We start from the raw sequence: 69,757 nt of genomic DNA, 5'->3' as shown, positions 1-69,757 counted from the left end.
CCGATTATACCCATATATATGCATGGCATCTAGGTGAATCGCAATCGAAATAGGAAATAAATCCCGCACTTATGCAATTTTGTGACTTTGTATGATCGTTCAATGAAACATTCGATAACACTTCGATGGCATCGAACATCTTCGATGATATCGAATTAACCAAAATGTTCTAGTGACTAAACATGTATTTTTCGAATTTTCTCGATGGCACTTCGATGGGACTTTGATGTCATCAACGGTTTGTCGATGGCATCGAACCTCTTTTGAAAGCTTTGAGCAGGACACCAAAAGTATTCAGTAACAAATCGTGAGATTTCCGTATTTTTCCGCTGGCATTGAACAACTGTTAATGGCATTGAATAGCTCTTAATGGCATCAAATGGTCTGTCGATGGCATCGACTGACCCTATTGTTGAAAGATTTGAGACATCAACAACATATGTCGCCTTGTATCAGGCTTTTCAGGATGATATGGGATGAAATGAGTCGTATGGTTGATGGATGACATTAGAAGACAATACTTTAAAGCTTAAACTCATTTTTTAGTTTAGATGAATGGGCTTAGTTTAGAAAAACAACGGGGCAAACTTAAGTATGAGCGGGGCAAACTAGAAAAATAGCGAGGCAAACTGCAGGTATGCCGTATACGGTGGAAGAATTTCCTTCATTTTTTAGTCAGCTTTGCACTAAAAAAGAAGAGGAAATGGGCTTTATTTTTACACACTGTCAACATGGCGATTCATATGCAGGTGTAGCAATTATATATGACACAGGCAAATAGCAAAATTGTGTTTACAAAAATGACGATTCATATGCTTGACCCACTCATTTTCTAGTTTGCCCCGCTCATATTTCAGTTTACCCCGCTAATTTTCTAGTTTTCTCCGCTCATTTTTATGCTTGCCCCGCTGATTTTCATGTTTCCCCCGCTCATTTTCTAGTTTGCCCCGCTCATTTTAATGTTTCCCTCACTCATTTTCTAGTTTGCCCCGCTCATATTTCAATTTACCCCGCTGTTTTTCTAGTTTGCCCCGCTCATACTTCAGTTTCCCTCGCTGTTTTTCTAGTTTGCCCTGCTGTTTTTCTAGTTTGCCTCGCTCATATTTCAGTTTGCCCCGCTCATACTTCAGTTGGCCCCGCTGTTTTTCTAGTTTGCCCCGATCATACTTCAGTTTGCCCCGCTGTTGTTTTTCTAGTTTGCCCCGCTCATATTTTAATTTGCCCCGCTGTTTTTCTAGTTTGCCCGGATCATATTTCAGTTTGCCCTGCTATTTCTCTAGTTTACCTCACTTATATTTCAATTTGCCCCACTCATTTTCTAGTTTCCCTCACTTATTTTCATGCTTGCCCCGCTAATTTTCATGGGTGATTTCGTCATATATAAACCACATAGTTTCCTTGTTTGGATGAAACTTTTGTTTTGGAGTTTTTTGGGTTTGAATCTTTCTTTCTGCTCCCAATTGGTGATCCAAGCCAGTCATCTAATGGGTCGCACCATGAACCAAATTTTTCCCTGTATGTAAATCATTCTAGTTTAGGATTCTTACTCTTGCTCGGGTGGTATACTCTTAGGAGTTTCAATACCCGGTCAAGCATTCGAGTATCCATATGTGGTGAAATTCCACTAGTGTGAGTGCATGGGGGTGTGTGTGCGTGTGTAAAAAAAAAGAAAAAAAAACATTCTAATTTAAGAGATATGCTTGTTAAATAAATAGACAAAGAAATGAATTAAAAGATAGAAAAATATTTTTATATACTTATATATACGTATTTACGTAATTATGTATTAGAGAAAAATGTAAGAGAGAAAAAGTTCTTTCTATAAAAGAAAAAAATCTGCCAGACAGCTGCAGCACTGCCATCGAACCGGTGGTAGTGCCGCGGCTGTCTATGCTTCTTTTTTTTTTTTTTTGCTAAGTTGCTTTCGTGGGTCCCATCATAAGGTCTGTGTTATATCCAAACCGTCCATCTATTTGGTGAGCTCATATTAAGGCTTGAGACAAAAAATAAGATAGATCTAACTATCAAGTGGACCACAATGTAAAAGGCAGTGGGGAATTGAATGTCTACCATTGAAACCCTTTTAGGTGTTACAGAAGTTTTGGATCATTATGAAATTTGCTTTTCCTTTTCATCCAAGTCTTTGTGACCCTATGAATGAACTTAGACGAGGAGGATTTCTCATAAACATCACAGTGGGCCCCACTTGAGTTCCCATTGCCGGACTGTCCGTCAGCACTTATCTCTGCACGCCAGCATGAGGAAGGTAGGGGTATTTTCGTCCTCAAATTCGATGTCCGTACAAGGAGGTCTAAGTGTGTATGTTAAGTTTGTATTGCTTTGTAAAAACCACTGGATAAAAGGTGGGGTCCACAGTCGTAAATTTCTCGGGAGGGGGAGGGCATGCTCACCAGCGCACCTTTGCAAAATTCAAACGATCCATGTGATGCAGCACTTAGTGAAACCTTCATTGACCCCAAAACTATGGTGAGCCATAACAAAGAGAGATCCAAATCAAAGGAGGAAACTGTTTTATTTTTTCATGGCCCACTAAAGTTTTGGACGAGAGTACAAGTTGAGCCCTAGGGGTTTCATGGGGTGCTACATTACGTGGACCGTTCAAATTTTGGGCTCACATCACATTTGTTGAGTTTTAAAAAAGTTCTCACGGGAACTCACGGGAACTGGTGCACATCGGTTATTGAGCTAGACTGCTCACCTTCTTCTTACGTGAGCGCCTGTGCACACCTTTGCACACGTGTCATGGACACATAATCTGAATGGTCCACATGATGCGGCACCCCTTGAAACTATCCAACTTTCAGCTTGATACAAAACTCCAGTGGGCCATAACAAAGAGAAATGCGAATCAATCAAGGAAACTGTTTCTTTTTATGTGGCTCACCGGAGTTTTGTATCAGGCTGAAAGTTGGACCCTTGAAATTTTAAGGAGTGCTACATCACACCCACCATTTAGATTATGTGCCCATGACACATGTGCAAAGGTACACATGGGTGATCATGTAAAATGGCGCCTAGTTGAGCATTCATCTATATACATATACTTACATATACGTGTATGCATGTATATGTCATGGTAGCCCCACAAAGCGCCCGTCTCTAGTTAGGTTCTAGTGGGGATTGTTGTCAATTTATGTCCGCCTCAACGAGGGTATCACCAGAATCCGCACCCCTTCAAGCTACTACTTTTCTCTGCACGCGCATTATATATATGTCATGGCGGCCCCACAAAGCGCCGAACAAGACCATCTGCATGTGCATTTCACCTGCCATACTCCATTAGTACGTTAAAACTTTTTTTAACTCTACCGTTTTCAGATGGGGCGACCCGTCCAATCAAACCAATTAAAAATATAAAATGAAAAGTTAGCCAGGTAGGTGCTGAGTCATGTTCCACTTAGGCTTATGAAAAATGCAACGTGCACCCACATGACTACAATTTCTATATACACTCGCTAGGGTAGCTCGCTGCCTACATACCATCAAACATGATCCAAGTAACTCATCAGACGGGCCACTGTAGTTTACTTACCCGGACAAAAAATCAGGCCATTTTATCTGTCCACACAAGTAAATTGAATATGAACCGCAGGTTGATGATTTGTTTCTTTTAGAAGTGTAGCCCACCAGATAAGCAGCTGTCCTGATATTTGGCCCAGGAAATCTTCTACATACGTGGGGCCCACCTGTTGAGAGGCTTGGATCTAGGAACTCAACTACAGTAGTGTAATGGCACGTAGCAAGTGGACTTGGCATGACAAAAACAGGTCGGATTGATGTGACCATGCACTGAAGACATAACATTAACATTATTTTTTGGGTTCGAAAGAATGCTCTGGAAACAGAAAATATTTATAATCCAACATGGTGTGGTCCATGACATGCATGTGATTGAAAATTACTTTGAAATTGCATTCTTGGCATACAATTAAATGAAATTTAACTGTCCAATTTATAAGACATAGACCAAAAGTTTACACTTATTTGATCATCTGATTATCAGATTGGGTGGCATTTATTGAACCGTTAAAAATGAAAAATCCAATAATCTTATTTCCACAAACAAATGTCTATGAATGCAAAGTTAGAAGTTTTCAACCATTCTAAACTTGGGATTGTTGCTTCATGACAATAAGCCCCACAATTTAGTCAGTTTAACTTGCATTAATATGCCGAAGCTAAGTTTTATGAGTGCCTGAGTATCAAGCTAGCGTCATCCAATTTAATATATTCAACGCCATGGTTTAGGTAAGTGGGGTCCACAGCTTGATTGCAAAATATGTTAATGCAATAGGATGCACAAAGGTCTTTGTATAAACATCTCCAAGACTTGAAGATCCTGTCAATAGAATATTTGACCTTTTATTAGTTCAAAACAATGGTTATTAAATTTTCTTTTGCAACTATTTTCTTACTAGCCGTCTGTTAATTCTGATTTTCTCTTCTAGGAGATTTTTGTTGCACGGATCATATATAGTAGATGGTTTGGATCACCTAAAAATAAGATCTACTCACTGAAAAACTTGTATATTTCTATGCCTAAGATTAAAGCTTATTTCATTTGATTGAAACATGGGTCATGTCCAATTCGATGTTATTCGTGAGTTATCATATGCAGCGACTTTAGTGAGCATGCTAGAGTTGAAGAGAGTAAGAGGGTGCGGGCTATGCTCATGGAAGGTTGAGAAAAAGTGCAGGCTAAGTTCGTGTGAGAGCGGAAGAGAGGTTGGGTGTAAGTTATGAACAAGAAATGTGAGATAAGTTATGAATGAGAAATGTGAGGAAAGTGTGTTGACTTTTATACGAAAAAAAGGGAGGAATGCCCCAGCATGCTTAAAATCAACGCACTCATTGATGCATAGCAAGTCAAACATGAGCATCCATGAATAAGCATGCACAAATTGAAATTTTTCTAAGTACCCTTGACCGATGTTCCTTTCTAGATATATATCAAATATCATATTCCAATGTGATGTGTATTGACTCCATGATACATGCATTACATCAAATTTGCTCATAATGTGTAGCCCCACATGTTCTATTTATAGCCCGAAAATAAGCCAATTTAAAAACTTGGATGAGCCACACCATTTAAAATCATGCCTCAAACCTTTAAAATCAACTAATGTGGTTCTAAGTTATACAAGATTTATTGATTTAGCCCATCAAGAGAAGATACCATGTTTTGTTTTCTTTTATTTTTGTTAGCTTGTTAGTACACTTCATTGTCAGTTCACACTTCACTGTTACCCACCTCCACTAGTACTGGAGATTGATACCAAGACTTCAGTTTTGAAACGGGGTATCTTTCACTCAATCTACCACTTGAGCTATGGATCAAGGTGTAAGAGAAGATACTTCGCTTCAACACCTGAGGTCATGGTACCGAATCCCTAGTGAGGGTGGCTAACAGTGGAGGGTGGACTCACAGTAGGGTGTGTACTAACAAGCTAACGTACCAAAATAAAAATAAAAAAAAACAAAAAGCCCATCAATCACATATTTCTTATCCCTACACCATCTAGTTAGACGGTAGAAAAGATCCGCGGGCATTATCTTGATGTCTGTGTTTCACGAATGATGTCCATTCATTTTGTAAGCCCAATTTAAGGCATGATTCAAAAAATGAAGCAGATCCAAAGCTCATAGTTCAGATTGAATGTGTACTAATGAAAACTTTTTAAACGCCACGCAATGTTTTATTTCATTCAATCTCAATGCTGAGTTGGCAAAATGGATAGATGGCGTAGATAAATCACAAACATCATTATGGGGCCACAGCTTTTCCACCAGCTCCCCGGCTGGTGGTGCAAGGTTACACGCTTTTACACATGCATAAGATAAGGAGTCCGGATCCTCTTTTGCCAAAATCACGACTTTTCTGCTCTTTTTCCTCCTTCGGTCCAATTAGATTGCAACAAGCAAACAGAGGATCCGTATTCTAAGATAAGACCCCATTGAGCCTTCTGTTACATTGGTGCCACACTTTTCGTGGTACCCAAAAGGATACGATGTGAAGCGGGCTGCGTACTGAGTAACTCAGTACGCTTACTGAGTAAACTCTGTAAGCCCTATTGTCATTCATGCACTGTATATACTCCATGCATCTCTTTTACCGCATAATTTTAGGGCTTTATCCCAAAAATAGAGCATATCCAAACCTCAAGTGGACCACACCACCGGAAACAGTGTGAATTGGACATCCACCGTTGAAAATTTCTTTGGGGCAACCAAAGTTTTAGATCAAGCTGATATTTGTGTTTTAACTTCATCCATGTCTATCTGATCGTATGAACAAGTTGGATGAGAAATAAACATCATTGGGGCCTTAGAAAGTTTTCAATGGTGGAAATCAATAGTTACACTTTTTCATGTGGTTTGGTCCACTTGAGCTTTGCATAGGCATGAAATTTGGGTTGAACTACTAAAATGATCTGGAAAAACGAATGGACGGCGTGGATAAACCACATGCATTCACGGTGGGCCCAACAGAGTTTATTCAGTCCGATTTCCAAATGATGCGCTGGATACTCCATCAAGCCAATTTCCACCATACACGTGGCAAGTACTGAGAAAACCATTTTGTCCGATTGGACAGTTCTAGCCATCCATCAGTCTCTTAACCGAAAGGTGTACAATTAGCGTATAAAAGTGGGTAATGGCTAGGATTGTCTGATCGGTAGATAAGAGCTACTAATGGACATCGCATGCACCATGCCACATTGCCACGTGTATGTTAGTTCAGATTCGGTCAGCCCTGAAAACACCGACTTAGACTGACCGTCGGGCCTATTTTGATGCATATGTCGCAATCGTCCAAATCTCAGGTGGACCACACCACAAGAAACAGTGGTGATTGAACGGCCATTATTAAAACTTTTTTGGTGAGCCATAAAAGTCTTGAATTAAACTGTTTTTTTTTTTTTGCTTTTTAACATTTAGTTCTGTGTGACCTAATCAACTGGTTGGATTGCAAATATACAGTTCGGGCGGCTGAAGGAATTTTTTAACAGTGGGTGTTCAATCACCACTATTTTCAGTGGCGTGGTACACATGAGATTTGGATCTTTTTCATTTTTTGATTCATGCCCTGTAATGATCTAGAGAAACGGATGGACGGCATGGATATGCAACAAATACAGGAAGGTGAGCCCCACGGTCGAAGTATGCGCTTCCTATGGCAGAGGAAGCCGCTCTCCCGAAAGGAAAGCTCAGTGGAGAATCGAGATGAATCCCACGAATCACTTTCCTGTCTGCCTCTCTATTCAGAGGGACTGAATCCTCGACAACCTGTTTTACGGAACATCCAATCTGTGGGGCCCACCAGTTGTTAAAAATCAATTCTATCCATGTGGTTGTATCCTCGATTGTAGGCCATGTGAGTAAAAATCATCAGGATTCACATGCCAACCGTAGGCTTATGTTGGATGACCGTAGTGTTTATCTTTCATCACAACCGTTAATCAGGTGTAACTCACTATGATGAAGTGAAGATACAAAAATCAGTCCGATCCAGAACTCATCCGGGCCACCACGCGTCAACAGATTCCCATTACTGCGACACATATGATTTTTAAAAAAATGTAAGGTTCAAATACGGGTCCGACCTGATGGACGGAGTGGATTTACATATACAACTCCGTGGGCCCCACAGAGCATGCTGCGTTTGGAGACGATTCCCGTCCTATTCAAGAGAGTCGAGACCTTGCTGGTGCCGTAAGACAGCACGTCCACTATCTAAACGGACGGCTCTGGTAAAATCTAGAATCACCATTTGCAGATAGCTTTCAATTAGGGTAAGGTGGCATCTACGTGTCATCGTAGCTGTCTCTGACACGTGTCGCATACGGAGTCTCTTGAGTACTTCTATAAAAGCTCCCCTCCTGCGACCCAATTGAAGAGTACCGTCTCTCTTTCTCTCTCTTCTTTGTGGCCGTTGAATCTGCAAAGATGTTTGAGAACGCAAGAGGTTCATTGCCTCTCACTTCCTTGAATCACATCTCCCTTGTTTGCAAATCTGTGGAGAAATCTCTTGATTTTTATCAAAACGTTCTTGGGTTTTTCCCTGTGAGGAGACCTGGTTCTTTTGATTTTGATGGAGCATGGTACTAAACACACACGCACACACCCTAAAAAAAATTGAAAAAAATAAATAAAGAAAACCCATATTGGAAAATTAAAAAATAGATTTTCCTTTTTTTATTATTTTTTATTTATATGTTCTTGTGATTGATTTTTCTTGTTTTCTATGGTGCTTGGTAGGCTATTTAGTTATGGAATTGGCATACATCTATTGCAATCTGAGAATCCAGAAGCCATGCCTGAGAAGACTGAGATTAATCCCAAAGATAATCATATCTCCTTCCAGGTAATTCTCTCTCTCTCTCTCTCTCTCTCTCTCTCTCTAAATTTCCAATTGCATTTGGTGGGTCGGCTCTATTGATGGCCTACATGGAAATCCTAGCCGTCTAGTGAGTGGGCCCTAGCTTTTTAGGCCAGATAGGGCTTGCATGATTACCATCCAACCAGTTGGTTTTGTGGATGGTTATCTGTCCAAGTTCCACAATTTCTCATAGTCTGGCGGACCACCGATTTGAGCCCGATGGGTAAGATAACAGAAGAGCCTCGTAGTGTGACACTCACGTGAGCCATGCATGAGTTGAAATACCCAAAATACCCTTGAATGCGAAAATGACGGAATTACCCATGCAGTGTGAGAGCATGAAAGCCGTGGAAAGGAAGTTGAAGGAGATGAGGATTGAACACATCCAGAGGACAGTCGAAGAAGGCGGCATATCCGTCGATCAGTTATTCTTCCACGACCCAGATGGATTCATGATCGAGATCTGCAACTGCGACAATCTGCCCGTTATCCCACTCGTCGGAGAGTCGGTCCGGATGTGTGGACGGGTCGGATTCAAGAATCACCAGCCCCAGCAGCAACCCCAGACGATGCAGTGCATCCCCACCATCCATGTGAAGGAAGAGTATCCCTTGTGCATGAAATGAGGCAGGGGTATTCTTGGAAAGATGGTGATGTATCATCTTTCGGTGTGTCGTGACTGTACAAAAGCTTCTCGTACGAGGAACTTTGTAGCTATTCTCATTTTAAATAATGCAAGGTCATGAATGGATATTAAAAATATTCTAATTGTCTACTACAATTTTATTTTTCTTCTAAATATGAGCAATTCATCCAGACCGTTCAAGCAATAGATGAGATCAACGGTCTGATCTAACCCGTTGGTTAGTTTTGGATGGGCAGATTGGTTTTTGTTTTGCAAACCTTCGACTCCTCCTCGTCTATATCGTAACCATCCAATAAGTGGTGGCCCACAATTCAGGCACGCCAGCCTGTAGCGCATGATCGGACAGGTTCAATTTACAGGCGAGCCACACGTGTGAAATACAAGGGATGAATGTCGTGTGCACGTGCACACCACCATAAAAATGGTTGTTCTTCCGTACGTGAGTTTTACGCTGTGTCTTTTTCTCCTTTGGTTTTATGCAACGGCACCATACGTGGGGCACACAGATGAACGTGGCAAGTATTCTACTTACACGTGTATGCCAAGCCAAAACACACGTGGCCATCTGCAGGAGACACGTGGAGGCGTCGGCACGTGGGTAGAACGTGCATGCGCGAGCCGTGAGTGCAACTGGCACTTGTCTACGGACGCGGATTTTCTACTGACAGGTTAGCGAGAATCGCTACTGAAGTGACGTCACCAAGTTCTGTGGACCCTACCATGATGTATGTTTTGTATCCACACCGTTCATCCATTCGCAAATACGATATCAGAGCATGAGCCAAAGAATGAATGAGATCCAAATCTAGAATGGACCCCGCCACAGAAAACAGTGGGAGACTGACGCCCACCGTTAAAAACATCTGAAGGCCACAAAAGTTTTCGATCCAAGCTGATATTTGTGTTTTCCCTTCTTTCATGTCTGAGTTAACACATGAACAGGTTGGATCTCAAATAAACAACATGATGGACCTTTGGAAGGTTTCAACAGTAAGCGTCACTCTCCCTACTGTTTTATATGGTGTGGTGCCCTCCAGCTTTGGATCTGCCTCATCCTTTGGATCATGCCCTAAAATGATCTTTCCAAATGGATGGACGGTGTGGATACAACATATACATCATGGGTCCCAGACGTCACTTCAATAGCGAGTCTCTTTGCTCAATCTGTCAGTAGCTAATCCGCGTCCCATGTCTAACAGGACAGTACGGAAATCATACCGTAGATTTTAAGTGTAGCCAGAAGATCCTTTTGGATCACCGACAGCTGGGTCTCAATAGTGTGTTAGAATCACTCAAACATTATTGGTCTGGGATTGACAGATGAACGGCTTGGATCACTTAAAAGGTGCTTCCGTCCATTATCAAGGGCCAAGGATAAAATAACTTGGAACTTTCTGAGAACTTCGATTGTTGTTCAAATTGAGCCATCCAAAATGTTGGACCACACCAAAAGCAGCAGTCTCCTGTTTTAACCCAATCGCTTCAGATTCCTTCAAATGACTGACTTCAATTTTTCAATGCCCAAACATTTTCAAATCGCAACTTTTATCTTATTCGGACTTTTACATATTGCAGGCGGTCCTTGTAGTTATGCGTGTGATCAGAAAATAATTCCTTCAAAATCTTTACAGTTTGCAGCTTTTATTGTAGACTATATGTTTGTTTACAACTTCTATTATAAATCCGACGTGGATTCGTTGAAGTTATGTGCATGGTACGTGTACAATTTCTGTGGGGGAGCGGATGTGGTGTTAGACCGTGGGGCCCACCTTGATGTATGTGTTGTATATCTAAGCTATTCTTTTTTCCAGCTCCTTTCAGGTCAGGAGCCCAAAAATAAGCAGATACAAGTCTTAGGTGGACCACCTCACAGAAAAGAGTGGTGATTTATCACTAGAAACTTTTTTGTGGGCCACAAAAGGTTTGGATCAAGCTGATATTTGTGGTTTCCTTCATGTAGGTCTACGTGATCTTATCAACGGGTTGGATGGAAAATAAACATTACGGTGGGCCCTGGGAAGTTTTTAATGGTGGGTGTTCAATAACCAATGTTTCTTGTGGAATGGTCCACTTGAGAATTGGATCTTCTTCATCTCTGGGAACATGCTCAAAAATGATTGGAAAAACTGATGGACGGGTGGATGCACAACACGTACATCAAGGTGGGCCCACTGTCAGGGAAACACTCACTTTCTAATCCGCTCTCATTTGTGTGTGTGGACTTCTACCACATGCATCTCTTCCGAGCCGGCGTCCCGTACGTGTAGAGTATCCATTGCGTGAAAAAGGTGGGACACACCATTGCCATCGTTGGGGTATGAAAATCCCCACTGAACCATGCCAGCGCACTGAGACCTATCATCTGTTGTTCATTGGTTTTAATGTTGTGTCCCCTACAATGATTGGACAGTCATGATTTTCATATCAAGTGATCATCAAGAAGTGGCCCACCTATTGTACGGATCAGATTGTTCGTATTGAAAGTTCACGTAAGTCAAACCAAAGAAGTTAACAATCATCCAAACTTCACACATTTAAAAAAAAAAGATGATATCAGCTAAGTAACTGTTTCCAATAAATAGTGATCTCATGAAGCAAAGGTTCTTCACTATTTTAAGTATAAAAAAAATGTTACAACCGAAGAAAAAAAAATAAAAGATGAAGAAGAAAATGTCTGAAACAACTACCACACCGTTACATTGAGCCATTTCATTAAGGGTATGTTTGATTTCATGTGATTACATGTATTAATTTTCATATAATTTCACTCAGATCAGCATTTAATGTATACATCAAACAACATCACGTGTTTGAAAGTTAAGAGAAATTTCCTCCCATGATATTTCATGATAATTTGAAGTCAAAGATTAGTGGCCCTACCATGAAATATGTGTTATACTCCATCTATTCATTAGTACATATCATTTTAGGGCATGGGCCTAAAAATGAAGCAGATTCAAAGATTAAGTTGACCATACTACATAAAATATTGGAGCTTGAACGATAACTATTTAAATGTTCTTCCCATAATATGGTCCACTTGAGCTTTGGATTTGTCTCATTTTTAGAGGCATATCCTAAAACATATACATCATCGCGGGATCATAGATGCTATGTCATTTTTGGTAACTAAAAGTTGCTGCTGCTAGTGTCATACAACATTCCTGCCACCACCCATTCCCTGGTATGTAATTAATGCTTAAAAAGTGTAAAATATCCCGCAATTCTCAAAAATACATCCCCCCAAAAATAGGCCCTAACTGTCATTGGATTTGTGTTTTGCAGGAGGATGAGCCTAATTTTTGTAGGGAAATGGTACTAAGAGTTCCACCTTGTGGAAGACTCCCACCACGTCGAGTTCTATGAGCCCACCATTATCTATGCTGGACATCTACTCAATTAATCATATGCACCCTTCCAATGTGAGCCACAGGCTTAAAAATCAAGCCAATCATTGACTTAGGTGGGACACCACAAATAACAGTTGATAGTAGATACCTGCCCATTGAAACCTTCATGATCGTTTGTAGGGCCCCCATTGAAATATGGTTCAGAAATCCATTTCATCCACTGTGTGTTCCAATTGGATGAGGGATCACACTAAATTTCAGCCATATCAGAAACTATAGTGGGTCCCACAAACTAGTTTTAGATGTTTTAGGCACAATTTCACATGATTTCAGATTGTATGGCCTACTTAAGTTCTGATACAACTGATTTTTGAGATATCCCACGACATAGAGAGGACCCACCAAATGCATGGTGTGGATGTCCAACATTGATCGCTCCCACAAGGTAAGCCTCATGGTACCATTTCCCATTTTTGTACTCATATATATCATATGTAATTAGGGAAAAACAAAAGGTGTTGGTGGGGAAGAAATGGCTGCATCTATCGCACACATGGAACGTTGGATGCAGATTTGATACTCTTCCAATGAATGCTTGATATGCATGCACCATATTGTAATTTAAAGAAAATTTATTACGTGTGACACTACATTGACATTAAGTGCATGTCCACGTGAAATACTAAGCACATCATGTATTGTGTCCATGTGTATCTGGTGGGACCCTAATTCAATTTGTTAATGCACATGTCCACATATTTATTACGGTGGTTTCATTTATTAAATAGCCTTTTCTCATACATCACGTGTTAAAAGCTCTATTCATGCAACTACATGCATCTCACTCATTTTATACAAGTGGACCCATGCTTTTATGTGCATTCACTCTAGTGGTTTTATATTGGACATTAGGCATCATTTATGTATTGGAAAAAGGTGAACATCCATTTATATTTGAGAAATATTTCTTTTCCTTGACCCACCTGTGAGGTTTGGCTCTTACAACTCCTTTCCAAGTTCCAACATCTCCATTAAACTAAATATGAGTGGTCTAACCTTGATATAAGCTGAGGATAGAGAAAGGTTTTACATTTTAATAATGCAATCATGATTTTTTTTAATATTATGATTTGTCTTATTTGGTTGTACTTTTAGGATACCTTGAATGATCTACCAACAAAACTGATTAATTTATGTACGTAATTCCATATCTTGAACTCAAAAGTCCCATGATCAGATTGGCTGTACTAACCACACACAGATGATGACATCATGGGAGCTTCTGTGGGCCTCACCACGATGTTTGCTAGACATCCACACCGTGCATTTGGTGGTCTCCGTTGGGTTATGGAATGTTTTACAAATCAGCCGTATCTGGAACTCAGGTGGGCCACACAATCTAAAACTATGTGAAATTATTCCTTAAACATCTAAAAGCACTTGGTGGAGCCCACCTAAGTGTTGGAATGGCTTGAAATATGGTGTGACCCCTCTTTCAAGTGGAACACACACAATGGATGGATTGGATTTCTGAATCACATATCAGTCAGCTCTACAAACAATCAGGAAGGCTTCGGAGGATCCACTCTTAATTTTGTCTATGATGTGGCCCACCCAAATTATGGATTCAACTAATTTTAGGCCCATGGTCTACCATGAAAGAGTGCATCTAATTGATGGTGCGGATATCTAACAAACTTTATAACGGAGCCTACAAAGCTCAACTTCAATAGAAGCTCCCATGAGATCGAACCTATGTGTTAATGTGTGTGTGCGTGTGAGAGAGAGAGAGAGAGAGAGAGAGAGATGATACTATGGGGTCGACCTCATGGGAACTTCCCATGAGGTCGGGCTGTGTGGGACCCACTGTGATGTTTGTCGAACATCAACACCGTAAATTTGATGGGTCCCTTTAGGTTATGGGATATACCAAAAATCAACAATACACGGAAGTCAGGTGGGCCATACCATCTAAAGCTATGTGAAACATGCCTAAAACATATAAAAGAACTTTGTGGGGCCCACCTGAGTTTTGGATGCGGTTGAAACTTGGTCTGACCCCTCATCCAAGTGGGACACACACAATGGATGGGCTGGATTTGTGAACCACATCTCAGTGTGTCCAATAAATTATTATGAATGTTAATTTTAATGGGAGGGTAACTCCTCTCAACTGTTACATGTGGTGTGGCCCATCCAAGTCATGGATTGACTTGATTTTCAAGCCTATGTCCCACCATGGAATGGTACATCTGACTAGTACCATATATATATATATATATGTGTGTGTGTGTGTGTTGGGGGTGGGGAAGATGACAGATGGGCTCTTGAAAACTATTTAGAAATAACAGACGCGTCCTAAGTCAAAGTAAAATGCCCTCCACATAGGATTCGCTGCACTTAAACACAAGTACATTCCTCAGCATAAAAGCAATTAGTGGTGTTTTTGGTTTTTCTAAAATTTCCTACGAAAGCAAGAGAGAAGTGCTGATCTAGAGTGAAGAATCCTATGTGGAGGGCATGTGACTTCCCTACCTAAACGAACCCTAAAATTTCGGCCCTTCATTATTAAAATACTAAGATAGATGTGTTTGGCTGCCAGTCTTTTTTGCTTATCTTTTCCCTTGGGACTTAGTAGATTTCACTCTAGCTGGACTGATGCTCGTGGTATCTCGAATTGCTGCTCGAGAAGTGCTGCAGAGCTGTGCTGGATTTTATCTCATTTTAGTTAACATTGACTATGTACTAGAGATAACAGTTTATATAAATTGTTGGTTATATTTTAATTCTTAAAAAAAATAATTTTATAATATATAAATATAATTACATAAAATGAGATGAACTTATTTTAATTGGCATCCAAATTACAAGCCCATGGGTAGTGAAGATGTGTCAGTACCGGCTCTCTGTGCACCTATCTGATTTTCCCATAGGAAACAGAGGTGCTGGATGACATGTATGCCATGTCGGTTGCTACATGAGCATGACTCGGCTGTGTGGGAACCAGCCATGTGGGTGAGACCCTGACCGTAGGGGGCTAGCTCAAAGTATGCATTGTATGTCTGTGATGTTCATCTGTTTTTCTAGCTTATTTTAGGCCATGGTCCCAAAACAAGGTAGATAAAAATCTTAGGACGACCACACCTCAAGAAATAGTGATTATTGACCATTAAAAACCTTTTGTGGGCCACAAAAGTTTTGGATCAAACTGATATTTGTTTTTCTTTTTTTCTTTTTTCCTTTTCATCCAGATCCATGTGACCTTTTCACTAGGTTGGATGGTTAAAAAACATTACGGTGGACGCTAGGAAGTTTTAAGGGTGAGTGTTTAATGACCACTGTTTCCTGTGGTGAGGTCAACTTGAAATTTGTATTTGCTCAAGTTTCAGAACAATATCCTAAAATAAACATTTGTGGGAGGTGCTTTATTAGGAAAGAAATTTCCAAAATTCTCTTAATTAATGAAGTTGAGACGTGTGAGAATTTATGACATGCAACCCATTCAACATGCGAACCCTGTGATGATGATGACTACATGAATAAATATTTTGCCCATCAAATCATCAAATGTACTGCACCTGAATTTGGATGTTTTGGGATGGAGGAAATATATATATTGGTCCATATCTACAATAAGGTTGGGTAATGATGCAGACCCAATAGCACAGCTCAGTCTCGCTGCGACGTACACATTCTAAGTACTAAGTGCGCCACAATGTGCCTCAGCTGCCCTATAATGCATGCATGCACATTTTATACTTCACACCTCAGCTAGACTATTATCATCATAGTAGATTCTTAAGTAATCACCCATTCCCAGGGTATTTACCGTTTCCCAGTGAAACAATAAAAATCAAACAGGCCCTTAAGCAATACCTATAAAGGAAGGATTCTATATAAACTACGCTTCAACTCAACTTCACTTCTAAATAAAAAAATCTTTTTAATAACTAATGTGAAAAGGCATTCTTTAGTTGCTTTTTAATAAGAAATGAACATGTCCTTCAAACCAAAAGTTTTAGGGATGTATTTGGTTTAATGAACTTTTATAATATTTTATATCAAATTAGATTTGATTAATAATGAAAAACAAAGATATTTGATGAATCCAAATGCATCCTTACTGAAATTAATGTTTTTAAACATTAAAATTTCATAGAAGCAGTTAAATAGGCAATGCCAAATAAGCCCTTATCATAAGAGGATAAAAGTAAGATTGAAAATGTAATATTGCATCCTATCATCCATATGCATGTATGAGAAAGTGGTTCACGTGTCACAATCTATTTTATGAGGAATGACATTTTGTGCTTGGAATTTTTTGATTTGTGGTCACGTATTCGTTAAATGTGGACCATTCACTTGATAAGACAACCGATCGATTGTCTCCAATCAGCGGATGACCTCTTCAATGATCCATATCAAAACCCTCACTTTTGGGTGGTCGATGCTTTTAAAGAAAGTGTACAAAAAAGTCTATAAAGTGAGTTATTAGAAACATCTAATCACCCATCTTATCAATTATGGGGTTGTTGGTCCATCTCCCTCAATTCTACAATTCGGGATTTGAGTTGATGTGGTGATTCGATCATTAATTCCATATCTTTTATCTTAATTGGAATTTTATTGTTCTCATATAAGATGATTGGCTTGGTTAAGGAACCCATCAGAGTCAGAGTGAAAGCTAGTCTTTATAAGGCAACCGTCATTGCTTAGAGAGTTAGATGAGTTGTGGTTAGGGGTGAAATGCCAGTCGAACCTAGGACAAGCACTGTTTTGGTGTGGGCCGCAAGGTTGGGATAAAGCATCTATTGCTTCATGGTCAAAGAGCGCAACACAATGACATATTGGCTGGTTCAATTCCAGCTTGCGTATGCCTCCCTAATAGGAACATTTAATATGTTTATTGGAATTGAGTCTGTATCAATTTAATCCACCTACCAGCATCGTTGCTATATGAACATAGTTGATTTGTTAATATTCCCTTTGATTTATTTTTATGAAGTTTTTCAATGGACAAAAAGCCGCATAAACCAATCATGATATCAGCATTGGGACCATTGATTGATGTTAGTTCACTCACATAGAATGCGCTATGTGGGTTCTTCTCCAAAAAAATGCTTTCAAAATTACCCTTCCTCGCGTTGCCATGGAGTTTTTCTCTCCTTCATAGATTGCGTAATCCACAACCCACGTGGAACTTCTTTGGCACCACCATGATTTATGCATTAGATCCACACTGTCCATCAACCTTTTCATATCATTCTAGGCTTGAGCCCAAAAATAAGGCACATAGAGCTCAAGTGGACCACACCATAAAAATCAGTAGGAATTAAATCACTACTATTGCAACCTTCCTAGAATCCAATGTGAGGTTTATTTACCATTTAACCTCTTCATAGGGTCACACAAACCTAGATGAAGGGAAAACACAAATATCAACTTCATCAGAGCCTTATGTAGCCCTAAGAAGTTTTCAATGGTAAACGCCCAATTCCCATTAATTTCTGCAATGTGCCCCACTTGAGCCTTACATCTACCTCATTTTTTTTTGTCTTATGCCCCCAAAAGGATATGGAAAAATGGATGGACAGTGTGGATGAAACATATACATCACGGTAGGCCCCACAGAGCCCCTGATAGGGCTGTCCATCTAGAGCCCTAGATGTCGCTTTAGAGGATCCCATGCATATTACCCAATGACGCTGCCAGCAGCGAGGAGGCTAGTAGACGGTGTTTTGTGTGCCCCATCATGATATATGTGTTTTATGTACACTGTTCATCTATTTTTCTTGGTCATTTTAATGCACATGCTTAAAAACGAGATAGATCTAAATCTCAAGTGGACCACACCACAGGAAAACAGTGGTGATTGAATGTCCACCATTAAAAACTTCCTAGGGCCCACCATAATGTTTATTTACCATCCAACCTGTTGATTAGGTCACATGGGCCTAGATGAAGGGACAAACACAAATATCAGTTTCATCCAAAACTATTTAACTGTCTACAACATCTAATTAAAGTGTTGACTTTTAATATTGATAGAATTATGGCATTAACAAAAGAACAACGGATATTATTGAAGGATATTATCTTAAAGCTCCTATATAATTATTTAGAAATGTCTACTGTCACACCCCAGACTCAGTAACCGGACTCACAAGGAACCCGATGGCCAGTTCTGGCCGCAACAGCCTCCGTAGTACCCCATTTTCGGCTCCTGAGGTAAGTTCCGATCCTGAAATCCTACAAGGAGGATTTTCATAACAATATAATCATTTCCAATGCGAGCATATCCAAGATCACAGCAAGTACATCTGAGAATAACAAAGGCACACATCACAAAATCCACTAAAAATTTGAACTTTTACAATCATCCAAAAGGTCCAAAAGGACATACATGAGAATAAAAGGAAAAGAGAGAGAAATCAGCAACACTGGAGTCCTCACTGCTCAACTCTACTCCATGCTCTGCTGCTATGGCGCCTACCTAGAGTCTCCTGCACGCATCAATCGTGCATAAGCTTATAGAAGCTTAGAGGGTGATGTAAGAGTGTGACAATGGTGCACAGAAGAATAGTAGGAGGTATAAGGAGAGAAGCATAATCAATGAACATATCACTAGTCTTACCAAGGCTTACCATGAATGCGAGGCAATAAGTAATGGGTGTCATACCAAGGCAATGTATGAAAGGGGGGGCTTGTACAGCCAATACTAATGCGATGCAAGGAATGTCAGTGCTCATATCCAAACCATAAGTCAAGTACATTTTCAATCATAAGGAAATCACCGGAGTCCATTACACTGCTGAATGACTGCCGCTCTGCAGACCCCGCACAGTCAAACGAGCGTAAGAGACCTTACTACCCACCTGTGGACAACCAATCACCAACAAGGCCTGAAGGTAGCGGACCCATTTACGAGCTGATCAGACTCAGCCTAGCAATGCCTCCTCACATCAGGCAGGTAAGGCCACACCCCTATCCAACCGACTACATGATAGTGGGAGTCGCGGCCTAACGGTATAATGCCCTCGTGCGCTCATGTATTCCACACGGTCACGGCGTTGGAGCAGATCCTTGGTACCATGGAAGTTTTGAAAATTTCACCCATGGGCATCCTATGCACCCGGTATGCTCAACTAATATTTTCGGTGTCCACACATACGGCCATCCACGAATACCCCTGTGGAGGCAAGGCCCTGATGAAGTAAGAGCGGATATCCACAAGCTATGCAATGCCAAATGCATGAATCACACAATCACCCATGCATCAATTCTAAGCATCCATCTCTCGAGGAGATAGCAACATGTCCTACACAATGACACAGCCATAGCCAATCATACCTCAACCAAGCATGCATATGATGCGTATGAGAGTGGGCCATGAAGATGAATAGGGGTGCCAATGAGGTGAAGATGAACTCTCTACCTAACCATGAAGGGTCTAGGTACTTAACCAATTCCTCATAAGGAATACAACCTCTAATGGGGGCCCATACACCTGGCGTAGCCCACGAGACTAAGGAGAACAATGGTATGGCCTAAATAGATGAAACGGGCCTAGCAAGGGTCTATGGTGGACCTTTAACCACCTATAGAAGCCCGTGGGCCTACCTTAGGGCCACCAATGTGGACATCCAACCACAATTGGTCCCCAAGAGATAGCCCATCTCTAATTGATCATGGATCAATGCCCAAGGCCCACACAACATCAGAAATAAGAAATAGGCAGCCATAATCATATCACAAATACTCATGTTGGGCTTCAGAAAGGCGGCCCAAGGCCTATCTACAACATGGGTCTAAGGGAAACACACATAGCCCAACCTATATATGTCGCTATGGACCCATAGGGGAAAGGTTAGGGCCCAACATAAAGGCCACTAATCCCATATATTGTGGTGGCCTAGTGGGCAACCCATTGCTCAAACCACATGGGCAAATGTCATGCTCTTAGTCAAGTAAGTTGGGCCTACAACCCGGCCCAAGTATTAAAGTTGATTTGGTGGGCAACCAAGGGCCCATCTACTTGTGTAATCCAGCCCACTAACCCAACACAATAGTATGGTAAAAATGGCCCAAGAGTTCAATGGACCTATCTGGAAAGTTCTAGCCCAATTGGGCCTAAAGAATTCAACAACCAGCTACATCCATGGACCCGATTAAATTCAACTGTGGTGGGCCTCAAAAGTGCATTTATCAAGCCTAACATTGAAGGAACCAAAGGTATAAATTATTCTCTCTAAGATCTTCACAATGTGGTGGGCCCCACTCCTCAAAATTTCAGCCCAAAGGCCAATCATAATTATAACAAGTTGCTGGATTTTTAACCCAATAGGTTTATGGGCTTATTGGAGTCCAGTAATTGTTATTTTTGATTATGACATCAGCCCAAGTGGTCCAGCTATCAAGTCAAAGGACCTCACCACATAGGGTTACATCATACTACACAAGGGAGTAGGTGGGCCACACTGCTAGACCAAAGTCCAGCAGGTAGCCCACATGGGGCGTCCCATATGGGCCTGGGTATTTGGCCCAAACTGACCCGAATTTGCAGGCTACACCACAGTCAGCTCGATTGTCCGTTGGGCCTAAAATTTTGTAGAGTGACACTTCTATAGGTGGGTCACATCCCCACAAAATTTCAGAATTTTTGAACACTTAAAAATATTTTAATTTATTTAAATGAAACAGACTGTCCAGAAAATCGGACTGATATGGACACCATATTGTAATGGGCCAGTCCAGCCACCACCATGGTGTGTACAGGTGTCCATTGGCCCCCAAATTTTGTACGTGGGTCCTAACATGAGTGAAACACCCCTCTGTAAAATTTTATAATTTTTGGACACTCATAAATATTTTAATTAAATTAGGAATTTCAATCTGTCCAGGAAGAGATGTTGCTGTCCATGCATTGTTTACCCAATAAGGTGGGCCCAACCTTCATCCAAGTGGGGGAAAATGGAGGTTTAGTATTTTTTTCATAAAATAAGGTAAGGTGGGATCCATAAAAGTGGCCCATCCCTTAGAGAAACCAAGTTGAAGTGTATGTTTTCCCTCCATACATGTGGGTTAGACAGCCCAACAAGGTGGACCGTCCACCCCTATGGGCCTCCGTTTTGGGTACCATATCATGGGCCATCTGAGGTATGACCCATCATACCTTATGGTGAGGTCCACACCTTCTTATTGCACCCCATACTTATAAAGAAAATAATGGTAATCATGATCCAAAATCCATGCCAAAGATTGAACATGACAATCCATGCAATAGTCCAGGTTTTTGGATAACAATACATAGCTGGACACATCAGCCTATGTTTCAATAATCTCAGCCATAAAAAGGGTATGTGGCCTTCCTCAGTGGGCCCCACATAAGTCCAGATCATATACTAGGACTAGGACACTTGCATGCATTGATTAAGGTGTCCAATGATCATGGAGTTAGATGGTAAGGGCATCTCACCTTGCTGAATTTTTATTTTTATTTATTTTGGGACATCCAAGGCCCACTAAATGGGTCACACACACATTATCATCCATACATCAGAGAAAAGAGAAGAAGAAAAGAGAGTAATCCAGCCATGGGAGTAGGGCCCCGCCACTAATGGGCCCTCCCAAGAGTGAATCATACCCATACAACTACATTGATTGTACATGCAACATAAAATCACTACATGCATGATCTATAATTGTTATGGATGGTTGGGATGCCATCCTAACATGATCCTTAGGGTCTAGATGACCTTAAGATGGAGTGGATCATTAAATACATCATGATGGGGTCCATGGAGAATGGCCCCATCATGGATCATGACATGCATGTAGGATGGGCCAAAGGGCCACATCCATGGGATCAAATGGGATCCCCACCATGGATTGGTGGGTCCCACATGATCCATCTAGGAAGAAAAATAAGATCAAAGGGTAGAAAACAAGATTAGAAATTATAATCACCCACCTTAATGGATCCCACTCCAAAGTTACATCAATCTTCTCTTTATGCTCCAAGGGACATATTTCAATGGGTAAGATGGATTATTGAAGGTTAGATGGGAGGAGATTTGAGGGAGAAGGGGCTGGAGAAGAGGGAAAATAGGGCTGGATTTTTTTCTAAGAGAGAAAGAAAGAGAGAAGAGAGTAGAGAGAAATGAGAGGGAGAGTATGAAAATTTGCTAGAAAAGAGAGAGGAAAAGTAATCATCACTCTCTCTCCTAGATAAGAGAAAAATCATCATAGCCTATGATGATATAAACTATGTTGCTAGGCTAGAGTAAGGATGGGTAGTGTGTGGGTGGTGGGTGGTGTAGGATTTGGGGGTTTAGGTAGTGTGTGTTGGAATTTGCACAAAAGAGGGTGGCCACCTTGAAAAATGTGCCCTCCACACTAAGTGGGCCACATGATCATCCTCAAAGGCTACAAATGAGATGCACATAACTTATGATCCACACATCGGATGGACACACAAGACGCATCGTTGGAACCGCGGGGACGATGCGGTCACAATGACATAGGTCTCAACTCGATCCGAGTCGGGTCTTCACGACTGGGCTCACGGATGACCGCAAACACTATCCAAGGGTTACGGGTCGCCGTGATTCGACCGGTAGGATCGCAGGATCAAGATGGACGGAATGCATACTCACATACACATATGCACACCTGCGAACTCGGGTCGGGTCTCACATCTACTAATAGAGAACAAGCAAGTTCTTTTGTGTTGCTTGGATCATATTTTATAAAAGAATTACTAGATGGTCCTTGTAAGTGTTATAGTTTATATCCCTGTCTGTTGTCAAATTTGTGGTGCCAAAATCTCTGTTATACTTTCATGAACAAGCTAAGCTCACAACAAGCAAAGCTCACAAGTACAAGGATCAATTTTGAATGCAAGAACTGCTCACAAGACAAGACTCAAGCTGCAAGACTTCAAGAAGAGTACAAGGCAGTTTGTAAAGAACTCAAGACACTTTCAAGATTGAGCTGCATCAAGATTTCAAGATTGAGCTACGTCAAGATTTTAAGATTGAACTACATCAAGACTTCAAGGCTCATACTTCAAGGTCACTAGTTCCTAATGTTTCAATGTCCTTACTTCATGGTTGAGGTTTAACTGACCTTAGGTTGACCTTAGAAGTAGGTCATTTTGAATACATAAATCGAATGTTTATGTTACATAAGTTTGGTCTGTTCTTCGACTAGTCCTAGGTCCTCTTCGACTAGTCCTAGAGTTGCTTCGACCAGTCTAAGAAATTCCTCGATCAGTCGTGAGTTTGTTACAATTTTCGGATAAAATCTGTTAGGCTTCGACTAGTCCAGGAATCTGTTCGACCAGTCGAAGGAACAGTGTCGACTGCATCTTCGACTCAAAATCCAGCGTTGTTTTTCAGGTTCTTCGACCAGTCGAAGGTGACCTATGACCAGTCGAAAGAGACCTTCGACCAGTCGTAGAACGGTCAAAGCTTATCTCGCCGGATCTTTCAAATATCTATTATTGCTTCGACTAGTCGAAGAGCTCCCTAGACCAGTCGAAGACGCGATCTGCTCACCTATAAATAGTGCACGAATCTCAGAAGAAATCATCGAATTAATTAATCCATTCAAGCCAATCTTCGTCGAACTTCTGAGAGATAATTCTGTGCTCCATCTAAGCTAAGTGTGCTTATTTAAATTCTCTTTCCTTAGCTTTATTTAATTGATTTTTTTTCTCCTATTCCAATCTAATTTGATAAGAGGAATTGTTATTCCCTTTCTTTGAAATCAAAATCAATTAAGGCAAGCCCTATTTGGTTTAATTTAAAATCTATTAGAATTAGAACCATTGTAATTGAGTACTGGACATTGAACTTGGACATTCAATCATCTACTCTGATTTGGTTCTACTGGGCTGCTACAACGAAGGAGATAATCAGGTATTTTACATTTAATTGTAAATTCCTTTCTGTTTTGGTTTCTTTCAAGATTTGCCAGAAAAATCTTGTTGTATTGGTTATCTGAGGAGAGCCAGGAAAACTCAGAAGTGGGGTTTTTTTAATTGTATAAGCCCACAGACAAAGACACAATTGTAAAGGTTTTGGGTGAACCTGGGAAAACCTATTTTGTTAGTGAACGCTAATATTCCCTGTGTGAGGATATTAGGAGTGGAGTAGCATTCTGTGTGGCTGTTGTTTAACAGTTGGTGAACACACAGGCGAACCACTATAATCCCTTGTGTTGTGGTTGAATGATTTATACTTCTGATATTTAATTATTCTTTTGTGGGATGTATGTATGGTGGTGAATGTTGTAATCATTTAATTCAAGCATTGTGAGAATTTTGTAATAGTTTAGAATTTATTTTCTGCTATTCCTTTATCAGCTTGATATTCAATTTCCTTTAAAAATTATTCCAGCAAGGTTGCCCTGCCATTTTTATGGTGTATGGTTGTCCCTAGAACAATACATTTGTGATTACAATTTATTTCAATTCAGTTTGTATTTATTTCTATATTCCTCTTTGGTTTGAGATTTGATACAAAGAACTTTCTAGAAATAAGGTTGTCCTACCATAAACTCTGGTTTTTGGTGTAAGGTTGTCCTTAGAACAACATTTGTATCAACCTCTCAAGATCTGAATTTTGAGGTTATTTTACTTTCTTGCATTGTGATTTATTTTGGCTATCATATTCTTTTTAATTCCGTTATTATAAGTTTTATTTGGCATTGTCCTATTCACCCCCCCCCCCTCCCCCCCCCCCCAGGACATATAGCTAGGCCTTTTCAGTCCTTCTTTAGTTTACTATGAATTGTTTAGAATGAAGATAGATACATTCATTACTTTGTGTAACTTGATTCGCGTTAGAGGTTGGTTGTCGGATAATAGGTATCTATCACTCAAGGAGAAGATTATCATGTTTATAACGACGATTAGTCATAACGTTTGGAACAAATTAGTAAGAAATTGATTCTAATATTCAACACAAATGGTGCACAAGTATTTTCATGAGGTATTATTAGTTATATTAAAATTTGTCAATAAAATAATTGGCATTCCTTCATTAATTGATTAAAATATTCAAGAAATCATAACACACCAACATCTTCAGCAAATATTCAAAGTAAAACTCCATATAAAAGTATAAATTTATTTACTTCTAATTTAATCATCTTACTCAAGAGTTAACATTGACCTTTAATGTTTAGGGCAGCATTGGTGCATTAAGTAAGACCTTTATCCTACATGTATCCTGACAGATAAATAAATACCCTACAGGGGAAGAGGAATGGATGAATGCGCTCAGAAAGTTATGGCCATTTGTGACTTTAATATGATTTTTACATATGTCATACTTCGATGGGAATGAATGTGCATGATTCAAGGGTTTTTATGAATGTTATACTTAATCCAACAAAAAAATTCTGTTGTCCCCTCCTAGTAATATTTATTATGTTTTTTTTATATATAATTTGGTAAAATTGTAACTTGAAAATATGGTTTTAAAAAAAATCTCATTTGTTTTTATACAGATAAATATTATATAATTGAAGCTGCTTACACTCACACACGAGGGTTTATGGCATTGTACCGCAATGTTCAGTATTGGTCGGGTGACTTTTATAGTAGTGGGTGACCTACTAGTAAAAATGAGATTTTCAATCACATGCATGCAAAGTTATGGAATAAAATTGAAATGGCCTTTGGCATGTTAAAGGAGCACTTTGCAATTTTGAAGCAAATGACACCATATTCCTTCCAAACGCAAAGAGACATAATTATTGCTTGCATAACACTACACAACTACATCAGAAAGAATTCATCTTTGATCCACTCTTCCAACAATACAATGATGAAAATATTCTTTTGAAGATGAATGTTGAATCAGATGATGATATGCCTGAAGTGGAAGAAGTATTCGGAAACTTTGAACAAACCATTATGTCTATGAGAGAAGAAATTGCTATTATACTTAAACATACAAATCATTAATTTTTTTGTACTATATTTTTATGAACAATGATAATTTAATTTTCTATTTTGTATTTTAGTTTATTTGAATTAAATGAATGTTAACTTAATGATTTTATTTTCATTTAATAAAAAATAAATAAATTCTTTATATTTTTTTGTTAGGTAGGACCTATCATGGATTGCTTATGATTCTAAAGAATCACTTTTGTAAGGTAGTATAACCATACCATCCATGGCTTGGAAAAAGTAATGGAGTGTAAAGTCCCTTGATATGCATTGATCATACAACATCCTCCATGGTCGATCTCGAGCTTTTAGAGAAAATAATTGTTTAATATGGTATCAAAGTGAAAGATCTTATGTTCGAATCCTAAGAACAACAAATATGCCTGATTACTGTATTTTCTCATGAGGGGTCCTGAAAATCAAGTCCTCCAACCGGATGGTGGATCCACAAAATCCCCTTGATTGGGCACTCATAAACAGTCTTTATCAAGATAATTTGTAATCCTTACTAAAAAGAAATGTAATTTCTCAAACATAGCTATGATTAATTAAAATGAACTGAACTCATTTTTAAGTGGCACGCAAACATGCTTTTTAGGTTTGGACAAGCTGAGCCCATTGGTCCAATCTATCTGAGGGACCCCATCTGGACGGTGGATACCCCCAAATCTCCTTGATTGGACAGTCGTAGACCATCTAGTGTTTAACACATTGCCTAGAAGAGAATCCACCAACATACAGAAACCAAAGATTGGATGGTCCATCCACTTTGGAGCCCATCTGATAGTTTCTAGTGACTAGCACATCAGTACGTGGTCTGGATCATTAAACCATGGGCAAGGTGAATGGGGAGGTTTGTAGATGGTTTTAACTTATTTTCTATGGTGGGGCTCACCATATTGTGTATATACCATCCAAACCGGTCATTACATAATCCCTATTGTCATGATACCATGTCTAAAAAATTAGACCAATAAAATCATTAGAGAAGCCACGTACGGAGTAGAAAAACCTTAGGAATTTCCGCAATAGCTCACATGATGGTTAGATAGGTCTATAAACAACAGTTAATAAGTGAAACACATCACTGATCTGTTGATGGCTAGGATCTTTCATACATCAGTTTCTTGAGCTCATGTTAGTACTTTGTGGTCCAAAACTGAGGCAGATCCAAGACTCAGGGCAGCACACCATGAGAAACAGTAGTATCGGATGTCCACCATTGAAACATTATTAAGCCCACCATGATATTTATATGCCATCCAACCTGTTCACAAGGTGATTCCTAATGGGATGAAGTGAAAACACACTTATCTGCTTGATCTAAGATTTCTTGGACCCCAAGCGTTCAATACCTGCTCTTTCCTGTGTTGTAGTTCACCTTATTTTTTAATTTATCTCATTTTTGGACTGACATCTTAACAAGAGCGGGAGAAACTGATGAGACAGGACATTGTTGTACACCCTACAAAATTTTATGCTGTCAGGTCGCTAGATGCAGTTGACTTCAAAGCTGATGGGAGACTTATGTTATAGGCCGAGCCCCAATATTCCAGTACAAACCTGGCTCTAGGTGGGCCAGGCCCAAGAACCCAAACCATTGGCAGTCCTAGGTGCCACCCTATGGACGACTTAATTGATATTTCTCCCCACAAGGTATTCAGTTGCTGGCCCAAAATTAAAAGGTGGGCCATTTGGCACACCTGCGATCATGAAACACGTGAGAGATCCAGGCCAATCCATAGGAAGGTCGCACCATAGACACAGCACCCACACTTGTAAGAAGGGAATGGATGAAAAGGAGAAATGATCAATGGTCATGTTCAACATACATGCGTGGCTTGTTATCGTATGTTTGATATCAACCGTCCAAAAAACAAAATCACTTTGATAGAAAATTCAAAATGGGCAACATCAACGGGAACAATGTAAATTTGGGCATAAAACCTCTGAAGTTCGTGTGTTGTGGCTTGACTTAGTTTTGGAACTGGTTGATTTTTGTATCTCACCTTCATCCTTGTGGGCCACAGCTGATGAACGGGTTTGATGAGAAATGCATTCCATGGTACCCACAGATATAAACCTATGGTTGGGGTATTTGGCCCATTAATTTGTCTAACTGGATGATTTTTTGCCCTAATTTGGTATTAAGGAACCTATCGGATGGATGGAGTGGATGTCGGGCCCACAAAGGGTGACTCGGCCCAGCTTGTCCGAATGAACTCATGTAGGCAATTTGGACAACATGAGGTCAGGCATTGCACCAAAAGCTTTCCCATGAAGTTCCTGAGAAATTTACCCCGATCATCCGTTTTGTGAGATCATTTTAGGACTTGAGACCAAGACTCAAGTAGGAAAAGTTGGGTAGGGAAATTCCTACAGTTGAAACCTCCTTGGGTCGACAGTAATGTTTATATACCGCCATTATGTTTGTAACTTCATTATTACTGAGATGAACTGAAGACACAAATATTAGCCTGATACAAAACTTCTGTGGCCCCATGAGTATTTTAAATGTGGTCGAACAATTCTCAATTTTTCAGCCCACTTGAGTCTTGGATCTAGCTCATTTTTGACCCCATGTCCTAAAATGGTCTTAAAAAAACAAATAGAAACACCACAGTAGGCCTTTACTAGGTTTTCAGCACAGAAACTTGCTATGAAAGGCTTTTGCAGGAAATATGTGGCCAAATCTGGATTATCTACTTGCCACAAATAGGAATTCACTGTTGTGATTGGTCCACATAATCACTATAACTGATATTGTCAGCACTGATGCATTAAATGTAGTCTGTGATAATGTGGCCCAATCACATTGTAACAAACAGAAAATTATAATGTATTTGTGACATCCATTCTATTCATCACTTACCACAGCTCATGTTACCTTGTTAGCCAAGCGGATCCAATACCCGCACAAGGAAAAGTGGGGATTTAGAGACCCACCATTGTAATCTTCCTGGCCCACCGTGATGCCCTATAAATGTTTCAGCGGTAGCATCTCCATTGGATTAACTTGATTTTTAGGATCAAGATTAAGATGAGCTTACCCAAATGAAGGGCAGAGTTGATGTCACACACACCATGGTGAGCCTATAGTCTTTTAGTTCTTACAATTGATTACCTAATTCTTCACGAGAGATCAACTTATCTTAATTCTAAATTATTGATCTTCATTTAAAAGAAATGTCATTTGATAATTTATTTATTGAATTGGTGGATGTTTATGGGACAGTTAAAAATAAAACATACCCCATTTATCCTACTCCAGTGGACGCAAATCTGTGGTTAGGATGGTTCAACCAATCAGATTTTGGCATTGTGATTTAGCAACAGTGGATTTCACAATTTATTCAATTTAATTTCAGTTGTATGCCACTTGTACTAATGCCTATGTATCAAGTGTCATGCTCATCCAGAGTATCAATTAAATCCCCAGATGTTTTAGGGCCCTTGTAAATGGGACAACTGTGAACTCTGGTAAGGACCGGTGATTTAGTGGCTCATCATACCAATGGACCATATCCTAAGGGGTTTAATCAAACAACGGTAGCTATTCAATTAATGCATGCCTTGATAGCAAATTGCTGTTCTAAAAGTAGATTTTGAAAGGAAAACGTCCCATCTAAATAAAACTACAGATGTGGATGGTATCATGGTTTTAAAAGAATATTAAAAATCTTACCTTAAAATGATTTTCTAAAAAGAAATTTCCAATGCCCCTAACTTCTATTATAGTCGTAGAGTAATTCTATTCATTAACCATCTCCTCATCTAACCACTGTCCCAACACTTTGGTATGGTAATAGACTTTATAAGACCTCATGACTCCTCCCATGTATAAAATCGGTGCTCCAAGAGTTTAAAATAACATGTGCACAACACATGCCATTGGCCTCATTTATTTGTTCATGTTATTGATCCATGCCATTCAAATCCATCATCTAGATTAAGATGTCATGTGTGGCCCACCTTTTTATAAGAAAGTCCTAACATTTTCCCACATTGGTCACATGTGGCATTATCTAAATATTATCTAGCATGAGCTTTACAGGCTCAAACACTTACTAAATATTTAATATGGATTCATAAGCAGGACTCTATATAATCCGATCCACTAAAACCAGTGATGCAAAACAATGGCAATCGTTGGTACATTTATTACAATGGACCGAGAATGATCAAAGATATGAGCACTTCCAATGATGAGATCCTTTCACTTGGATAGACGGTACAAAAATTACATGCATGCCAAATGTGGCCATGCGGGCTAATTTTCAAACGATTCCACTATCTCTATAAGGAGATGCCGTATGCCTCAAGTAAAACCCAAATTGTTTTGTACATTCACCTTATGTATACAAATAATGCATTAAATGAATATAATGCCATATGTGGCCATGCTGGCTAATTTTCAAACAATTCCATCATTCTATAAAGAGATGCCGTATGCCTTAAGTAAAACCCAAATTGTCATGTACATTCACATTGTGTATACACATAACGCATTAAATGAATATAATGCCATATGTGGTCATAAAAGCTAATTTTCAAACAATTTGACCATCTCTATGAAGAGATGCCGTACGCCTCAAGTAAAGCCCAAATTATTATGTACATTCACGTTATGTATACACATAATGCATTAGATGAATATAATGCCATATGTGGCCATGTGGGCTAATTTTCAAATGATTTCACCATCCCTAGGAAGAGATGCCGTATGCCTCAAGTAAAAATCAAATTGTTATGTACATTCACATTATGTATACGCATAATGCATTAAATGAATATAATGCCATATGTCACCTTTCAGGCTAATTTTCAAATGATTCCACCATCTCTATGAAGAGATGCCGTATGCCTCAAGTAAAACCCAAATTATTATGTACATTCATGCTGTGTATACACATAATGCATTAAATGAATATAATCACATAGAATCAAAATTGTTAACTAAACTTGAACATATTAGAATGTGTATATAACTATAATGTGTATAGAACTCCCACTAATCAAACATTTTATGTGAAGGAACCAGATTGGTAAAGATCCACAAACACCTGATGATTCTCAATCATTTATTTCAAAAGAAAATATCATTAAGTTAATACTTTTTGACGTAAATAAGCCATTTTTATTACTTAAGTGTTTGCATTGCACTTTTCTATAAAATAACTCAACAAACATAAAAATATATCTTAATTTGTACTTCTTACTAATAAGGCATTCAGCATAGTCCAAAACTGTATATCCAATTGGCTCCAACGGGATGTTCTATCGGAATTGAAGAAAATGACAATCATTTACAAATATCACATTACCTTTTGTCAACTTCTATGGATTTATATTTGAATTCAACATATATTTTCCAAACATTTCTACTTTATGAACTTTATTAGACACAGTGCAGACCTAAGCCATTACCAACATACAAAAGCAAGAAATTTATTTTCATTGTTATATACCAACATGCAATATTTTCTTTAAAATCAAATAGAAAAAATCACCTAATGAAATCTCAAGTATCACCAATATGATGCTTACCTTAAACTGCAGGACTTCTTTGCACTCTAAAATTTTAACCCCTTGGGTAACAAAAGCTTTGTTGTAGTATATGTCCTCATTTCATAGTATTCATTTAGGTGTTTTTCTTAACAGGAATGTTTTGAGGAACCTTTGATTAATCTTTCACGATTCCCCTTATTTATTAGTTGAGGAATGAGGTATTTTTGTGTGACTAACACAGAAGAAGTCACTCTTTTCTTTCGAAGATAAAGTTTCTAGGTTGTGTTATATCATAGCTTTTGCCATCCTTTTAAAAACTTTATATTCTCTATTTTAATTATCTGTACACTTTTCTAAGGACAAAGGAATCCAAATCCTTTCAATCCTTTTAGGGTAGACAATGAAGTTATTATTGATGATTCTAGGGTTTTTTTTTTATCATTTATCATACCCTGTCTTAAGGGCCTACTTCATTTCTCAACTAGACCATTTTTACCCGGGCGTATCAAGTATGTATATTGAGTGACGATGTTGTGCTCATACAAGCATCTAGTAACTCTTGATTCTTAATTTTTTACATCTGCATTAGTATTTACCACCAAGGTTAAACCTAAATACTTTAATTCTTTCATCAATTCAATTCTTACATTAGATTATTAAAGACATCCAAAGCTTACCATGAATTGAATGTAACCACTAGAGCCAAAATAGCCATAATTAATCCAAACTTACGATTCTTTGGGTGTAAAGGGAGTCTATCCAATCAATTGATGATTGCACACTCAATTATTCGATTAAGTTGTGATTGGATTTGGACCTCGGCCTAATCCATTAGGCAGGTTATTCCAAAACAATCAAGATTTCTACCAATATTCCCGATTCAATTTGCATATGTTGTGACTTTTAAATCTGCAAATCACTGTATATATGTTGATAGTAGACCATCTCTCACACACTTGCCATGGTTGAACATCCAAGCTGTACATCAAACTCACTAATGCATGAAAAATTTTCTAGTGAAATTTCAAATTAGGTGGGCTACGATATTGACTTGAATCCTAGCTTTAGGTATCCTTCTTGAAACCGTGTAAGTGCATGGCATGACAAAAACACATTAAAATTCATTTTTTGTGGCAACCATGCATGCATTCCCCCATAACACTTGTGGATAATCTTGGTATTATTGAAAGACATCTTGAGGTTCTAAGAACTTCAAAATCTATATTACAACTTAGGTAGTGTTTGGCTCCATGGCTTTTAGGGATTTTTACTCATAGGAGTCATTTGACAACATTGATTCGGAGGGATTCATGGGATTTCAGTCCTTTGGGAGGTTTGGTCCCGCAGACTTTTAAGGATTTTGATTTTGATTCCTCCAAAATCCCGTAAAAGAAACCCTTTTTGCATTCCCACCTCTTGATTCTACAGGTTTTAAAATCCATTAAATTTCACAAAATTTTAGATTCTTGTTTCCAAATGACCCATTAGTAGAATTTTCAAAAATCATGAAATGATACTGGTGTGGACACACCAAAGAGCTCTTTCTTTCCAATCCAACACAAGAGCTCTAAAAATCAAACAAACCATCACGAATTTATTAATAACCATAAAGCACACACAAACTTACAAACCCAATTCATATTTTCTACCATAATGGAAATATTTTCATCGTAGTGCAGATTCCTCCACAATCCAAACATTTCACCATAATACAGTTTGAATTTCAAAGGAGGAATTCAAACAATGGTCACACACAAATTAATTTATATATAAGTTGCATGGAAGGTAGAATCAGAGACCTCTGGCCAGCATCTGTTCATAATTCTCGATCGATTCCAGCCGTTGGATATGGAGATCCTGCCTGAATCGTTGGATGAACGCCTCGGCGCACTCGTTGATGTCGTCAGCCCGCGGCTCCGTCCTCTTCACAACAGGCTTGGTGTCCCTAACATGGCCCAACTCATGATTAACCATGTGATCTCTAGCATGGGACCTATCATGCTTGGATGCTTCTTCTTCAATTCTGGGGTGGGCCCACTCATGCCTAACAACATGATCTCTAGCATGGGACGTACCAGAATTGGACGGTTCTCCATGCTTTGGATGTAGAGGGGACAGAGAGCTTTTCTTCATCTCCTCTTGATAATCAGACACAAAAGGATGTAGAATCTCTCCCTCTCTAAGATTTTATCTTCTCTGATAGCTCAGAGATTAGATGAATTACACTATGCTTGTAATTGAAGAGAGAGGTACTTTTATATCAATTGCTTTGCGGGCCCCACGCGCAACCTTCCATACGCAGCTTTACACGCGGGAAACGTGACAGCTGACAGCCGTCCAGAGACCCCAGCGGCGCCTAAGGTAGATCCTACCATTCAGATGAATATATAAAAAGAATATGATTCGGATTGGAATACCCATTAGATGGTCCACGTGTATTTTAAATGTGGACCGTCAGTAAGTTCTCCTAAATGGCCCACCTGATGAGTGGACCAACCTGACTTTTATGCATGACCATCTTCGGTCTTGGGGCCATTTACCGCACACTCGCAGCGTTGGCACGTGGGGTGATGTTTGTGGGAAACCTCATTTGTCAATGCAACTAACTATATAAGGGTCAAATGCTCCAGTGCTCTCACAGAGGGTGGGGTCAGCACTGTAAGTTACAGTGCTTTTAGCTGTATCAGTTCAATTGGATACTTCAATCAGTTGATCTGAACCGTCTGTTAGGTTCAGAACATGTTTAATGGCGTACATTGAAAAAATTACATGGATCGGGTGATCCATTCTATCCTTGATTTTACCTTATTTTCTGTAGCCATCCTTTTTCCACGCTATAGATGGGATGGTTACAATTTCCTAACAGGACTGATTCTTTAGAATCATAAGCAATCTAAGACTTTTCCTAACAAGTAGATGGATCAAATTTCTGATTGGACCTAATTCCTTGTAAATGATCTTGACCGTCTGCATAAAAATCTAATTGATCAAACGTCTAATATTTGTCATTGTTTCAGAATAGACCATAAAATATATGATGGACCGAATGAACAGTCTGGATCAATGGATTGGATTCTGTATGTGTCCAAACGAAACTAGGTGCACTATAACCTACAATGCTCGGAGAGCACTGGAGCATTTGTCTTCGAATATTCTAATTTCAAACGTGTGAAAGGGAGAGCATTGGGAACAAAGGAAGGAGATGCCTTGCCGAATTAAAGGCCCACACGCATGTGGAGTCAACAAGTCAATGGAAAACGTGCGCCTGAGAAAATGCTCGGATAGATCTTTACACGCAGGCGGTCTACCTAATACCAAACCAAGGAATATGTAAGAGAAATTTCCAACTGTGCAAACAGTATATGGCCCACAACCTTTTTAAGTCCACTCGCTTTTTACCTTCCAAGAATACTCCCCGGCCGTACGGCCCCATTTCTCAGGTCGAAAATACCCCTGCTTTCCTTCCTGAGCCGGATCGCCTGGTGCTCGAAGACGAGCGCTTACGCTCCTCGAACTCCGAGTTGTACGAACGGTTCAAAAGATATCAACGTTGCATGGGCCCCACAGTTATGTATTTATTATATCCACAACGTTCATCCATATTTCGAGATCATTTCGGAGCATTATAAAAAAAAAAAGAATATACCCAAAGATCAACTGGACCACACCAAAATGAGCTGCGGGAAAATTGATTTTCACCGTTAAAAATTTTCTAGGGCCCACCATAACATATATTTTCCATCCAATCTATTCATAAGGTCACAAATACCTGGATGAAGAGGAAAAACACAAATTTCATAATGATCCAAAACTTATGTGACCCATGAAAGGATTTCAATGGTAGACGTTCAATCCTCCACTGCCTTTTACGGTGTGGTCCACTTGATAGCTAGATCTGACTTATTTTTCATCTCAAGCCTTAATACGAGTTCGCCAAATAGATGGACGGTTTGGATATAATACATACATCATAATGGGACCCATAAACAGCGATAGGATTACAACGGGAAAAAAAAAACTAGCCTTGATGCGGTCGACCGGGTCGTCGACCCCGACTCACTGTCCCACTGACCCGGGCGACCGGGTCCAAACCTAGTCGACCCAATTCGCTGTTTCACTTTGTATTTTTATTTTTATTTTTTTAACGCGGGGAACTTTTTCTCCTTTACATTTTTCTCAAATACTATTTTTCTATCTCTTAATTCATTTCTTTGTCTATTTATTTAACAAGCATATCTCCTAAACTAGTATGAGTTACTTAATGTAATATATATGATTTTGGGGTAGGAGAAGCTAATTTAGCCAACCAACATAGTAATTTTCTAAGAATCCATCGGGTCGATGGTTAAAAATCCACCCCACAGTCAATTCACTTCACTTCACGGCCATTTCCATGCACTTCGTGGTCAATTCACTTCACTTCACCGTCATTTCCATGCATTTCACGGCCATTCCCGGCAATTCAGTGTTGATTCACGGTCAATTCGACGCACTTCACGATCAATTTACTTCACTTCACGGCCATTTCCACGCACTTCGCAGTCATTTTACTTTACTTCGCCATTATTTCCATGCATTTCACAGTCATTCCCGGCGATTCCGTGTTGATTCACGGTCAATTCGACGCACTTCACTGTCAATTCACTTCACTTCATGGCCATTTCCACACACTTCACGGTCAATTCACTTCACTTCACGCCCATTTCCATGAATTTCATGGTCATTCCCGGCAATTCCGTGTTGATTCACTGTCAATTCGACGCACTTCCCGGTCAAATCACTTCACTTCATGGCCATTTCTATGCACTTCGTGGTCAATTTACTTCACTTCACGCCCATTTTCATGCATTTCACGGTCATTCTCGGCGATTCCGTGTTCATTCACGGTCAATTCGATGCACTTCACGGTCAATTCACTTCAATTCACGGCCATTTTCACGCACTTCGCGGTCAATTCACTTCACTTCATGCCCATTTCCATGAATTTCATGGTCATTCCCGGCAATTCCGTGTTGATTCACTGTCAATTCGACGCACTTCACGATCAATTCACTTCACTTCACGGCCATTTCCATGTACTTTGCGGTCAATTCACTTCACTTCACGCCCATTTTCATGCATTTCACGGTCATTCTCGGCGATTCCGTGTTCATTCACGGTCAATTCGCCGCACTTCACGGTCAATTCACGGCCATTTCCACGCACTTCGCAGTCAATTCACTTCACTTCACGTCATTTCCATGCATTTCACGGTCATTCCCGGAGATTCCGTGTTCATTCACAGTCAATTCGACGCACTTCACTGTCAATTCACTTCACTTCACGGCCATTTCCACGCACTTCACGGTCAATTCACTTCACTTCACGCCCATTTCCATGCATTTCACGATCATTCCCAGTAATTCCGTGTTGATTCACGGTCAATTCAACGCACTTCACGGTCAATTCACTTCACTTCACCGTCATTTCCATGCATTTCACGGTCATTCCCGGCGATTCCGTGTTGATTCACGGTCAATTTGACGCACTTCACGGTCAATTCACTTCACTTCACGGCCATTTCCACGCACTTCGCGGTCAATTCACTTCACTTCACTGCAATTTCCATGCATTTCACGGTCATTCCTGGCGATTCCGTGTTCATTCACGGTCAATTCGACGCACTTCACGGTCAATTCGCTTCACTTCACGGCCATTTCCACACACTTCGCGGTCAATTCACTTCACTTCATGCCCATTTCCATGCATTTCACGATCATTCCGGCGATTGCGTATTGATTCACTGTGCATTTCACGGTCATTCACTTCACTTCACGGCCATTTCCACGCGCTAGCGGTCAACTCACTTAACTTCACCGTCATTTCTATGCATTTCATGGTCATTCCGGCGATTACGTGTTGATTCACGGTCATTGGCGCACTTCACGGTCAATTCACTTCACTTCACGGCCATTTCCACACACTTAGCGCAATTCCCTTCACTTCTTTGTCATTTCCATGCATTTCACGATCATTCCGGCGATTGCGTATGATTCACGGTCAATTCGCGCACTTCACGGTCAATTCATGAAAATGGCGTGAAGTGAAATTGGTTGTTGTCCATGGTCATCGTGAATCAACACAAAATCACCGAGAATGATCGTGAAATGCATGGAAATGACGGTGAAGTGAAGATAATTGAGGAAATGGGCGTAAAGTGAAGTGAATTGACTATGAATGTCGAATTGGCCGTGAATGAACACGGAATTGCCGAGAATACCGTGAAATGCACGAAAATGCGGTGAAGTGAAGTGAATTAACGGTGAAATGGAAATGTGAGTGAAGTGAAGTGAATTGGTGAATCGTCATGAATCAACACTGAATCGCCGGGAATGACCATGAAATGCATGGAAATGACGGTGAAGTTAAGTGAATTGACCGCGAAGTGCGTGGAAATGGACGTGAAGTGAAGTGAATTGACCGTGAAGTGCGTCGAATTGACTGTAAATCAACACGGAATTGTTGGGAATGACTGTGAAATGCATGGAAATGGGCGTGAATGAATTGAATTTAAATAAGAAGCCCAAGTGAGCAACATGATAGAAAACAGTGCAGATTGAATGCCTGCCAGAGAAAACGGTCGGGGTCGACTGGGTCAGACCCGGTTGACCCCAACTCCCTGTATAGTTACCTGGTCAACCGCACTTACGTGAATTGTAGGGAAATGGGGTCGACCGGGTCACAACACGGTCGACTGGGTATATGTACAGCGAGTTGGGGTCGACCGAGTATGACCCGATTGACCCCGACTATTTTATTTCCATTGTTTTCTATTACGTGGCCCACTTGAGCTTCTGATGTACTTAATTTTTTAGTTCATGATCGTAAATCATTTAAAGAAATGAATGAACAGCATGAAAATGAGCGTGAAGGTCGCGGGAATTTTAGAGGGAGTGATTTGGTTTAAGTGTGTTGTATTGGAGGGAATTGACCGTGAAGTGAATCGAAATGTCCATGAAGTGAAGCGAATTGACCGTGAAATGCATGGAAATGGCTGTGAAGTGAAAGGAATTGCGATGAAGTGCATCGAAATGACCGTGAATCTAAACAGAATCGCTAGAAATGACCGTGAAATGCATGAAAATGACCGTGAAGTGAAGAAAAATGACTGTGAAATGCATGGAAATGACGGTGAAGTGAAGTGAATTGACCGCAAAGTGTGTCGAAATGGTCGTGAAGTGAAGTGAATTGACCGTGAAGTGCGTCGAATTGACCATGAATGAACACGGAATCGCCGGGAATGACCGTGAAATGCATGGAAATGACGGTGAAATTAAGTGAATTGACCGTGAAGTGCATGGAAATGGCCTTGAAGTGAAGTGAATTGACCATGAAGTGCGTCGAATTGACCGTGAATGAACACGGAATCGCCGGGAATGACCATGAAATGCATGGAAATGACGGTGAAGTAAAGTGAATTGACCGCGAAGTGCGTCGAAATGGCCGTGAAGTGAAGTGAATTGACCGTGAAGTGGGTTAAATTGACTGTGAATGAACACGGAATCGTCGGGAATGACTGTGAAATGCATGGATATGACGGTAAAGTGAAGTGAATTGACTACGAAGTGTGTGGAAATGGTCGTGAAGTGAAGTGAATTGATAGTGAAGTGCGTCGAATTGACCATAAATGAACACGGAATCGCCAGGAATGACCGTGAAATGCATGGAAATGACGGTGAAGTTAAGTGAATTGACCGCGAAGCGCGTGGAAATGGCTGTGAAGTGAAGTGAATTGACCGTGAAGTGCATCGAATTGACTGTGAATGAACACGGAATCGCCGGGAATGATCGTGAAATGCATGGAAATGATGGTGAAGTGAAGTGCATTGACCGCAAAGTGCGTCGAAATGGCCATGAAGTGAAGTGAATTGACCGTGAAGTGCGTCGAATTGGCCTTGAATGAACACGAAATCATCGGGAATGACAGTGAAATGCATGGAAATGACGGTGAAGTGAAGTGAATTGACCGCGAAGTGCGTCGAAATGGCTGTGAAGTGAAGTGAATTGACCGTGAAGTGCGTCGAATTGACCATGAATGAACACGAAATCACCGGGAATGACCGTGAAATGCATGGAAATGACGGTGAAGTTAAGTGAATTGACCGCGAAGTATGTGGAAATGGTCGTGAAGTGAAGTTAATTGATCGTGAAGTGAGTCGAATTGACTGTGAATGAACACGGAATCGCCAGGAATGATCGTGAAATGCATGGAAATGACGGTGAAGTGAAGTGAATTGACCACGAAGTGCGTCGAAATGGCCATGTAGTGAAGTGAATTGACCGTGAAGTGCATCGAATTGACCGTGAATGTACACAGAATCGTCGGGAATGATCGTGAAATGCACGAAAATGCGGTGAAGTGAAGTGAATTGACCGCGAAGTGCGTGGAAATGACCATGAACTGAAGTGAATTGACCGTGAATGAACACGGAATCGCCGGGAATGACCGTGAAATGCATGGAAATGATGGTAAAGTTAAGTGAATTGACCGCAAAGTGTGTAGAAATGGCCGTGAAGTGAAGTGAATTGACCGTGAAGTGCGTCGAATTGATTGTGAATGAACACGGAATTGCCGGGAATGACCGTGAAATGCATGGAAATGACGGTGAAGTTAAGTGAATTGACCGCGAAGTGTGTGGAAATGGCCATGAAGTGAAGTGAATTGACCGTGAAGTGCATCGAATTGACTATGAATGAACATGAAATCGCCGGGAATGACCGTGAAATGCATGGAAATGATGGTGAAGTGAAGTGAATTGCCCGTGAAGTGCGTCGAAATGGCCGTGTAGTGAAGCGAATTGACCGTGAAGTGCATCAAAATGACTGTGAACGTAAACGGAATTGCCGGATATGACCGTGAAATGCATGGAAATGGCTGTGAAGTGAAGAGAATTGCTCGTGAAATGCTTCGAAATGGCCACGAAGTGAAGTGAATTGACCGTGAAGTGCGTCGAATTGACCTTGAATGAACACAGAATTGCCGGATATGACCGTGAAATGCATGGAAATGGCCGTGAAGTGAAGAGAATTGATCGTGAAATGCTTGGAAATGGCCGTGAAGTGAAGTGAATTGACCATGAAGCGTGTCGAAATGACCGTGAACGTAAACGAAATTGCCAGATATGATCGTGAAATGCATGAAAATGGCCTTGAAGTGAAGAGAATTGATCGTGAAATGCTTGGAAATGGCCATTAAGTGAAGTGAATTGACCGTGAAGTGCGTCGAAATGACCATGAACGTAAACGGAATTGCCGGATATGACCGTGAAATGGATGGAAATGGCGGTGAAGTAAAGAGAATTGATCGTGAAATGCTTGGAAATGGCCGTGAAATGAAGCGAATTGACTGTGAAATGCATGGAAATGACCGTGAAGGGAAGGGAATTGACTGTAAAATGCGTGAAAATGACTATGAATCAACATAGAATCTTTGGGAATGACCATGAAATGCATAAAACTGATCGTGAAGTAAATGAAATGAACGAAATTGACCGCGACCGGATTGAAATTGACCGCGAAGTGAATGAAATGAATTTTTGACCATCGGCATGATGGAATCTTGAAAATTAACCAGGTTGGTTGGCAAAAGTAGCTTCTCCTACCCCAAATTCATATAGGGTATGCCAAGTAACTAATTTTGGTTTATAAGATATGCTTGTTAAATGAATAAAGAAAGAAATGAAAAAAAAGAGAGTAAAAAATTTATATGCTTATATATATATATATATATATATATATATATATATGTATGTATTAGAGAAAATTGTAGGCAGAATAAAGTTCTCCATGTAAAAAAATAAAAAATAAATAAAATTTCATCGAGAGGCAGATAGTACAGCTGTAGCTACGGTTATAATTCGTCGCTATAGAAAACCCGTAGCCTTCACTTCCTGGTTTTTTTATTTTTTAATTTTTTTAATTTTTTAATTTTTGCTGTTGTAATCCCGACCGCTTTTTGTGGGTCCCATTATGATGTATGTGTTATATCCAAACCGTCCATCTATTTTTCGAACTCGTATTAAGGCTTGAGTCGAAAAATAAGACAGATCTAGCTATCAAATGGACCACACCGTAAAAGGCAGTGGAGGATTGAATGTCTACCATTGAAATCCTTTCAGTGGTCACAGAAGTTTTAGATCAATATGATTTTTTTTTCCTCTTCATCCAGGTCTTTGTGACCTTATGAATAGATTGGATGGAAAATATATGTTAAGGTGGGCCCTATGAAATTTTTAACAGTGAAAATCAAGTTTCCCGCTGCTATTTGTGGTGTGGTCCAGTTGATCTTTGGATATGATTCTTTTTTCCGATAATGCTCTGAAATGATCTCGAAATATGGATGAACGGTGTGGATATAATAAATACATCATTGTGGGGCCCATGTCGACGAGCGTCAGCGCTCGTCTTCGCACCCCAGCCAATCGGCCTCCGGAAGGAATGAATGACGGGGGTATTTTGGTCCCTTGAAAAGTCGGCCGTACACAGGGGAGTATTCTTGGAAGCTTAAAAAGAGGTGGGCTTCAAATGGCTGGTGGGCCATAAATGGGTCGTACAGTAGGAAATTTCTCAATAGGAAATGATGCCGAAAGATGATCTGGTGGAACATGGAGAATTGGAATATGGTAGAGCAATATCTCCATAGTGTACACGTGGTCAGAATCTGGACTGTCCATTTAATGTGACCTATCATGGATGGGATGTGTTTGAAAAATCAGACCTATCAGACAATCTTACACGTTGGTTTTCTTTACTTTGCAACAATGGATGTCGGCCTTTAATAATTTTTGCCTTTTGTCAATGCTTTGAAGACCACTGATCGGATGGTTAGGATAGTCGGATGTATCTGGGCTTTGAACCATTTGGTAACACAGTAGGAGAAACATGATGGACGATCTGGATTGATAATTCACCGTGTGAAGAGCTCCCAACAATGAGTTCGAGAGCTGTTTTGCAGCCACTGATGGGTGACTGTGCATCGGCGCATCTCACGCCAGGGTGGGTCTCATCTGTCATATGGGTGCTTTACAAATGTTTCTTGTCTTTTTTCTTCCTTTATGAAAAGATTAGCCCAGGGATTGAAGTCGAGTCCGTCAACCACTGATTATGCCACGTCGGATTATGGATCCAGACAGTCCATTTCGTCGGTATTGATCATCAGATGGCCCATGGATGAAAACAATCTATATCCACCGTCTACCACTGCCCACACCTTAGTCTTTCAGGTGAAAATCAAGCAACTTAACCACTCGGGTTAAAGTAGAAATTGAAATCAAAATTTATAATTATGTTGAAATCACGTGATAATTGAGGAAGAAGTGTGCACTAAGAGGCACTGATGAATGATAATTGAAGCTAAAATGTCAGTACTAGTGCCAAAAAATATTAATGAATTATTAAAAATTGAGGAATAAAATTTCGACCCATCATAAATTTTATCATATTTTTAAATCTCTTGCATCAATGAATCTAAACACACGAGGAGACATAAAAATATTTGTTACCTACATAAAACGATCACATGACTACTGATTTGACCCATCACAAACTCTATCATTTTTTGAAGGCTCCACACTAATAAGTACATTTAAATGCATCCAAGTGTATCTAATTAGACACGTGTGAATGCAACTAGACAAACGATTACAAGGGGCTTAACGTGGGTCCTCACTCTTGCTCCGGTGGTGGACTCTGGTAGACTCTCAAGAGTTTCAACACCCGGTCAAGGGTTCAAGTGCCCTAGGTGGTGAATCACCACTTACCACGTGTGTAAGGGTGTGTGTTTGTAAAAATTTAAAAAAATAAAAAATAAAATTGTCAAACTGGTTCAATTATAGACACCCCATTCAAAAATGAGATTAAAATTACTCTTCGCTTTTAATAAGCTTCAATAACAACATTTATGTAAGACTTGACACCCATCAAAAGACTACATGAGCTAGGCAATATGCATCTCAGGCAAGCTTCATGAATAGTTGGTGGACCAGATTGGCAGATTAAGGGGCTGACCACACCCTGATCCATAGCTCGAGTGGTAAACTGAGTGAAAGATACATCGTTTCAGCACTGAGGTCTTGGCATCGATTCCATAGTGGGGGTGGTTAACAGTGAAGTGTGAACTGACAGTGGGTGTACTAAAAAGCTAACAAAAATAAAATAAAAAAAGAATGAGGGGCCGACCAATCTAATTCCGATCAAATTGCTAAGACTCTCTCAAAGCCAAGCACACATCATTTTGATAAAGCCACATCCAGTAGGCCCAACAAACCATAAAATTTCAAATGGAACAATTGAAAAGAGTAATTAGCACAACTTGGAGATGATTAACGGGTCAATTTGGTAAGTTCACAACATGTTTAAATCATATGCCGATCAATTATTCAAGATATCCAGGAGTTACAGATTAGCAGAATTTCAATCAAGTCACATCTAGCAAAGTTCGACGGTACCAAAAATCCATGAGAGTCAAGTTGAATGGCTTATCAGCACCTTTTGAAAACAATCTTCAGATCATGCGATTCTCAGGTATGGTGAAAGATACACCCCCGGGAACTCCTGAACACGGTGTCTAAAGAGTTGAAAATGACAAAACTCCATAGCAGGTACCTGCTGAGGCACCGTTTATTAAAAACAACACCCCGCCAATGTAATGATAGCCTCCCTCCAAAGAACTTGGCCAACTAAAAAGTGTGAAAAGTTAAAGCAGAATAAGTTACTAAAGTCAAAAGAGTAAAGTTAAAATCGAAGATGTCCAACCATCCCTTTTGCAAGAAAATGATGTGTAGTTTTACATTTTTCTTCTCACATCTAAAATTAACATGTGCTCCACATCACGCGTCACAAGACACCTACAACACTCAATCACATATACAAACTACTTATACACTCCTATCTTCTCTAATTTCTCCACTTTTCTTTTTATTTCTGCCTACCTGGTGTCCTGCCACCCTGCAAAATATGGCCTGATGTAGTAGTGTTAAAACTCCGTCAGATCCACAAATAACCATAAAATCTTGTAAGTAGAGGCAGCATGTAGTGTGGGCAGAAAATAGTGTCTAACCCTTTCCTTTTCTGTAATCAAGGATCTTACCCGGAATAGACAAAGCAAATCAATCATAGGAGTCATATGAGTGGAAGAATCTCGTTATTCCCCGACCCACAGACAAGTATACGGTTTCTAGTCAACCGTAGATTCTAAAATTTCATTTGGTTAGTGGCGAATTCAATCTAAAAATATTCAATATCTAAGTCAATAACACACCCCATTTACCTAACCGAACTTGCAAAAGCTAGGGGAATCATGGGCATGCGCTCCACAATGTTCATAAAAATGCAATGGAATTTAATTGTTTTTCAAATATTCAATTCAGTTAGTTGACCTTACGATCTCCTCTTTTGATAATCTCAAATTTTTAAACATTTAAACCTATAATATATGGTGTAAATCATACTTTAGAATGATGTGATGGTGATATAGAGTTTCTCCATATCTCAATGTTGCTCCTCAAACCTAAGAGGTCTCTACTCAATATATCGTGTATGGAAGGAGAGTTCAGAGCTCGTGTCAATGCCTCAAGGTAAGACTGAGATAATGCACTTGTTGGTTTGGAATTCAGCCACTTGATACAAGTGTGTGATTTGCGGGCATACTAGAACCGATTTGTAGTCCGATTCAAAGCGAACGCCATTGACCCCTAGCATCAAGATAGAGTGGTGCATAATCAAATGGTCGGAAGACCAACCGTCTATTCTACCAACTGTGAAGTGTGTTTATCAGGTGATTTGTGGAGGTTGAGGTTCTTCTCCCAATAAGTTTTTTTTTTCCTTAGGAATCAAGGACTTCCAAATGTGCAGCAAATGTTTGATCGAACGAAAACTGAAGATGAAAGTGGAAAAGCAAAACTTACCACTAAAACGGGACCATCGTCTTGGCTAAGAGCAGCAAGGTGCTTAACCGAACAACAAGCAATGTAGAGACTACAAGCTATTGTTGACCTAACATGTGAGCATAGGTAAACGGTTCCAAAAAACTATGGTTTTCCTTTAAATCTGACACACATGCACAGACAAAAGAGAACTACAACTACTAGTTACGACTAAGTTAGTCTGACATAAAGTAGGGACGAACTGAACTACTTTTTGGAAGCTAAGGGTTCCACGCTGATGAGCAACGGAGATGATAAGTATCCCGAAGGGCTGGATAAGTAGACTAGAATTTAGTTTAAGTGTTGATGTTTTTGGATTTTGTTTGGGCTCATTTTGCTTCGCGTTCTCCTTTGTTATTTATAAACTTTCAAACGACATCGTAAGAATAACCATTGCTTATGTGGCGACATCGTATATTGCCATATGTAAAATGATGGTTGCCTTTAATTGATCATGTTTTTCCTTCGCCAAATGCATCCTCATCACTATATTCAGTTTTCGAACATGTCTCGATGCTGACACAACCCTAACGATTCATCGTTTTTTATCCAAAAGTTACACAAGCATTCCGACTTTTCGAAGACCTAGTCACTAATGAGTTGTCTTCCGTATATTTGGCACACATGGTGAAGATATCGTGCCTACCACATGGTTGAATGTATGTCAGATCTTGTCCAAACTATTCACAAGGTGGAACAAAGAAGAGGAGAGAATGATTTATCTATCTCTCTCTCTAGGTGACACCTAAGGGAAGCGTCCAGGGTTCTCTGCACTATACTTCTTTATAGAATAGTATCTATTTTATAAGGGGGGGTGTTAGGATTTCAAGAGTGCAATGGATGTGCCACCCTACACATTCCTCACATCTTCTACATGCGAATGATGACCTATAACATCTTATCTTTGCATGTACTTATGATTCAATCATTCAACTTTCATAACCATCCACCAGTGATCTATATCTTTGCTAATCAAATAGTGAATAATCATATCTAGACTATTAAATCATCATCAAGTGCAATTAAAATAGTTTTAGCAGTTAAAATACATCAACGGTTGAAAACCTCCAAAAAAACATATTAAATTCTTTTAAATTTTAAGGCCAATAGAAAAAATACATGAATCTGATCTAGTATATTTTGTCAAAACACGTTCCTAGATAAACCAATGAATCCTTTATTGGCTCATGCAAATAATAATAATAGACCTTGATTAATATACTCAGTCACACCCACTTATTTTAAGGTTTTTAAAAAAAAAAAAAATTATTACTAATTAGGAGGCCAAAAGCCCTAATAATTACAACAAGGATACAAGGGACTGAAAAAGGCAAAACAAACCCAATGTTAACAGCCATGTGGTAGCCTTGTAAAGAGAGCTAATGGCATTTAAATAGAATTGTGACCCTTAGGACTCATTTGGGAACTTGTATTTGGAATACATCAGAATCCAAATCATAATTACACTAGAATCAGGGTCATTCTTAATCTTTAATTATGTTTCGCAACTTGTAATTGGGATGCATTAGAATTCAAAATTTGTGTTTAGATGCTTGTAATTGAAATTTATTGGAATTCTTTAGTATATTCACATAAACCTGAATTTAATTAACCAAATTGACTTTAATATCTCAAATTATATATATGTGTGTGTGTGTGTGCGCGCGCGCATGCGCGCGTGTGTGTGTTATTTGATGGAATGGTTATAATAAGCCCATTGAAATATATACTTCGGCCAAAATTGATAAAATTTCGTGCCTCAAGTGGGCCACAAACATAACGATCACAAACGAATGGCTCACTGTGACAATTTAAATCATTCTATTGATGTGATTTTAGTGTTGCAATGGATAGTGTACCACGTGTGGGGGTGAATAGTAACCTTGCAACACATTTGTTAAATGTGTGACTCTTCTGCCTTTAAAAAGAGAGCCAAAAAATACATTTAATTCCAATTACACCAAAATCACATAAAAATATTAAATTTCAAAACACACCTGTCTTTGTATTTCATATACCTTTGATTCCAATTACCTTCAAATAAATCGGCACCAAATGACAATAGCATCCATGAGGAATCCATTAAACCCCAAACACTTCCAAAATGGGGATCCCAAATGACTTGTTACATGTCTTCCGGGTTAAGAATGAATCAACTTCTCATACAACATCAAGTCTTATCAAAGTCTAAGGTAATACTTAATGTCGATCCATTAATGTAAGTTCCCAAGGGTCCAGCAAGATCTTGTATCTATTACAAATTCACACTCCCATGATGTATAGAGCAAAGGCTATACAAATACCAAGTTGGCCCTCAATGGTGTAGACGGTTTATCTTAACCTAAGTCAGTTCCCTCATAATAGAAGATCATTTATCTCATCATGTGATTATTATGCACAACAGAGTACTGAAATCCATATACCACAACCCTCCCCTAGTCAATAATTATTATGTTTAGTCTTGAGTTCGTAAGGACATCCAAAAGAATCACTCATCAGCTCATAGTCATATTTGTTTAAGGTGATATTACATATTAATCAAGGCATAGAATTTTATCCACCAATGATGCTTGATCATCATGATCTATAGCTGAGATCTTACATGGCAAGGGGATTGAGCTCACATTAGTTTTCCAGGGCACGACTACAACAAGCAGGCATTTCTGCAACACAAATGTTGAGCATTGATCATTTATTTACCAGTAAACATGGCAAATGTGGCGGTTCGGGTCTGGCAAGATCAACCTAAGCGGCCCGATTACTCAAATGGCCCACATTTTCTAACCCAAACCCAACAAGTTCGGCAAGCATATGTGTGTAGCTTAGGTTGGCTGGCGATCAGTGGACCATTTTTTAATGGGATCATCATTCTACTCTACTTATAAAATATTATAGCCCCCTTGTCGTTGGCGTGCGGTAAAGGGTGCTGCAAATTGAGGCTTATAGTTACGCCATTCAAACCGTTCATTCGATTGCATGGTTCATGGACCAAAAATCCCAAGGTTGGGAGATATCCTACCCATTGGTCATTCCACCTTTTCTCAACAAGATGAGAATAATTGTTGTGTTTCCCTTATGTTAGCCTATTCACTCACCAGATATGGAGATTTTTCCCCATGTAGAGTTTTTTAATTGTTTCTCTCATGTACCATCCTATTCACCCACCACAAATTTTGATGTTTTCCCAATGTGGAGAGTTTTCCAGTACACAGGCATCCAAGGTGGGTCCCATGATATCAACGGTCTGAAACTGAACCATGTACCATTCAAACTCTCAGCATAACCAATGTAAAAAGGACCCAAATGAGTAGCCTGAGTTTGAACCATCACCCAGCCCATCACCTACATAACGAGTTCCAACTCGCCCCAGGTATGAGTCAAAGGGAAGAACTTCAATAACTACGAAATATAATCAATGAAGATTGTTTCAAGAAAAATGGATTGAATATCTAGTCGGTCAGCTTTATTATCAGGGCCACGGCTTCGTGAGAAAAATGGATGGTTGACAAAGATTGACTAGTTTGAACCCTTCAAATCCTGGGTCCATGATCAGACCTGTTGATAGCAATGTGGCCTCATCATGGATAGCCCAAGCACAAAAGATCGCAGAAGTTGTAAGTTCGTACCTATCATCAGGGATAACTCAGTGAAGTCTTTCACTAGGCGATTTCGGGAAACTTGTGAAGAAAATCATATTCATCCCCTTCCAGAATGCAGTTGTTTACTGCTGCAACCAAGGCAAATTTCCCATATGGCAATTTGGGGGCAGCCAAACACTACCTTAGCTGATGCTACATGCAATTCAATTTCATCACCATCTGATTGACAAGACAAAACTAACTGGGACGCATATACATGACTTTCTGTGAAATAAAATCATATTAGTCATGATGCATTTTGCATGGGAATTTAATTGAATTAAATAGCACAATGATTGTAACGTGTAACTTAAAAGCACAGCAAGATTGTAGATTCCTGGAAATGTTTTTTGAACCCACCAATGTTCATATAGATGTTCTTAACAGGTACAATCATCACATACTGCACAACAAAAATAAATCAAATGTCGGCGTAAACACTTGCGGAAGAACGCAAAAGAACGATAAATAGCTAAAAGAACATTAAAAAAAAAAAGCCCATGGCCCCATCTCTCTAACTCCTTTTGACTGATCCTTTTAGTTGATTTGTTATTTACACGAGGAGGAACGGCGTGATGGGTTACCTGATAAAATAGTTTTGGAGGACTTAGCAGTTGATGCCACATTGGCCTGCCGCCGCTGCTTTTTGCGTAGACGACGTGAAAGGATCGATCCGCACCCACAGCAAAGAGAAAATGGAAGCGAGGAGAATTGACCAGACAATAACGATGGTGGGAGTGCGATTTTGCCGGCCCAGCAGACCTTTGAGGAAAGGGTATAGATGGACAATGACCCATATGGCAAAGAATAGCTTTCCAAACAGAGGGCCCCACGACTGGTACCCGCTGTTTATGGCATACGAAACGCCAGCCACTATACCCACCATGTTCACCACGAGGACAGTGGTAGGAGGGATAAGAAGTGAGGTCCACTTGAAAACGTACAGCTCCGCAAAATCCCCATCTTCATCAGATGCTTTGGATGTGACAGTGAAGTTGGTATCGATCCCAGCAAGAACTTTTAGCAATCCTTGGAAAACGGCAAACAGATGGGCTGATGTACCACCAATCACCCAGAACTGTTCGTTCCTCCACCAGTCATCGATCCCAACCCCACTCCATCTGAGCTCTAGAATCCCAGTTGCAAAAATGGAAATAAACAGCAGAATGAACCACATGCTGGCAAAGTTGCTTATCTGCACGTGAACGGTGGTTCAGTAGTGTGAGATTTCAGTCATGGTCCAGAAATTATTATTTTTAAATGGTCAGAAGCATGTCTAGATTAATACAAAGATACATAGTGTGCATGCAAAAATACGTACAGACATACATGGTCTACATTAATACATAAATCTGAAAAGAAATGCTCAGAGCACCATAAGTTACAGTGCTCCCGGTTGCATTTAGTTGCATCGGGGCACTTGGACTGTCCAATCTATTGACCTGGACCGTTCATTAGGTCCAACGCACATTTTATAGGCACAAACGCAAGCATTGCACCAATCTGAGAAATATTAACCATTCAATGAGTGGTCTTTAATATGGACAGCTAACATCACTTGCATCAAAATAGGTCCAATCAACAACTTGATCCTTCTATTTATTAGAGACCACTGTGGATTGCTTATGATTCTAAAGAATTATTTTAAGCAATTGTAGCATCCCATCCATGGAATGCAAAAATGATGGCAATAGAAAAATGAGGCCAAATTAAGGATGGATTGGATCATCTAATCAATGCAATTTTTGCATGGTATATATGTTCTTGGACTTAATGGACAGTTCAGATCAATTCACTGGACTGTTTAACTGAAATTAAGCAACTACGAACACTACAACTTAATGGTGCTCTCAGAGCACTAGATCATCTCTCAAATTAAAAAGCGCACACACACCAATCTCTTCCCATCCTATGATATGGTGAGGAGCTTCACCTCAATCTTGAACCCAAAGGCTCGAGATTGGCAAATACTGATTAAGGAAGATTAAAATTTTCATGTATCGGCAACTTACATACCTACATTAGTTTAATGGGAATATAGCCATACATAAATAGTTCCATATCCCCTCAAAATACAAATAGTTCCATACCCACACACAGAGTAAACAATACCACCCAAGTATCAGCAATGGCAAAGTAAAATAAATGGAAGAGAAGTGTATAATGCAACCTCCATACAATTGATACCATGTACAACGTACACAGGCAGACAAACTCAAACTAATAGTTCCAAAACAGCAAAAGAGCATACAAATAACAAATTGTCAATAAATAAATATATAATGCATGCATATAAGAAAATCCAGACACGTGTTTGTTCATATATACACAAAATTGTTAAGTCCAAACATTCGAAGTTTCAGAAATTGTCAGGAAGAAAAACTGTTTATACACAGAACGTACATATGTGAAGAAATATCTTACAAAACATAGGCATGCTCACATTCCAAGACATGCTTGTGTATGTTTATACATAGTATAAAATATTGAGCTCCAAACTCACTAAGGTCCTGTAAGGGCCTGTTTGATTTTCTAAGGTAAACGTAATTGCATTGTAAATACGTAATGATTATTTCCATAGGTAATAACCGCATTGTTTTCGAGGATTGATTTGACTGTTACTTTTTTCAACGCTAAAATCAAGGATGCTGCTAAATATTTGTGGGGGCCCACCGTGATGTATGTGGATTATCCACACCATCCATCCATTATGCCAACTGAATTTAGGGCTTGACCCAAAAAATGAGCCAGATTTAAATTTCAAGTGGACCACACCACATGAAAAAGGTAATCAAACACCCACCATTAAAAACTTCTTGGGGCCACCGTTTACTTTGGTGTGGGCCACTTCAATGTTGGATCTGCCTCATTTTTCGGCTCATGCCTCAAAATGTCATGGTAAAGCAGATGGACGACGCGGATATGTCATATACATCATGTTGGTGCCCGCAAATTTAAGTTAATCCTTTTGGACTGTTTTCCCAAGCAGAAGTACCTACCTATTTCCAAACAGGGTGAAATTGTAATAAGCTGGTATTTACAGGGCATTTACAATGAATTTGAAAAATCAAACAGGCCCTAAAGGTGAAGGAAATAAAGGATCTGACGCAGCCTCTAAAGGGACATTTGAGGCCTAAACACCATTTTGTTCCAAATAGCAGTTGGTGTTGTGTGTTTGGATGCACTTTGCAAACCCCTCGGTCTCATCTCCCCCTGAACAAAATAGGCCCTAAAACACCGACCCAGCAAAAACCCCTTCTTCAGAAACCGAAAAAAGCAGGCTTGAAACCCCCTTTTGAGGAAATGCATTCAAAACCAGGCCCCAAATCAAACACAAAGATGAAGGGAAGTGCATAGACACGACATGCAAGTATACGATAACGAATGAATAACGATACAAGAAGGCACTGTACATGAATTCATTCATTCCCAGACATGTATATCTATATAGATGCAAAAGTTCCGAAATTCCAATAGAGAGAGAAGAAATATGCATATATAATATGTTTTCAAAGAATTGTTGCTCACCTCAGGAATGATGAATTTCCCCGTAAGAAGACAGACGGCTGGAAGTGTGCAATATGCAAGCAGTGGGATGGAGGTGAGAGGATAAACTATAGTGTTGATGTAAGCAAGCCTCTCCAACAGCTTCAACCTTCCACTGTAACCATACCAAATGGGGCAATGCCTACTCAGCAAGATCTCAATTGATCCCAAAGCCCATCGAAGGACTTGGTTCAGACGATCAGAAAGATTGATTGGAGCAGATCCCTTGAACGCAGGGCGCGGAGGCATGCAGTATATTGATATCCATCCCCGAGCATGCATTTTAAAACCAGTAAGAATATCTTCTGTCACAGAACCATAAATCCACCCAATCTGATTGCACGGGCGGAAAAAAAAAGGGTCACATTGTGTAAGATTCTGATACTTCTAAAGAAACCAGATATCGCTGATTACTATTGTATTTTGGGTGCTTGGTACAATAACCCGTACATGCAGGGCCTACATTTGAGGATTCCATATTGTTGGTATGAATGATCCCACGGCAAAGGTAGGCACCCACCATCAGAATCCGAATGTCTAATCATCCAATTGACCATCATTAATGGTGGGCCATTGGACGCAATTCCACATTTTCATTATAGGCAAGGATCATCTGATCCGGAAGATATTGGGGTGTCCCCCACCCAATGATTGGCCTGCCAGATCAACGGGTTGGATTACAGAAAGGTAAGCACCACCTGTATCATTTATTGGACAAAAAACCAGTTTCTTTGATCTCAGCATCATGTAATGTCTCATTTTCACTCACCTCTTTTCCCCACTCAGTCTTGTCCTCATAACCGCAGCTGATGACATGGATGGCTTCTTTCAGCAGTGATGCTGGATTAGTGGACTGTGGTATCCCTCCCTGTTCCATGAAGGTTGACGAAATGAAAACTGGAGACTGGCCAAATCGCTTTTCTAGACTTTTCTGAGACATAAGCAGCGACCTCTCGTCCTCAAAGCCTGGAAATAACAGATTAGGTTAGCATGTATCTTGAGCCAATGGAGAAGTGTGACATTACCATAAACAAGAACAACTGCCATCTCCTGATGTACGTGCACCTGGGCATATGCATGCCCCTATACATACACATAGTCGAGAGAGGTCTGCTCAAATAAGTCCTGATGTATCATATTGTGATACGTCAGGCGTGTAGCCATTGGAATTGGTTTTTCCAATGACCCAAACCGTTTAAGTGGTAGGTCACCCCTTGAATGCGGGATGCCTGAAAATTTGATGAGATTGGATATTTCTACCCTTTGACTACAAAAAGGTTATTGTGACCATCCATTTTAAAAGCAAACGAATCAAATTTCAAATGGTTGAAATAAAACCATTTAAGAGATCTTATTTGTTGTATATACACCATACAAATTGAGACTCATCGTATAAACAGTTTGGATCATTCGAAGAAGATCCAGATTCAAAGAATAAAGTCGTGACGTATCACACTGCAATATGTTGGAATGTATTCGAGCAAATCTCTAGTTGAGATCTTAGTTAACGGAGGTAGCAGAAAGTGCCAAAGAGAGAGAGAGAGAGAGAGAGAGAGAGAGAGAGAGAGAGTAGACGATGAGCTATTTTATGGCCTGAAGCTTATAGGAGAGATTTCTAAGCAGAAGCAACGTCCTATCTAGACGAGCACACGAGGGGGAGTGCTGGTGTGCCTTTTTCGCAGTGCAAGCAAGCATGTGTGTGTGAACATGCGAATAAAAATACTCTTATAAGATGAAATTTTCAACTATAAGAGAACCCATTTCAAAAAAAAAAAATGGTAATTTTCAGTAGGTTGAGTGGTAGGCTAAGGTTATTACAAAACTAACAGGATACACAACCACCATGAGATAAACATTACAGTATATATAGATGTAGTAGGTGTTCCGTAACGGTAACGGTGGCTGTAACGGCCACCATCGTTACCTTTACGATACGGGGCATAACGGCTGTTACGGCCCCGTAACAGCCGTTACAGTCTCTTTTTTTTATTATTGAAAAAACCTCAAAAAACCTGTATATGCCCTATAATGTTGATTAGAAAGTATGAAAAACCTGTATCTGCCTCATAATAGACCATTACGGAGCTATTATGGCCTTTATAGGGGATGTAACGTGCCATTAACAGCAATTATGGGTCTTTTTTTTCCATAATGGCTGTAATGCAGGGGCATTTTCACACCGGGCTTGAGTGGGGTCGCTTGTGGGATGCAGGGGCACACTCAGGGTGGGTGCGGCCTACGGAGGAAGTCTCGTGTTTGAGACTCCTCACCAGGGGTGATTAATGCGCATTTCACACCAGACTCGAGTGGGGTAGCCCGTGAGATGCGGGGACACACTCGGGGTGGGCGGCCCATGTGATTTGGGGCCCACGTAGGGGGTTCGGCCGGGGTCTTAACCCATGCGATGTGGGGCCTGGGCTACAAGATAAAAGGATTAATTCGCCATACTCTAACAGTTCGAACTTTTAGAGCAAGTGGTTAATTGTCCTGCATCAAGCTGTTACGGCCATTACGACCCCGTAACGAGTAACGGTTGCCACCGTTACCTTTACGTAACGGCCTTTACGGCACACCATGAGATGTACCCAAGTCCCTACCTGCAACTGCCTGATTTCTGCCAAAGTGCACGTGATATAAGAACAGGTAGGAGTCGTTTTATCTCACTACAATTCGGAGCAGAAACCAAGTTGTTACATAGGGAAGCAGGCAAGCTAATACTCCTGCACCACAGTTTAAAGACATGGCCCATTTTATTACTTCAAAAGAAAACATGGATTCATAAGACAAACTCCTACCTTCAACCCCCTCCTCAATGTCTTCCATGTTGAAGATGGGAACAGTTGATTCGGTTCTTCTCATTGCCCGCTTTTTATCAATGTATTTCTTGTTCCCGTTCCTTCCCTTCTTTCTTGAACCACAACAGCTCTTGACAATGATGTTGGGTTCCCAGGTCAGCCTCAGGGCTGAGGACAGGTCATACCCATACAATGCTTGCCTGTTGAAACAGCATCCCGTACCCACATACACTGGACCCTGGATGCCATCCAGGCCTTTCAAGTTGATCTACAAACATCATCTGTTTATTCTACATTCTAGTTTAAAGACATGGCCCATTTTATTACTTCAAAAGAAAACATGGATTCATAAGACAAACTCCTACCTTCAACCCCCTCCTCAATGTCTTCCATGTTGAAGATGGGAACAGTTGATTCGGTTCTTCTCATTGCCCGCTTTTTATCAATGTATTTCTTGTTCCCGTTCCTTCCCTTCTTTCTCGAACCACAACAGCTCTTGACAATGATGTTGGGTTCCAGGTCAGCCTCAGTTAGGACCGGATCATACCCATACAATGCTTGCCTGTTGAAACAGCATCCCGTACCCACATACACTGGACCCTGGATGCCATCCAGGCCTTTCAAGTTGATCTACAAAAAGCACCATCGGTAAAAAACAATTATATTAGCAAAAATATAAGCTTCATAGAAAGAAAGATGAACATTGTACAGTGGATAAATGCAGGCCCAACCTCTGGAGTGGGATCCTGCCATCCCCAGTCCAGGATGTTCATCACTTGGGCACCACCATGTATGACTTGAAAATCAGGCTGATCACGGTAAAAAAGAACTGACCAGAGGCCATAATTCAACGTAGCCACATGATCACCTAATGATATGATTGGGCCAATATTGAGGGCCATGGAACATTCATGGTGAGATCCATGGTCCACCTGACAAATAGCCTGGATTGGGCATAGTAGGTTTTTCAAATCCTACTCCCACAAGCAGCCATCACAGCACTTGTCTGCAATTGATGTTACTCAACAAAAGAACATACATCAAAAAAGACAATGTTGCGGTTAGCATAACGATCGTGCATATCAATGCCGTCAAATCGCTGAGGGAACTGAACATAGCACGTTTTCTTTCCCAGGGCAGGATCCATCATGAAACACATTGCTTCACGGAGAGCTTTGCTGTTATTGAAGTAATGATCACAATCGACATTCAGAAGATAGGCACCGTTGGTCAAGACAGCCGATACCCGTATCTGAAAAACACCAAAACAACATAAATGCCACCTTCAAATATACCAAAACAAACAGAAAAATGTACAATCAAAGAGATCCAATATGTTCTAGAACTCGCTACAGCCGATTCAACTCGTTTTCACTAGAAAACAAATCAAATCAGACCAGGATAAATTTATATGCTCTGAATGAGTCACTCTGTAGCTTGTTGGTTTCAACAAAATCATACGAGCCATAACTATTTCGACCCCTGGCCCAGTGTGGGTTGCACTGCCAAACTGAGTAGTGGATTGAAGGATAACATACCAGTGCATTCATTGCTCCAGCTTTCTTGTGATGCTGGAAGCCCGGCCGCTTCTCACGGGACACATAAACAAGTCGAGGTAACTCATTGCCATCTGTATCAAGCCCTCCGCTGTGGCCCAAGAACACCTTCATCGAACAACAAAAGAATAAGACAATGAAGGAAGATAGAGAACCAAAAAGATGACATGAAAATGCCTTGGACTAGGTATCACCTGGATCATGCCAGGATGATCTCTAGGATTGTTTCCGGGCCAAGGAGTGCCATCCTGCATTGTCCAGCCCTCTTCAGGTGTCTTTTGTGCTTTGGCAACAAGAGCATTGACTCGTACTTTGAACTCTTCATATTCCCTCTGAGGAAACAAGCAATTCCCACATTGGTAAGTTGTGAAAATAGAGCAGAGAAGGGAAATTATTTCCATCACTTATTTGAAAAGGTTTTTTTCGGACAAAGAAACAGAACTCACTCAAACTGAGTCAATTCAGTCTCCATTTTGCCTTTCAAGACTTATGAGTCAACAATTTTGGTCAATTAAAATTTGTATCAGCCAGTTTCCACGTCCTAGTTTCAACCGTAGTGCCTTCTTTTTTGGCTACGGGCAGACTCCAAAATAGCAATTTAATTCCTTGGTTTCAAAAATGGAAGGCCACCTTAGAGTGGGCCCGAATCCAACTTGACTCAAATCCCTCAAGGAATAGAACCTCGCTGACTCGGTTTCAGCTCTTGGCCTTTACGACTATGATTAGGCCATTTTGGTCGAATTCAACTAGTTTCCACCAGTTTCTATTACCCAGTTTGGGCCACTGTGCCTCCAATTTCTTGTTCCATGAGCAAGTCGTACTCCAAAGTCATGATTTAAATCCTTGTTTACAAAACTAGAAAGCAACCTTAGACTCAATATGAAGGCCAGAGACTGAGTTGACTCAAACCCAATAGAGCTGTTTTAACAGAAAAAAGCTTGTGCAGTCTTCAAGTACCCAACGAATTCTCTCAGATACTATGGAAAGATTTCCCCCTAACCAGGATCCCCATTTCATTCAAGTTGAATCAGTTCAGCATGCTTTTATCAGTAATCTAAATGTTAAGTTCAATTCTTACCTTCATTGCCCTTCGCTCTTTCACAAAAGAAGGCTGTATTTTATCCTTCAAGTAATCTATCTTCTGAGCAAAGTAAAATTCCGGAGCCCTAGGCTCAATATTGTGCTTCTTGCAAAATGGAACCCACTTCCTAGCAAACTCCGAAGTCTCTGAGAGGGCTTCAAAAGTTAACATGGCGGACCCATCATCAGAAACATAGCATGAGACTTTGTCGACAGGGTAGTCCACAGCGAGGATGGACAGCACAGTGTTGGCTGTCACAAGAGGAGGCTCTTTGAGAGGATCCACTGTACTAACAAAGATATCAATAGGAGCTAACTGAGAAGGCTCCCCCTCCCGATCAAATCTGTGATACGGAAATTTCAATCAAAACTAGTAAATTCCGAGTCCTCATAGAAGCAAAATCTAACAAGTCATGCCATGGCTACTCACATAAATCACCATCCAGATGCTATGCTCCCACTCTTACCAATGTGGTACGTATGAACTGGGTTAATTCATCAGGTGGGCCCCACCAAATGTTTGCCATGGGATGAAAATTAAGACAGTCTGGTTGTCATGTGGGTGTGTGTTGAGTGTGGATGTTGGTCAAATTCTTTTAGTTATCCATTTCATCATGCACGTGCCGCCCACCTGATGACTGGCGTAACCTGAATTTTGGGCCACAGCACATAATGGCAAGGTCCTACCAGGTGAACCACCGAGTTCTAGCACACTCTTGTCAAATGGGGAAGTAGGATTTTGATGTCTACTCACATAAGTAGCCATCACATCCCACATATGACTGATGAAAAAATCAATATCCAGCACAACAGCAATACAACTAACCTCAGTGCAAGCCTGTCGAGGTAGGTTTCACGATTGATGGGAGACCATTTTGGGAATTGATCCAATAGCCAAGACAGAGCAAACCAGATCTCGCATATAACAGACGTTAGCCACAATGGATATGCATCATCCACAGGGTGGGTCACACGGTACTGGAGAAAGAAGCCTAAGATGATAAGCCGAAGTATGATCACAACCCGATAAGGGGTAAGGTAGGAAGAAGCAATAGGCACTATTCGGCTCAAAGGTTGACGGGCATCATCAGCCCTACATGAAGACGATGAAAACATTTCATTACATTTTTCAGTGGCAATTTGTATGATTGCAATTACTCATAAAATAATCAAACAAGAGATTTGCATGTAGGTTTTAAACAACATTCAATTGAGCATTTGTTTGTGCCAACAATTTCTACATGTGGAACCCAGTTCTCAGTGATCCAAGTTGTTCATATGATGGGCCCCTTTGTGGAAGACACCCCAAAAATATCCCTATCTGATTATTCTAACTGTTCAATTTGGCTCCTGTTAAATGCGGACCATTGATTGCGATTGCCCATTAAGATCACCTGAAGGGATTATTAAGGCATGGCTGGTTCAATGATGGGGACCACCAGATCTGGACTGTTCGACTGCGCCTCCATTAAATGTGGAGCATCAGTTGTAAGGGTCCATTTTTTTAATAGTTAGGACCATCAGATGGGAGATATTAGAGTCTGGATCATTCTGTGATTGGCCCCCTAAGACCGACGGCATACTTAACACCATTTTCTAGGTAGAACGAAATAAACACCACTTCTTTCAATCAAGAATCATATGTTACCTCATGTCAAAAGCTTGGATTCAACATAAAAAGAAAGAAATGCCGAGTTGGAATCAGAACTCAGGTCAAATCAAGTAAAGTCAGTTCCATGTCAATCCATAAATTTTTGAACATCAGTTCAGCAAGTTCCATCAGTTCATACATGATAAAGAAGATGAAGAAAGCTAAGCGCATCAGACGAGATAAAATAGAAGTAATACTGGGAAATGCTGGTACATACATCTGCAGATCTTCACCATTCGAACCAGTCCCTTCCATATCACCTTTACCATCAGTGTATCGGCTAGTCATTTGCATCATATTTTTCTCTTGTTTAAGTTTCCAACCTTCAACTCTCTCCTTCCAGTCAACATTTCCAAGCCCATAAGAATTCAGGTCCTTTGAGGGGTCCACAATCCTCACTGGAACTGTTATTGTGCCAGACAAATGCAGTAAAAGGATAGGTCAGAGAAGAACGAATAGCGTAAAGAGAAGATTGTATGGGAAATTCTTCAGTTATGAATGAGAAAACACAAGTTTAACGATACCTGGCAAGCTTGGATCAGTGTAAGGAAGTGAATGGGCACGTTTTTCTCCAGACCCTAATGGACCAGATGTAGTTCTCACAGACTGATTGTCAGGCGTAGCATCAGGTATTTCCCCAGACACCTTAAAAAAGAAAAAGAAAATTGATTTAGACGTGAAAATGGGGGGAAATGATATTTCATTGCCAAATACAGGCATTCAGCCAAAATCCTTTGAAATCTTTCCTAGTAAAAATTTCATGCCTATGTTGCTCACTCCGTTAAATAAACAAGACCCATGTCGGGCACATTCGAACTCTGATACGACACTTCTGACCATTTTTTTGAGTTCATCTAAAATATGACATGGTACAAAATTCACATCTGCAAGGTCCACCCTTTTTCTGAAGAAATGTTTTTCATCAAAAAGATGAAATTGCATTCATATGACCAATTATAGCTCCATAGTAGTAGCCAGTATAACCCAGAGCATCATATGAATATAGCTTCTCAGATTTTCCATCTGAAAGGTTTTTTTTTCTTTTAACCATTTCATCAGAAAGTATCTGAACCTGAAAAAGTTGGGAATTTGGTTTACCCAAAACTTAGATGATGCAATGAATTTTTTTTAATGACTGAATAACTCTTCCTAACATCATTAGAGAAAGTAAGTTATCCAGCTAAATATGGTAAATGATAAGGCAAAATAGCACCTAGCCAGGCTATAACCTCCCTTCTATGTGCCGACAACCAAACTATTGCCATGAAGAACCATGTCCAACAATTTAGCAGTCAACGTCCCTATTTCCTAAAGTAGGCCTGGTTTCTGTCTTCAATGATTCTTGTGAATATGAAGGATGAACAACTAGGAAAAAAATGGCAGACTTCGTTCTTTTTAATTCTTATCAATAAAATATGCCAGCTTAGTTTCAATATTCTATGTTTTCAAAGGGATGCCTGAATGCTAAAAATCACAGGCTTGAGTAAAACCAGTTTTTTTTTCCAATCTGACTCGGCCAACTCAACAGAGAGTGGCTTTATAAAAATTGGTTGAGTCTATCATTGACTAGACCGAGTGCTGAGTTAACAAGCAAGTCTTTACCATTAGTAACTGGCACAACCACATCTATAAACAGAATATGACATCCAGATAGATTCCATCCATACATTTATAAATATTGGAATCTTTCTTTTTTTTTCGCACGTAAAAAAAAAAGACATTGGATATGAAAAAAGGGTAATAATAATAATAATAAAAGAACAATATGAAGACAGATCTTAATGAACCTATTGATTGAGACTTTGGGAGACATTTCCCTGGATAGAAGCCATTTCAGCACCCAAACTACCTCCTATCTTGTTTTTTGAAAAATTTTGAAGCAAAATGGAAAAAAGAACAAGATTTGCAACATTTCTTGGTTGTTTGAGCTTCCCTTACAAATAAGATATTCCTAAAAGGAAAAGCACCAAAACAAAAAGGAGATGGTGGACCAAATGATCATGTGTGTGTGTGTGTGTGTGTGTGTGTGTGTGTGTGTGTGTGTGTTGAGAGAGAGAGATGGAAATATAAGCATCCAGGTCACCAGAATCATAAGTATGCAAGATTTGATCAAATTCAGGGAAGAAAATTATAAAAGAGCTTAACCACGAAACCAAAAGATACCCATTCTGATTTGCTGAAAGATATATGGTAGAATAATCTGTTTATTAGTCAAGTACTTTGTTCTTCCAGTATCCCAAATGTCATGTAATTCAAGAAGAGACGATTAATGAATCTAGGCATGATACTCATGCATCATATGTTCGCAGATGGAAAATTGACCACCAAGTTTAATGGTATGTTTGGATGCACAATTGAATTGAATCACAACTAGTTATATAATGAAGTGGAAATTACCAAGTTGTGATTTCCTTCCTAAGCATTGCAAGACATTATTTTCAAGTTGAACTTGAAGATATAAATGTAATTTGAGCTTTGAGTTAGGAACATCATTATCCTTTTAGTCATTTCTTCCTCTTTTGACCAAACAGAACATTTTCAATTGGCAAACACAGTCTAAATGGGTATGACCAAGATTTGGTTCTTTTTAGCTTACCGATTGCCCATTCGTGAGAAGTGGAATCGGGTGTTGAGAATCGTGCCTTGATGAAGACGACAGATCAACATCTTCTCCCTGCCCCTGCATCTGCCACTGACGCACCGCCTTTCCATTGCCATGTGTGTAATTGAACTCATTCTCCAAGTCATCAACATCATCCTCTTCATCGTCACCCTCCACTCGAGGACTTCCTGAAATTTTAGACATGCAATTAACATGGTGCCTATACCATCACAAACCCAATAGCTATAAAATCAAATCGGGTGTTGAAAGCAACGGCTAACTATTGTACAACTCACCGAAATGGTATAATACAAAAGAACTGGAAACAGCTAAAGCTAACCTCTGTGTCTTTTGTATCTAGTCTTGCACTGAGGGCAAGAGCGGTTCCCGTCCTTCCGCTCGTATTCATAACAAGCCCGGCAAACCGGGAAGGCACACTCATTGCAAGCGACAAAGACATCACCCGTGGCCGTAAGCCCGACAGTATCTCCACAGATCTGACATACTTGGCCATTCAAATGTTTAAGAGGCTTAGGCTGCATTATTCAAAGGAAAAATCCAGTTAGGATCCCAAAAATGTAACAAAAGAATTCATTTCTGACGACAAATGAGGCAAACAATTGTTAAAATAGACATTTTAAGAATGCCAAGATCAGTCACACGAAATTGAACCAACTCAACATCGACCGATTATTCTACAGAGCCATCACAGGTGGAAAAATGACCCAATCAGCAAGAGAGGAGAATAAAAAAAAATAGGAAAACACCAAAGACCTGTTCAGAAACTTAAAACCCCATTTAAAAAATACCCACAATGCAACAGGATCCAAAGCAATTGCATCCAGCACAGAGAATCACTGAAAAGACTACTAGTATTCATGGGGGAAAAAATGCTAGGGTCTACATTGACACATAAAATGAATAAGGTACAACTACGAAACACTCCAATCTCCAATCTACATCTATGAAATGCCCCAATAAGGTACAACTAAAAACACATTCTCAGCAGCTGCAAGCAGAGTCTGATGGAAGACTCAGAAAACTACGAATTTTTAAGAACAGGACATCAAGATATCAGCTCAAGAACTGCAACCAGATCTGAGAAGATGAATTCCATTTAATCCCGAATGCCCATAAACAGCACCATCAAAACTATCCACTGTGTCACATAGACACTCCATTAAAAACTCAGTAAAGAAATGAAAAAGTAGAAAAGTCTTGCTCATTAGGTGAGCTGGTAGAGACTGTAGTGTGTGTGAGTGATCCAGGGTTCAATTCATAATCGTGTTAAATTTCAAAAAAATAAAATAAAATAAAATAAAAACCACGAGTTCAACAAAACAAACCACTGCCCCAGAGGGAAAAATTCTCATAAACATCTCCAACTCGAGGTGTTCTGTAACGGTAACAGTGGCCGTAACGGCCACCACCGTTACCTTTATGATAAGGGGCATAACGGCTGTTACGGGGCGTAACGGCCGCTACCGTTTCTCTTTTTTATATTTTTATTTATTGAAAAAACCCCCGAAAAACCTGTTTCTGCCCCGTAATGTTGATTAAAAAGTATGAAAAACCTATATATGTCCCGTAATAGACCATTATGGGGCTATTATGGCCTTTATAGGGCGTGTAACGTGCTGTTAATGGCAATTACGGGTCACTTTTTTCCATAAAGGTTGTCACAGCCGTTACGGGGTCGTAACGTGTAACGGTCGCCACCGTTACCTTTACGTAACAGCCTTTACGGTCCCGTAACGGCCTTTACGGCACACCATGAACTCGACACATTCATACTCAAAGAGCACAAGCAGATCTAAGCAAATGAAGTCCTGAAAACCACAACTTTCAACAAACAGAATGCCTGTAACCGAGATCTGATTCATCCATATTACAAACAAAGAGAACCGAGAAGAAAATTTTCGAAATTTAACAGTTACACATTAAAAAAACTAGAAAAAGAAAAAGAAAACAATCAGGCTTCAGCAAGAAAAGATCAAAACTGCCACCTCCTCTTTACAAAGCATCAAAACCCATTTTGACACCATCATATTCTTAAAAAAAATCAAACTGAAAATGCTGGTAATTCCATTAATCGCACATAAAACCCAATGCTGAGACCAGATCTCAGCTGAAACCCCCTAAAACCCCGACAGAACGCCAAAAGGTGAATGTCTCCGCCCAATCAATCTTATCAATGCACCCATCATCCAATTCCATGAATAATCCCAGATTCAAACTCAAAATCCACTGCCAAAAGGCCATGATCAGATCCAAACTCCGGAACCCATGGATTAAAAAATAGAAAAAGATAAAATCTTTTATCTGAAAAAAAATAATAACAATAATAATAGTAAAGAAATAATAAGCATTCTCCAATTCCATAATATTTTTTTTTTTAAGCCAAAGCCAAAATTCACTATCTTAGAGTAAACAATCAGATCCAAACCCCAACACCCATGGAATCTCAAAATCAAATGTGTGAGAAAATATATTGAGAAGAAGGATGTACAATCCACCATCCAAATTCACGAAATACACAAATTTAAACTCTAAAACTAGTAACATACAGTCCATAATCAGATCCAACCATGAAACCCATGAATCAAAAGACAAAATTCAATCTTTGAACCAACAGATCAGAAAGATTAGAAAAATTATAAAAGGGTAACAAACACATTTTCGAATTTCACGAAAAACCTCCAAATTCATACTCAGAACTCACAAGCTAAGATAATAAAAAACAAAAAAAAAAAAACAAAAAAAAACAAAAAAACAAAAAACAAAACCATGAATCAAAATGTGAGAAATTTTCTATCTTTGGAATTTAAAAATCAAACAGCTTATATAATTTTATTTTAAAAAAAAAAAAAAAAAAAAAAAAACACCGAAAAAACAAAACCCATTATCCAGATTCATGAAAAAAAAAAAATCCAAATTCAAACACAAGGCTCACTACATCATATCAAAAAAGAGAAGGAAAAAAAAAAACATGACTGCCAAAGGGGAAAAAATGGATCTTTGAGGTGAGAAACCAAATGGGTAGGAGAAAAAAACAGACCCCGACTTCTCCTTCGTGTCGAATCATCACGAACTCGTTTCGTTTGTGAGAACCGGCCACCATTCCAGCTTTCGCCTCCATTGCTTGCAAGAAGGGCGAAAAAAATTCTCTTTTTTTCTAGGATTTTGATCTTTGAAGATGGAGACGCTGAAAATCAGAAAAGCATCTCCCCAATCGAAGATCCACGGCTCGGATTTCCCCTCAAACTCCGAGCTAAAAAGCTAAATGAGAAGATGATGGGCCTTTTCCACTCTCTCCCAGCCCATCTCCTTCTCGACTGTCCCCCTCTCTGTATTCTTTTATCTCTTTTTCTGTCTGTTGTATTCTTTTAGAAGAAAAAAACTATTATTACCGGCTAAACCGGTAACCTGGGCCCCACCCCTCTTCAGGGACTATAGCTCGGCTGTTGCTCAGACCACTGTTGGAAGTGAGAAATATCGCCGACAGTTTTAGAATCTCGCTATATCTTCTTAAAATAGCAACCAAGTGGTATTATCGTATTAATGTCGCGATATTTTCAAAATCTCCGGTATTTTTCACCTTCCGCTGCTTTCGACGAAACTATTGCATCTTCATCCATGACTTTGGTTTAGGTCCACCGATTGGTTCAGTGTCGGTTTCCAACGGTTTCATGCATTCGTATCATAATTTTCATTGTTATTTCCTTATTTGTCAAACACCTTGGAACGGTAAAGGGGCGTTTCAATCTTCAAGTTATTTAACATGAGATACTTAAGACTTAATAACTTATCTCGATTTCTACTTATTAAACTAACTGCTCATTTGGGAGTGTGGATTTGGAACCCCTTGGATTTGAAATCCCTCCTTTGCGTTTAGCACAGTGGACTTTAATCCAAAAATAGCTATGCATGGTATAGTTATTGGGTTTAAATTTAATTACTAAATCAACCTTAATATCTTTAATTAATAAATGTATGTAATGTCTGACACAATGGTTGTAATAAGTCCGTTGAAATATATACTTTGTCTGAAAATGATAAAATTCTAAGTCTGAATGGGCTACGGGCATAAGATCATGTCCGAGTGGCTAACCGACGATTCTTAAGTGTTTATTTAAACGGACAATCTTTGGATGACCTAGGTCATCATAGTAAAGTAATTATATTAATGCAATTGATAATCTAGTTATTTTGAGGTATCATTAGTTGGCCATGTGAGTGATAGTTTAATAATTTAGTGACACATATTACATATGCAATTCTTAGATTGATTTTAAATGTAATCCAGGCTCTCAATGAGGATTTCAAAACCCCAGCTCTCTTTGAAGGGATTTGAAACCCCTTGGATTTTAAACCCACGGTCACCTTATGATGTCAAGCAACCAAGTAACTTAAAATCTCCCCAAATCAATGGTGCCAAACACCCCTAAAGTGATTAAATCAAAGTAAAAATGTTACTTATAATCTATCTTAAATAAAACATACTTATCTCAAATACGTTACTATCTAGTGTTGTAAGTAGAAAAAGTAACTTATTTGGTAGTATCCAAACAGCCCAAAAAGGCATGGATTAGTACTTAGAAGGAACTTGATATTGAGAGCGCACATTAACATCTATGCTATATTTTTATGCTTGAAGAGTCATAAATCCATGTGTGCACAAATAAGGTTTATGAATTTAAACTGTCAAACACATAATCTATTAAAACATGTTATGCGTGTGCATGGATAAGAATGTTTCTTATATACATTAAATTATAAGTTACATTTAATAGAAGTGGAATACGTGTAACCAGGCCTCACTCAAGATGGTGTGACCCTTATCATGGACCCATGTTGATGTATGCATTTTATAGCCACACCGACCATCCTTTTTTTTTTAGTCCATCCATTTTTTCATATTATTTTAAGGCATGAACCCAAAAATTTATAAGGTCCAAATCTTAGGTGGGTTATGTGCTAAGGAAATAATGGTAATTAAACGCCTTATCATTAAAAATTTTCCCAAGCTCACCCTAATGTTTCATTAATATTTATTTGCCATCTAATTTGTTATTATGGTCACACAACCCAGACGAGGAGAAACAAATATCAACTTGATTTAAGACTTTTGTGGTTGATTAATGGCCAATCAACACAGTATCCTGTAATATGGTTTGCCCAATAATTGATTATTCTTTTTTTTTTTTCTTTTTTTTTTTGGCTTATGTCTTAAAATGATATGTACAAATTATCAATGACGTGGATATAAAATACTTATATCAAGGTGAGGCCCATGCTCAGGGCAACACCAACTTGGCGGGATAGGTTCCCGGCGAATCTTTTCCAATAATTAACAAGGGTTCCACCTCTTTAGCCAAGACAAGAAATTCATGTTTCATAATGATGTGTATTAAAGTGCTTGCCTAAAGATCCTAAATTTTTATGTAAAATGGATTAATAAGTTATGGAGATATACTTTTATTCCAAAGTCTTTATCGATTATACAACTTTGGCTAATTTTTTCACCAAAAAAAAAAAAAAAGGTTGTACTTATCATATAATCAATATTAATAAGCACCATAGAAAATCAAAACTTAACGGGACCAACCATATAAAATTAAATCTTTGAAGTATATTCTTATATTTTTTATAGAATTTTGTCTATAATAAATAAAGAAAAGTTTAAATTTTAAAAAATTCTCCAGAATTTATACAATATTTATCAACATATTATATAATCAGACCTAACTAATTGAGATAAGACTTAGATGACGATGACAATGGCAAGGATGATAATCATGTCATATTGTGGTCACGGTGGCAAGTCTCATTCTCCGAATCAAAATTGTAGATTTTTTCTTTAAACGTGAGAAAAATTTTCAAACCAAATATAAAATTAAAATTATATATCAAATTATTTTAAAATTTAAAATCTTTTTAGTGATTATTTAAATAATATCATTTTGATTTTGTGCGATGCTTTGTGTAGATTTGGGTCCGGAATTTGGACGATCCCGATTGACTGCCTTGTGTCCCACATGTATGGTTCGCAGGTTGCCACATTATAAAAATGGAAGTGGACTCGCACGTTGTTTCGTGATAATTGATATTTATACCAAATTGGTTGATGGATAGACCCTTTTATTCTGCTTTCTGGACACACGATAGTGCAATGGTGCTATTGTATCAGCGAAGGTGGATGAGACGGGGATGCGGATCGCCTTCCTGCAGTCGGAAGATACGTGGGGCCCACCTGATGTTTGTGAGAAATTTACACCGTTAATCCAAACCGTTCATAAGTTCATTTCCGCTGGGATGAATTGAAATCACAAAACATTTGCCTGATCCATAACTCCTATGGTCTCACGAATGTTTCAGCGGTAGGCATTCAATCTTCACTTTTTCCTGCTGTGTGGCCCTCTTGCTTTTTGGATCTGCCTCATTGCTTGGTTCCTGTCTGAAAGTGATCTAGAAAAACGGATGGATGGGATGGATTTCTCACAAACTTCACGGCGGGCTCCTCCTAGCTTCGGACGGCAGGAACTACCCGACGAGTGCTATGCACCACACGAACGCACGCATTAATTCTACAGGTGAGATATAAATACTAGACGGTCCGGATCATAATCCACCGTAGGAATCTGGCTGATCGGTGGACATCTAATGGACGATTAAAACAGAAATTCAGCGGACCAATTCAACAAAATCATGTCCTTCAATTTTGATATCTCTGGATCATCCAGTCCATCCGATTCTGGGCCAATGCCCCATCAACGGTGGGTCCCACCATCTGATCAGTTTAATTTCAAGTACAATGGGTCCCATCTGATAATGGGCTAAGATCTTCCACACGTGTACACGTGTATGGGCGTAGCATGCAACGTTTCCTTCGTGATATTCCCAATGTCAGTCCAGCAGGCCATCCAATCCTAACAGCCCAATCTAACACGGTTATCAAGCCGTCCATGTCAATATGATGGGATGTCATAACATATCTGGACGGTTCATCTGTTGGGACCTACCATGGCTGGCTATTCGTGAAGATTACAAGGATACA

The 69,757-nt window shown here is 39.6% G+C and overlaps 3 protein-coding genes across 4 annotated transcripts; 1 reads left to right on the top strand and 2 right to left on the bottom strand.

Annotated features, from left to right (window-relative positions):
- Positions 1-7,912: 7,912 nt before the first annotated feature.
- Positions 7,913-9,185, top strand: LOC131256037 (glyoxylase I 4). Its single transcript, XM_058257035.1, has 3 exons — positions 7,913-8,126; positions 8,284-8,389; positions 8,734-9,185. The coding sequence occupies exons 1-3, from the start codon at positions 7,972-7,974 to the stop codon at positions 9,028-9,030; spliced, it is 558 nt and encodes a 185-aa protein (XP_058113018.1). The 5' UTR covers positions 7,913-7,971; the 3' UTR covers positions 9,031-9,185.
- Positions 9,186-33,445: 24,260 nt separating this feature from the next.
- LOC131256027 (uncharacterized) lies at positions 33,446-34,116 on the bottom strand. Its single transcript, XM_058257027.1, has one exon. The coding sequence runs from the start codon at positions 34,002-34,004 to the stop codon at positions 33,663-33,665; it is 342 nt and encodes a 113-aa protein (XP_058113010.1). The 5' UTR covers positions 34,005-34,116; the 3' UTR covers positions 33,446-33,662.
- Positions 34,117-49,776: 15,660 nt separating this feature from the next.
- Positions 49,777-66,058, bottom strand: LOC131256012 (probable cellulose synthase A catalytic subunit 1 [UDP-forming]). Of its 2 annotated transcripts, XM_058257017.1 has the most exons (15): positions 65,759-66,058; positions 63,041-63,236; positions 62,695-62,888; positions 60,623-60,743; positions 60,316-60,502; positions 59,274-59,540; positions 58,446-58,791; positions 57,562-57,699; positions 57,350-57,475; positions 56,851-57,063; positions 56,220-56,441; positions 55,812-55,920; positions 53,786-53,982; positions 52,999-53,349; positions 49,777-50,665 (listed from the first exon to the last, which is right to left on the bottom strand). In XM_058257017.1, exons 1-15 carry the CDS (start codon positions 65,837-65,839, stop codon positions 50,078-50,080), a joined length of 3,336 nt encoding a protein of 1,111 aa, XP_058113000.1. In that variant the 5' UTR covers positions 65,840-66,058; the 3' UTR covers positions 49,777-50,077. The 2 variants fall into 2 exon arrangements, with proteins under 2 accessions (XP_058113000.1, XP_058112992.1); XM_058257009.1 differs by lacking the exon at positions 55,812-55,920 and having other exon boundaries at positions 56,177-56,441.
- Between the last annotated feature and the right edge of the window lie 3,699 nt (positions 66,059-69,757).

Source organism: Magnolia sinica, chromosome 1 (assembly GCF_029962835.1).
Source record: "Magnolia sinica isolate HGM2019 chromosome 1, MsV1, whole genome shotgun sequence".
Taxonomy (NCBI): domain Eukaryota; kingdom Viridiplantae; phylum Streptophyta; class Magnoliopsida; order Magnoliales; family Magnoliaceae; genus Magnolia; species Magnolia sinica.
Note: the sequence above shows the minus strand (reverse complement) of the source record. Positions and strands in the feature narration are given on the sequence as shown.

Excerpts from the sequence above, each read along its gene's own strand:
- LOC131256012 (XM_058257017.1), bottom strand. The coding sequence starts at position 65,839 with ATGGAGGCGAAAGCTGGAATGGTGGCCGGTTCTCACAAACGAAACGAG. Across the intron at positions 59,541-60,315 it reads AATGGTGAAGATCTGCAGAT|GGCTGATGATGCCCGTCAAC; the intron begins GTATGTACCAGC and ends GTCTTCATGTAG. Across the intron at positions 56,442-56,850 it reads GCAACATTGTCTTTTTTGAT|ATCAACTTGAAAGGCCTGGA; the intron begins GTATGTTCTTTT and ends TGCTTTTTGTAG.
- LOC131256027 (XM_058257027.1), bottom strand. The coding sequence starts at position 34,004 with ATGAAGAAAAGCTCTCTGTCCCCTCTACATCCAAAGCATGGAGAACCG.
- LOC131256037 (XM_058257035.1), top strand. The coding sequence starts at position 7,972 with ATGTTTGAGAACGCAAGAGGTTCATTGCCTCTCACTTCCTTGAATCAC. Across the intron at positions 8,127-8,283 it reads TTTGATTTTGATGGAGCATG|GCTATTTAGTTATGGAATTG; the intron begins GTACTAAACACA and ends GGTGCTTGGTAG. Across the intron at positions 8,390-8,733 it reads ATAATCATATCTCCTTCCAG|TGTGAGAGCATGAAAGCCGT; the intron begins GTAATTCTCTCT and ends TTACCCATGCAG.